Source organism: Mastomys coucha, unplaced genomic scaffold (genome assembly GCF_008632895.1).
Source record: "Mastomys coucha isolate ucsf_1 unplaced genomic scaffold, UCSF_Mcou_1 pScaffold16, whole genome shotgun sequence".
NCBI classification, from domain to species: domain Eukaryota; kingdom Metazoa; phylum Chordata; class Mammalia; order Rodentia; family Muridae; genus Mastomys; species Mastomys coucha.
Genome location: NW_022196898.1, coordinates 43,420,774 through 43,490,531, shown reverse-complemented (window position 1 = coordinate 43,490,531; position 69,758 = coordinate 43,420,774). Strand labels below are relative to the sequence as shown.

The following is a 69,758-nucleotide window of genomic DNA, read 5'->3' as shown; positions in this document are numbered from 1 at the left end:
GCTTTCTCAGCTGTCATGTACATAAAACTGCTTCAGTTTTGCATGAATCATATTTGATCTTTCAATTCTTATTTTCCAGACTCCTACACAACCTTCTTAAACATCTCAGTATAATGATGCAGTTAATTGTAAATACCAGAACAGTATCACCATTGTTAAAGCCAGGGACTTCTAGGTGACATTTAGCAATGACTAAAGATACTTTTGTTTGTTTCAACTGGGACAGAAACTCTGTTTAGCACGAACAGGTCAAGGTCAGAAAAATGTCGTTGATTATCTTATAATGCATTTTATGGTCTCCATCCACAAAAATGCATCTATGCTAGAATATCAGCAGCAATGAGGTAAGGAACCTGTCCTCATGAGTAGAGCGTATAAATAGCCATTACTGTCTGTCCCTGCACTGTTCTGGGTCAGTCTATTACTATTGCTTCTTCAGTAGTCAGTCAAAGAAAGAGTTTTACTTTACAGAACTAAATACTATCCGGTGATCTTCTGAAACCCTTCTCTGTTGGAACTAACAATAAAAAATTGATGTTTTCAGTAATCCCAGTTCTTAGGAGACTAGGTCCCAAGTTACAGGCTAACCTATGCTGCAGTGAGATGTTGCTGTTTTTTTCCTTTCTCTTTTTCTTTTTTTAAAGATTTATTTTATGGAGGCTGGTGAGATGGCTCAGCGGGTAAGAACACCGACTGCTCTTCCAAAGGTCCTGAGTTCAAATCCCAGCAAACACATGGTGGCTCACAACCACCCATAATGAGTTCTGATGCCCTCTTCTGGTGCATCTAAAGACAGCTACGGTGTACTTATTTATAATAATAAATAAATCTTTAAAAAAAGATTTATTTTATTTATCTGAGTACACTGTAGCAGTGTTTTTTCTGTTTTTAAGCATAAAATATTGATGATGATCTACAACTGTTTATCATGTACAACTCAAGAGAGATTTCGATACTTTTGACTCCTCCCTGTTGCTATCCGATAGATGTAGACAATCTGGAAGTCATTTATATTCGTTTCTTTCATAGATGCAGCACAGTATCTAAAGAGTTCGTATTGCTCTGCAGATTGCTATAATAGTTCCATGTGGTCCTTCTTGTCAGATAGAATTTGAAGAAATCTGTTCTGACAGGATGAGAAATAAAAACAAAAAATAAGTCCTTATGGAATAACAGAGTTTGTCACCTTTCTTTTGCTTTTAGAAAGTGGAACTCTTACCAAAGTGTGGTGGCATGCTGTAATTCCAGCACTTGGAAGGTAGAGGCACGTAGATCTCTGTGAGCCTGAGGCTAGCCTAGTCTACAGAACAAGTTCCAGGAGAGCCAGAGCTACATAGAAAGATTGTGAAAAAAGGAAAAATTCCATTTTCATGGGGGAAAAATGGAGTTTTTCATTTATTTTATTTTTAGGCTTACTTATTTGTTTTATGTAAGTACACTGTCACTGTCTTCAGACGCACCAGAAGAGGGCATCGGGTTCCATTATAGATGGTTGTGAGCCACCATGTGGTTGCTGGGAATTAAACTCAGGACTCTGGAAGAGCAGCCAGTGCTCTTAATCACTGAGCCATCTATCTGGCCCCATGGAATTTTTCTTAACCTTTCAGTATTCTGAAACATAAATACTCATCTTCACTCAAACACTGTAAACAAAAATCTTTCAGAGGCTAGCAAGATAGCTTAGTGGATAAAGCTGCTTGCTGCCAAACCAGGCTTCCTAAGGCCCACACGGTGGGGAGAAGAGAACCAGCCACTGCAGCTGTCCTCTCTCTGCCGCGCGCGCGCGCACACACAGACACACACATACACAGTATAATTTTTTAAGGCTTTAATTTTTTTTTTTCTTTACCAGAAAGAAAATGTTGTCCATGTGGTGGTGGTGCACGCCTTTAATCCCAGAAGGCAGAGGCAGGCAGATCTCTTGAGTTTGAGGCCAGGCTGGTGTACGGGTTTGAGTTCCAGGACACCCAGGGCTACACAGAGAAACCCTGTCTTTTAAAAGACCCTCTTTTTTTCTTAGAACTTTATTTTATTTTATCATCCACAGTCCTATTGATGGATTTAAAAAAAAAAAATTCACAGCTTGTTGAGGTAAAAGAAATGTAGTAAAGTGACAAAAAGAATTTTCTGTCTTATAAAATATAAGTAACAGCTGTCCCTTTAAGTTCACTTATTTATAGAGGAGGGGTTATATATGCCTTCATGCTTATGGAAGTCAAAGGACACTTGTGGAAATTGTCTTCTTCTACAATGTGGATACTGAGAATCAAACTCAAGTCATCAGATTGACATTGGATGTTTTAGCCATTGAGCCATCAAACTGACTTGACAGTAACTATCTTTGAAAAAGCAGTAGTCTATGGAAGAACATGTCCCCACAGTACCTGAGAGGTAATACTGAGTATCTTTTTAGAAAAAGATACTCAGGTCTTACATACCTCACATCTGTAATCTCAGCATTCGGTCAGGATTGCTATGATTCCAAGGCCAGCCTGGGTTGTGTAACAGATGCCTGTTTGGAAAAAACAGAATAAGTAAATAAATAGACAGACAGATAGACAGGCATGGTGCTGCATGCCTTTAACCCCAGCACTTAGGAAGCAGAGGCAGGTGGAACTCTGTGAGTCTTAAGCCAGCATGGTCTGTGTAGTGAGTTCTAGGGCAGCCAGGGTTATATAATGAGACTGACCCTGTCTCAAAAAACAAACAAATAAACAAAAGAATAAATACATAAAGGGTAGACATGGTGTGTATGACCCTTACCTGGTCACACTGACAGAAGTATTGTAATTTATCCAGTGTAGGCTAAAGAGAAAGTGCTAGACTACAGAGGGTTATATACAAGATTGCCTCAGAAGATCCACCTGAGCCAGGAATGTATGTAGCTCAGTGTAAAGTGCTTGCCTACACATATGAAGCAAAACCAAGAATAATAATAAAGTTTGTCTCCAGTGCTGTGGTTTTGTAAACGTTTTAGCTGTCATGGAAGTCGGGATCAACTTTTCTAGAAATGCTGAAAATGGAGCTCTGGTAAGACTCAGGTACTGCTGCTCCTGAGTTTACATTTGAAGAACTCAACATACTACAGAGTTTCTATTTCTTTTAGCAGTTAAGAAATCGAACCAGTGCGGGCAGTGGTAGTGCATGCCTTTAATCTCAGCATTTGGGAGGCAGAGGCAGGCATATTTCAGAGTTCAAGGCCAGTCTGGTCTACAGAGTGAGTTCCAGGACAGCCAGGACTGCCCAGAGAAAACTTGTCTTGAAAAACCAAATGAATAAATGAATGAGAAATGGAGCCAGCCTCAGTACCCATCCACAGATAGTTAAAGTATGCACATATGCTCATTTGGATTTAATTCAGCCATGTGGAGAAAATGAAAACTATAATATTTGCAGGGAAATGAGTATAACTGGAGACCATTGTGTTAAGCATGGTAAGCCAGACTCAGAAAGAAAAATAACCAGTAATTTGGGCTTTCTGGAAGAGCAGAAAATGTTCTTAACTGCTGGGTCTGCTCCCGCCACTTTTCTGGCTTGTTTGTTTTATGTATTTATTTTTGAGGTGGTGTCTCAACTACATAGTTCTGGCTGACCTTGAGCATGCTGTGTAGACCAGTTTGGCTTTGAATGCATGGAGATCTGCTGGCCTCTGCTTCTGGAGTATTGGGATTAATGCCATGTGCTACCACAGCCTGGCTCTTTTTTTCTAAATTGTGGCTCTAGAATATCTAATGCCTTCTGTCCTCCACATCTACACAAACATACATACAAATAAAAACAGGCAGATCTCCATGCACTCAAGGCCAAACTAGTCTACACAATGGGCTCCCGAATTTAGAAAGTGGAACCAAAAGGATTAGAGTGTAAGGCCACTTTCAGCTACATAAAGAATTTGAGGCCAGCCTGGATTACATAAGAACTTCCCCAGCCCCAAAAAGACAGGGCCAGAAAGATGATGCTCAGCACTAAAGAACTCTTACTGCTCTTACAGAGGACTCAGATTTGATTCTCAGAATCCACATGGCAGCTCATACCCAACCCTAGCTAAGGAGATTTGATGCCTTTTTCTGGTCTCCATGGATACCTTGCGAGTACCCACGCGAGTACACACACACACACACACACACACACACACACACTACTTATACACATAAATAAAGAGAGAAGGTGGACAAAAATGCCTCCGTAGGTAAACACACTTGCCACAAGCCTGATGACCTAATTTAGTATCGGAGCCCATATAAAGGTGAAAGGAAATAATTGATCCCACAGAATTGTCCTCTAACCACTCCATGCATGCTGTGGCACATGTGCAAATACACAAACTCATACACAGTAAAAATAATTTTTTTTTTTTTTGTCTTGTTTTGTTTTCAAGACAGGGTTTCTCTGTATAGCCCTGGCTGTTCTGGAACTCATTCTGTAGACCAGGCTGGCATCAAACTCAGAAATCCACCTGCCTCTGCCTCCTAGGTGCTGGGATTAAAGGCGTGCGCTACCACTGCCCAAAAATAAAATTTTAAAAGTAAGAAAATGTTGCTAAAAAAGTAATTCCAGTCGCTGGCTGTGGTGATCCCCACCTTAAACATGGGGTCGGGTTATAGGGGTCTGGTCTCCATGGGAATGTAGGAAGACATAGTGAGATCCTGTCCCAAAAAAAGTAACACCAGGGACTAGAGAGATGGATAAGCGTACAGGCTCTTTTCCCAAAAGACCTGGATTTGATTCCCAGCACACACATAGCAGTTTACAACTGTCTGTAACTCCAGATCCAAGGATCTAATGCCATTTTAATGGCCTTCTTGGGCACCAGGAATACATAGACATACATGAGGACAAAACACCCATACACATACAAAATAAAAGCATTGACTTGTTGAAAAAATATTCCAGACTGAAGTTTTGCATGTTATTTTCCTCTTGAGAACCACAGTGCATGCTCATGTGTTGGCATAAACTACAAGGTGAAAGGGCGGAAATACTCATTTGTGTTCAGAGAGACTCCACGGCTTGAGCACAGACACCGGCTTTGAATGCTGTGTTAGGAAGTTTGCTTCACTGCTTGGCTTTTTAAGCTATGAATGATTCTGACATTAAAAATCCCTCTCTTTCCTGTTTCCTTTTATTACGGGATTTGCATCTGGATAGTTCTGGGACTGTCTGAGTGCTTTGCTGTCTTAGATTGATAAGTAGACCTGATTTTTGTTTTGTTTTGCTTTGTTTTGTCTCAGCTAGGCACTGCCTGTTTAGTCTAGATTCCTTTTAACTTCCTATTTAAAAGTCTATCTGGTTCCCAACCAGAGTGAGTGATAGTATCTAATAAGCCTGCCTTGTTTTCATTATAATGTGGGTAGTTGTTCTTCTTAACCCCTTTAATCTGTGTTTCTGCAGGCTTGTCATCATTACTTCAGAGTGTTACTGCAAACCCTGTGCCAGCCAGTGAAGCTACTTCCCAGAGCACTACAGCCTCCCCTGCCAGCACCACAAGCTCTGCCGTAAAAGGGAGAAATCTGCTCTCCAGTACCCAGTCTTTTATTTCCAAAAGCTTCAACTATTCTCCTAGTTCTTCAACTTCTGAAGTCTCTTCGACTTCAGCAAGCAAGGCTTCAGTTGGGCAGAGCCCGGTGCTCCCAAGCACTACTTTTAAACTACCATCCAGTTCTTTAGGGTTTACAGGGACCCACAATACTAGCCCTGCTGCCCCACCAACTGAAGTTGCCATGTGCCAATCCTCAGAGGTCTCCAAGCCAAAGCCAGAATCAGAGTCCACCTCTCCAAGCCTGGAAATGAAGATCCACAACTTCTTAAAAGGTAACCCTGGTTTCAGTGGCTTAAACTTAAACATCCCAATCCTCAGCAGCTTGGGATCCAGTGCCCCATCAGAGGGCCAGTCCTCGGATTTCCAGCGTGGTCCTACTAGCACTTCAGTTGACAGCATCGATGGAACTCCTGTTCGGGATGAACGGAGTGGGACACCCACCCAGGATGAGATGATGGATAAGCCCACATCCAGCAGTGTAGATACCATGTCCCTGCTGTCTAAGATCATCAGCCCTGGTTCCTCAACACCCAGCAGTACAAGATCGCCACCTCCTGGAAGAGATGAAAGCTACCCCCAAGAGCTCCCCAATTCTGTGTCTACATATCGAGCCTTTGGCCTGGGCAGTGACTCTCCCTACAAGCAGCCTTCTGGTGGAGTTGAGAGGCCATCATCACTGATGGACTCCTCACAGGAAAAGCTCTTCCCAGATACTTCCTTCCAGGAAGATGAGGACTACCGAGATTTTGAATATTCAGGGCCTCCACCATCTGCCATGATGAATCTAGAGAAGAAACCAGCCAAGTCAATCCTGAAGTCAAGCAAGCTTTCTGATGCCACTGAATACCAGCCAATCCTGTCTAGTTACAACCACAGGGCCCAAGAGTTTGGGGTCAAATCTGCCTTCCCTCCATCTGTAAGGGCCCTCCTGGACTCTAGTGAGAACTGTGACCGTCTTTCATCTCCCCCTGGGCTATTTGGTGCCTTCAGCATAAGAGGGAATGAACCTGGGTCTGAGCGGTCACCATCACCAAGTAAAAATGATTCATTTTTCACCCCTGACTCCAACCACAGTGGCTTGTCTCAGTCTACTGCTGGGCATCTCACTTTGCCACAGACGCAGTACCCAGACTCTCCTCACCCAGTCCCACATCGTTCCGTTTTCTCTTCACAGAGTACCCTTGCCGCTCCAGCGGGCCACCCACCCACATCAGGCGTGGAAAAAGTCCTGGCCTCCACGATTTCCACCACATCAACAATTGAGTTTAAGAATATGCTTAAAAACGCCTCACGAAAGCCCTCAGATGATAAGCATTTTGGCCAGACCCCCAACAAGGGTACTTCAAGTGATGGTGTTGGTCTGTCAAATCTCACTCAGCCCAGCTTGCCCACCACTGACCAACAACAGGAAGAACACTATCGAATAGAAACTCGTGTTTCCTCCTCCTGTTTAGACTTGCCTGACAGCACAGAAGAAAAGGGGGCCCCTATAGAAACTCTAGGTTATCATAACGCAGCTAATAGGAGAATGTCGGGGGAGCCAATACAGACTGTAGAGTCTATACGAGTTCCTGGGAAGGGAAATAGAGGACATGGGCGTGAGGTTTCAAGAGTAGGTTGGTTTGATCTGAGCACACCAGGCAGCTCTTTTGACAATGGTCCCTCAAGTGCCTCTGAGTTGGCATCCCTTGGGGGTGGGGGCAGCGGAGGTCTCACTGGCTTTAAGACAACGCCGTACAAGGAACGGGCACCCCAGTTTCAGGAGAGTGTCACCAGCTTTCGTTCCAACAGTTTCAACTCAACATTTGAGCATCATCTCCCCCCATCCCCCTTGGAACATGGGACACCCTTCCAGAGAGAGCCAGTGGGGCCATCATCTGCCCCACCTGCCCCTCCTAAGGATCATGGTGGTATCTTCTCTCGAGAGGCACCCACTCATCTGCCCTCTGTGGATCTTTCGAACCCCTTTACAAAGGAGGCATCTCTGGCCCATGCTGGTCCACCACCACCTCCTGGAGAGCACAGCGGAGTTCCTTTCCCTCCACCACCCCCTCCTCCACCCCCTGGGGAACTTAGCAGTGGAGGGACTGGTGTCCCCTTTGCTACTCCACCCCCTCCTCCACCCCCTGTTGACCACTCTGGGGTTGTACCTTTCCCAACTCCACCACTGCCAGAGCATGGAGTGACTGGGGCTGTGGCAGTTTTTCCCAAGGACCATAGTTCCCTCCTTCAAGGGACCATGGCTGAGCATTTTGGGGTGCTCACAGGACCCAGGGACCTCAATGGCCCCGGTCTTAGCCGTGCACGAGAGAGCCTGAGCCTGCCTTCCCACCCTCTGGAGCACCTGGGCCCAGCCCTTGGAGGAGGTGGGGGAGGCAACACCAGCAGCAGTGGCCTTCCCTTGGGTCCCGCACACAGAGACGCCATCGGCCGGAGTGGTATGATTTTACGGAGTCCCCGGCCAGACTTTCGGCCTAGGGAAGCTTTTCTCGGCAGAGACCCATTCCACAGTTTAAAGAGACCCAGGCCACCTTTTGTTAGAGGCCCTCCATTCTTTGCACCAAAACGCCCATTCTTCCCTCCCAGGTACTGATGGAAATGTGGGGAAGGCATTTTGAACAGTCTAGAGAGCATTGGAAGTAGCAGTTTGGTTTTTTGTTTTAATTTGTTTTTCCTCTCTTAATTTTTTTGCTTTGTTTTGTTTTGTTTTTTTTTTTTAATGAAGGGCCTTCCTTCCAAATTCAGAAAGCATACATGGTAACAATTTGCTATAATCCAGTCTTCTCTCCACACTTAGGACCTTTCCCAAGTTGTTTGTATTTTTTCTTTAAAAAAACACACACACACACACATACACACAAGTAAACATAACCAAAGCCACAATATTTGGCTGGGGGTTTGGGGAGTGGGGAGGAAAACGGTATTTTATCCCATCTATTGAGAGATTACTTACATTCGAAATAAAACTTCGGTCAGTACAGGTAATAATGTGCAATGTTGGGGTGTTATTTGGGTCTTGGCCTTGCTGATGGTCAGTAGGGGGATCCCTGTCACCTTCCCTCTCCAGCTGAGCAACTTCTGTAACCCGATTGGCTTCCCTCTGTATTTTCTGCCCTGCAGAAGGCCAAGAGTGCTTGCAGAGGGAATACATGGGCAATGTTGGGCCTGTCGGGTTTATTTGCTTTATTCTAAAGGTGTGTTGACACAGAGTGCTTTACTCTTTGCTTTTTTAAGCAGCCTCCTCTGAACTATTACCAGGCAGTGAGTCTGAAGCCGTACAAACTTCATTCTGTGTAGTAAAAAATTTTCTCTTGCTGGGTGTGGTAGCACACACAACCCAGCACTGGGAGGCAGGGACAAGAGAATGGCAAGTTTGAGGCCAGCTTGGGCTATATAGTAGAACTTTGTCTCAAAACGAAAAGTTACCTTGTTGAAAGAAAAAGCTGAATATAATCATTTCAAGGTTAAAATGGGAAATGATCACAATGTGTAAAGCTAGGGACAGGCCATTCAGTGGTGCTATGTGACCAACTGTCCTTTGTAAACGAGGAAAAGGGAAACATTCTGATGGTTCTACATATCTATTCTAAGCCCTTGCCTCCTGCTTTCCCTTTTTCTCCCTCACTTATTCTGACTAAATTGATAATGTAGGTAAAATGTTGTCCCTGCCTTCTTAAATATTTAAGTAGACACTTATTTTACTATGGTGCCTAACTGGTGGTTTTCAGCAAACATAATAACTATTAGAGAAAGGAAAATATTTTGTCTTTATAGTTTCTACCCTCACCCAATCTCAGTCCTGTATTCACCCCTGTTCTTGCTGTTTCAGAGGCGATTGAGTGGTATCCTTCCATGATACTGTGTAGGTGTGTCTTAGAGACAGGTGGGTATTGCTGGCCGTGTCTTTACAGAGAAAGCAGCATCCTGATGAATCTGTGTTAGCCCTCAGCAAATAGCAACTTGGTGTTTTCAGTGCCCACTGATCCCTCACCCTCATGCCAGCTGCCAGTTGCCTGAGTCACTGCTGTGGAAGGGGCGCTTTCTCCCCTGCATTAAAAGGCTTGTTTGTGTTTCCGCATCTGATACCTAAGGAAAAGACAATCACTTGGAGTGCTTTTATCTTTGTATCTAGGAAGCAAATACTGCACATTAGATTTTCTGCTAGTGTGTTGCACCAGGGTACATGCTAATAATCTCCAGCTAGGTGTGTTGCACCAATGTGTTGAGCTTTTGAAGGAATTCCAATAAGTTAACATAGAACTATAAGGAGGTAAAGGAGTGCTTTGGATTCCTCAGTGGGATAGCAGATGGAGGGAAGTGCAGCATGTGGTCGAGGACAATCCTTGGTCTCAGAGCAAACCACTTTTTTTTCCCCCTAAGAAAGGCTGTCCAACACAGCCTGGGAGCTGTGCTCTGTGTGAGGGTGCAGCAAGACATCCTCAGAATTCACATCTGTTTTGAGCCAGTTCTTTCCTTTCTCAAGCCTTTCTGCCCTGTAATCTCCCCACAGAAATGCATGATATCATGACCTCGTGTGTGGGGTTGGGTATATAGCATAGCAAAGCAAGGGAGATATAGTTAGTTATATATTGAGTCTTAAGATATTTGTTTAGTAAAAAGTATCAAAGCGAATGAGGGTGGGGGCAGGGAAATTGTGACTTTCAGGACTGATTTTTTTTTCCCCAGAATTAAGTGGGGGTGTTTTTCAGTCTAGAATAAAAGAGTATGAATTCTTTCTACCGCTCTTATTTAAACTTAAATATACTGTTTACTTGAAAAGGCTCTCTGACCATTTGATTTTCTAATAAAAAAAAAAACCAGGGAAGTATCAGGAAAGTGTTTCTGGAATGTTGAAGCAGGATAACTGTCTTCAAGAGCGGAGTGACCACCATATGACAGGAGTGCTTGGTACAGTTTAAGGACGGACTTCCAGGGCTTGGGGTTTGTGGGATATTTTTTGTTTTGTTTTTGCCACAAGATCTTCAGTGTGTTTGTTTCAGGGTGGAAGTGGGGGGTTGTATGAAGCTGTTAGATATTTTAAGGAAATCTTCCTACAACAGTAAATGAAGACAACTGTATATATGTGATATAGTGAAACAAAAGACATTTCTGGTATTCATAAAGATAAAGCAAGGATTTTATTCTTCCTGTGTCTGTGATTTAAACTCGGTACCATACTCTGACTTTTGTATTTCACCCTGAGTTTAAAAATAAATAAATAAACAAGCTATTTTTTAAAGAATGCACAACATAGTTTGTCTTAGCAAGGAAGGACATGAGTCATATGAAGCAGAATGAGTAGTTGCCACTAAGGTCCTTGATGCTCACTGTAAAAACAAAGAGTTCCATGAATACTCTAGTACCACGCAGAATTCAGTGATGCTATGTCAAATAGGATCCTGAATGGTTTCCTGAGAGCTGATTCAGCTCAGATGGGAGCTCCCTCCCTGCAACTCTCTGCCTTCCCAGGGTAAACAGAGCTTGGTTTGCCTCCTGCTTTCCTCTCTGAACCCAGAAGCAGTGTTTATGATCAGTGTGGTACAGCAAGCCCATCTAGACCATGGAAGTCGGCCCAGCTTTCTTACTGCAGAGTATCCACTCAGTCCTAATATTACCTGTTGGTGGAGTTAGGCCTCAGCTGTTAGTTTTTGAAGCGGCTGTAAATTACTGCTCCCCTCCCCCACCTTCATATTTTTAACTGGTGGGGTTACCTGTTAAGATTTAAAAAAAAAAAAAAAGTAGATATGTTGGATTGATATTCTCACGTGTTCAGTGTGGAAAACAAGTACATGCTTTAGAGGCAACAACAGTGAAATCCTTTTGGAATGTGTATTAATATCATTTAATAAAATAACTAGTTCTAAAGGTTTGACATTTTTCTTTGAGATTGGGGCTTTGACCAAGGGCCCTTGGCTTTTCTGGTGAGTGCAAGCAGAAGCCACTCCTCTTCTCCAGGAGCCAAACTGCAGCATGGTAGCACAGACCTGTGGTTAGAGATGCTAAATTTTCTCCGTTGAAGATGCATCCTGACTATCCAGGGCCAAAGGTGAAGCAGGCTACAGAGCGCAGAAGGAAAAGCTGGGGGATAGCCCCGAAGATGCCACTAGACTGGCTTTTCACCTGAGGGTGTGTGAGAAGGACAGAAGGTGGTATGTGTGGGCACACATACCTGAGGCATATGTGCCCCGGACCCCCGCCCCATGTGTTTTCTCCAGATCCACTTGCTCTTACCTCTCCCAGCCTCTTGGAAAAAAACAAACTGTCTCCAATATTTTGTTTTCCAGCTTAATAAAATATGGTTTTGTTTGTGGCGTGGTTAACTTTTCCCCTCTCACATTGACCTTTCCCAGCTGTCCTCTTGACTTGTATATTTGTGTCACTTAAGTCTAGCTGAGCCTCTTAAGATCTTCATGGCCTCCTGGGTTTTTTGTTTGAGCCTATATATATTGTCATGGGTGGGATGAGACCACAGTGCTCTGGGGGTGGTCGACATATACTATGTAGATAATTGTGCTTTTTAAATACTGTACAAATGTGAACCAACGGGAAAAAAGGTTTTCATTGTAACACTTGCAGTGTTGAGCACCCTACCATTAAAGTACATCCCTAGCCTTCAAGGAACATTTTTAAAGTAATCATAGAATCAGAGGGAATGTGTGGAAATAAGTCCTGGCCAACTGTCCATATCAGTCCTTGGTCACATACTGGTGATTGATCTGTCATGCAGAAACCATACTTAGCTCTTCTCTTACTCCATCCTTTTTCATAACCCAGTGAGGCTTAGTAAATGGAATGTTGGCTTAAAAGGATCACAAGGGGATAGTCACTACATCTGGGCCAGGCCTGGGTCACTGGCAGGGTAGAAGGCTCTGAATAGCAAGCAGCCCTGAGTTCATGAAGTTCCATGTGTCACAAGATCTCAGAAATGGCAGCAGTCTGGGAAACACACCCAACTGCTAGAGTGTACTACTACAGAGACAGTGGAATCTGGCTCCACTTGAGAGCTCAGTGCCTAACTAACTGCTCTACCCTTGAAAAAGCACCAGTTTTTAGACTTCTTCGATGGCTTCTGCCCCTCTCCCACACCAGGTTGTTTTATTCAAGTCAGTCTTACACAGCAGGAATGAGTTACCTCCTCTGTGTGTAGACTTAGTAACGCCGTCAGAATGGGTTTGGGGGTATTAGGGTGTTTCTCATACTTGCTTATGAGTAACTAGAGACAAGTCTGATCAGTTGCCGTTCACAATTGCTAAGGAATAACTCACTGTGGAGATGAGGTTTCTAGAAGGTCACCTGTAAGAGCGGTCTCTGAAGTAAACATCCTGTTCTGTACAGAGGGGGAGGGAGACTATGACTTAAAAGAAAAAGTGTGATTTAAAAAAAAAAAAGACATCAGAGTTACTTGTAGAAAGAAAACTTTTTTTCCTTAGCCACAAAGTTGGGGTTGGGAGGGCCGGCTAATTCATTGTAGAGCATTTGCTTAGCATATAAAAGGCCCGAGTTTGATTCCTTAACACTAGGAAACAAGAAGACTGGAATTTATTTAGTCGAATATTTATGGTTACTTTGGGGGAGGGGGAAGAAGGGGATTGGAATGTGATTTGTTTGGGTTTTTTTGGTTTTTGGGTTTTTGTGCTTGGATTGAACTCAGGACCTCATACAAAGTAAGCACTAAACTATCCCAGCCCCTCCTGGTTTTCTCTGTTTTCCTCATCCCTCTGTTCTCACCTAGGCAGGAGACTATCAATAAGGGTGGAGGCACTAGTGACAACTGAGAAACAAAAGCCACATCTGTTCATGTTTGACTCAAAAGGATGCTGGCTAACCCAGTCAGCTGGCTAACCCTGGAGTTGTTTAGGTTCACAGCAAACCAAATGTTCTGTTTTTTTCTTTTCTATCTCTTGTATCCTGTTGTATTTGTAAGATGCTCAAGTCCTTTGTCAACTGGTCAGTGGAAAAGAAAGGATCTGATGCTTCCTGTATTTTTCTTGGGGTATCTGTGAGAATGAGAACACTGACAGCATCATTCTCCTTTCATGTGCTAGAGCACTTTGATCCTATGTGAGAGTCCTGGAAAGCAGCTGGCCCTTGCTGAGGGCAGTAGAACAAATATAAAACTGGCCCCATGTTATACCTTCCACAGACAATACTGAAGAATCTTTTAAGCCTGAACTCCCAGCACGTGATTATGGACTGGAGCTGTAAGAATGGCAAAGTTCTCATTTTTAAGGCTCTGAGCCCTAGTGTCCCTTGGGAAAAGTGGCAAAGATTTTTCACAGTTTGGATACTGTTAAGCAGAATTTGCATCTAATAGCTAGAATAGCTTCGGGACTGTGTACTGATCCTGATAAAAGTATTCATTGGAGATAGTTACAAGTAGTTTAAACCTATAATACCAATACCTTAACCAAAAACTTTGGCCAAGTGAGAATGCCTGGTCTAAGAGTAGAAGAAACCTAAGAAGTTCCTTTGTTTTGATTAAGGATTTAGGACACACACCCTTTATTGCAGATTTTCCTTATACTTCTGTGGACCTCATTTAATCACTTTCTTTAACCAGTCCGCAGAAACAAGTTAGGAAACATCACATTTCTTGACTTTTGTTTTGTTTTGTTTTTCGAGACAGGGTTTCTCTGTGTAGCCCTGGCTGGCCTAAAACTCACTCTGTAGACCAGGCTGGCCTTGAACTCAGAAATCCACCTGCCTCTGCCTCCCAAGTGCTGGGATTAAAGGCATGCGCCGTCACTGCCTAGCTTTTTTTTTTTTTTTTTTTTTTTTTTTTTTTTTTACTTTTTTTTACTTTTTCTTGAAAGTACTTCACTCTTAAAGTCCTGTGGCCACAAGTGTATGGGTCATGTGCTTCAGCAAGGAAAAGGAAAGAAATCCATATTAGCAAGCATGACACATTATAATTATCTGGCCTTAGAGAGGTGATGTGACTGAGCAACCCAGGCTGTGGATTTGGACAGACTAGCACTTGGCCTTGAGATCATTTTCCAGGGTTTAAAGGGAGCATAAGAACACTACTGACAGAATTGTTCTGGAAATGAGATGGTATTATGAAATAGTACTCCATCTCGGGATCCTGGCAGGCAAGAGTGAGGTGGGCAAGAAAATTGCAGAGATGTTTTCCAGGTAGACTAAAAGCTTAATCCTTCCTGAAGCCAAGGCATGTACAAGGAGAACAAACATGTATTGGCCTTAGATGCCTGGCTTGCTACAGTGGCTGAGGGAATAACACAACATTCCTTCCTTCACTGCAAGTTGTGTGGTGTGATAGCTGATCAGTCAGCATCAGCCCAGTGGACTGCACATAGTAAACGTTAAAGGATGAGTATAAGAAGCTGTCGTTCCAGGGTGCTATCCCTCTGTGATCCTAGCAAAAGGACACTGTAAAATAATTTTAAAAATTGTGTCAAAGATCTGTATCTTTTGAAGTTTCTCGTCACTATACGATCAGAACACATTTAACATATATTTATTGAGCACTTCCTATTTTGTTGTCTGCAGTGTGGCACTACCCTGCCTGTGCTATAGCACCACAAGAAAATCTAGGCCTGCCATTGCCATTCTTTCTGAATGCTACTTAAAATGCTGCACTCTGACCACACACACAGTCACACAGTCTTCCTCCCCACAGCCTTGTCTCTTTTTTGTATTTCAGGATATCTAACATATCAGAAGATGGAGCCCCAGAGTGGCCTATGACTCAAGTCAGCTGCCCTCCCCAGACAGAACTGTGGGCCTCTTTGGAAGCCTAGGTTAAGCAGCTCGTTCTGACAACTCTTCCACAAGACCCCATGATCCCATCACCACCGCAATCTGGGAACAGACTAAGTGTTCCCACCTCCCAGGTGAGGGACTAATAGAGCCTCCACAAGTGCTAATAAGTTCATTTCTCTTTATGCTTCTCCACACATCTGACCATGTTTCTGTTTTTACTGTGTAAAGCCAATATGGCTGGTCCTGCATCCGAGATTTAGTGGAGAGGGATAAAAGAAAGGGTAAAGGAAGATGAAGGCTTATTTAAGGAACAGAGAACTAGATAGAGTTGGATGTCTCTAAGATGGTCAGGGAGTCTATTGGAAGTAAACTATAGAAAGAGCAAGGTATGCTGGAAGAGTGTACACCTTGGACTCATCAGCACTCACGTTTTTTGACCTTAAACTACCTTCTGTGATTTTTGTATTCCACATCTGGGACCAGTAAGATGGCTCAGCAGATAACAGGCACTTGCTGCCCAAGCCTGGCAACATGACTTTGATCCCTAAAACCCATGTGAGGTGAAAGGACAACTGGCCACAGAAAGGTGGTATCTGACCTACAAAACTGGGCCACCCATGCCTTCAAAGATTCCTCATACACACATATGCGATAATGATTGATTCATTAAATTCCACATCTGTGATAGGAAGAGGTCTCTAAAGTCCCTCCACCACGACTGCAAAGGATAGATAGTCTTAGAGTTGTTACATTTAATGGTAATAACAGTGTCTTGCTGGACAGTGGTGGCGCATGCCTTTAATCCCAACATTTGGAAGGCAGAGGCAGGTGGATTTCTGAGTTTGAGGCCAGCCTGGTCTACAGAGTGAGTTCCAGGACAGCCAGAGCTTTTTTGAGCCCTGTCTCAAAAAAAAAAAAAAAAAAAAAAAAAAAAAAAAGTGTCTTGCTGCTGGTGCTCATTACCATATACCAAGCACTGCATTGAGCAATTTACACAAGATATACCTCTAGAACTGGAACAGATATTTTTATTCTTATTTTATAGATAAGAAAAATCGAGGGCTGGTGAGATGGCTCAGTGGGTAAGAGCACCGACTGCTCTTCCAAAGGTCGTGAGTTCAAATCCCAGTAACCACATGGTGGCTCACAACCACCCGTAGTGAAATCTGATGCCCGCTTCTGGTGGTCTGAATGCAGCTACAGTGTGCTATTTATAATAATAAATTTTAAAAAAGAAAGAAAGAAAAATCGAGATTACAGAAAGTTTTACAAAAAACTACGTGATTAGTGCCAGATCCAGAATTTACACTAGTTGTTTAGTTCCAGTGTCTGTGCTTGTTTCTTGCAAGTTTTAAGGATCTTGTTTTGTTTTGTTTTGTTTTGTTTTCGAGACAAGGTTTCTTGTGTAGCCTTGGCTGTCAAGGATGTTTAATAAATTTTATAATTAAAGGAAAATGACTAACTTCCACTTCCTGTTTTTCTCTCACCCTTGCCCCCAGGAGGTATGCCCCAGTCTTCAAAGTTGGACGCCTTCTTGCCACTTTGGGCGCAGGGGTTGCAGGTGTGTGCAACAGCTTCCACTTTCCGGTCAACCGGAACCTTTCCCCAGAGCGGCTGCTGCTGTGTGGGTCGCGCCTCGGCGGAGTTCCTGGGGGCGGCGCCCGACCGGAGTGGCGGCCACGTTATCCAATAGAAAGGGATATTATTGACTTAGAAGCCAATGAGAAGCCTGGTGAGGAAGAAGCGGTGATCTGAGCATGGAAGGACCGATTTGAGGCAGCATGGGTCTCTGTCTGAGGTGGCGCCGGCTTGGGTTCCCACTCCCAGGGTTCCGCCGCTGCGAGCTCCACACAGTGCATGAGGTACGCCAGGCTCCCAACCATCCAGCCCAGCAGAGTCCTAGGGGGCAGGCTGTCCAGCCTCTCCTGGACCCTGCTGCCCCACTCGGAAATGTGCGGTCCCATTGAGTCCCCAATTTAAGACCTAGTGTCACCTAGTCCCCACCTTAGAACCGGTGCTTCTTAAACACCCATAACCACTACCACCCCCTTTCCGGAATAGTGGAAATAAGCCCCGCGATACCTCCTAACATGCCTTTACCTTTAGGCCTCTGTACCAACTCCTCCACATTGGTTGGCAGAACGATTTGGCCTTTTTGAGGAGCTATGGACCGCTCAGGTGAAAAAGTTAGCAAGTATGACACAGAAGAAAGCCCGGACTATTAAGATATCACTTCCCGAAGGCCAGAAGGTAGATGCTGTTGCGTGGAACACAACCCCTTACCAACTGGCCCAGCAGATCAGGTATCAAGCCATCCTCTACCAACAAGAATTATCTTTCTGTCCTTTGCTGCACCCGGTCAGGAAAAGAAAACATCTTTTTGTTTAAATTTTTTCTTTTTCTTTGTTTCCCATCCGAAAGGTGTACTCTTTGGGCAGGGAGAGGGTTAGGGTTGGGGGTCAGTCAGTCAGTCATTTAATTGGTGGCCACACAAGCATAACGACCTGAGATCTGAATCTGATCTTGCAATCCACATAGTGGAAGGAAATTGACTCCTAAAAATTGTCCTCTGACCCACACACACAGTGGAGCAATTGTGCCCCACCCATAAATAAACGAAATAATAGTTTCGGGTTAAAAATAAAAAGGGTGTGGTGGCATGTGCTTGTAATCCCAGAACTGGATAGGTAGAGACATGCAGATCCCTGCATTATCTGTCCAGCCAGCCTAGCCTGCTGGGGACGATCTTTGCCAAAGAGAGACCCTCTTCTAAAGGCATGATCGTTGAATCCAGAGGAAGAATACATACCTACTCCTCCAGAAAAGCATCTTTTTAAAAGAAAAAAAAATTTTTTTTGGCTGGGTGTGGTGGTACACACCTTTAATCCCAGAATTCATTGGCAGAGGCAGGTGGGTCTCTGAATACAAGGCTAGCCTGGTAGATCACCTTGAGTTCCAGGACAGCCCGGGCTATGTAGAGAAACCCTGTCTCCAAAATAAATAAATAAAATAATGATTTTTGGTTTACATTTGTGTGTGTATGTGTCCACACACATCCTTGTCCAAATGTGTGCCTCTACATATCCACACAAATGCAAGCCACAATGTACATATGGTGGTCAAAGAACAACTTATGGGAGTAAGTGCTCTCCCTCTGCTATATGGATTCCAGGGATTGAACTCAGTTCATCTTGCTTGGGAGCAAGCACCCATAACAGCTCACAAACATTTTGGACACCCCAACTTTGTGCTGTCTTGATCCTTTTGCCTCCATTTCTTGGGTTCTAAGATTATAGGTATGGAGTACCATTTCTGGTTTATATACTGCTGGGAATCAAACCCAGGGGTTTTTGTGCATCTTCTGAGTGAGGTCTTCTGTGCCTACCTTTTTTTTTTTTTTTTTTTTTTTTAAGAACAATTTTATTTCAGTTTAAAAGAAAAACTTCCAAGGCGGGCACACTGTAAATCTCAGCCACTGCCCTGAATAGAACAAGGAGAGAAGAAGGTAAAGCCCCATGCTGGTTGAAGTTGTCATGGCGGTCAGAAAAAGAAGAGGGAGCCGGGCAGTAGTAGCGCACGCCTTTAATCCCAGCACTTGGGATTTCTGAATTCGAGGCCAGCCTGTTCTACAGAGTGAGTTCCAGGACAGCCAGGGCTACACAGAGAAACCCTGTCTTGAAAAACAAAACAAAACAGAAAAGAAAAGAGGGCAAGGAAAAGTGTGCCTTTGTAACTCTGGCCACAGAAAATTGCTGATACCCAGCCACACCTTGTGGTGGCTTCCTAAGTGACAATACTCCACACTTCCTCTTTTGAGACTGCCTCACTCCAGCCTGGCCTTGAATGTAGGAAAACCCTCCTGCTTAGGCCTCCCTAGTGCTGAGGTTACAGGTGTGAGCCACTGTGCTTGGATATCCCTTCCGGCCAAGCATGTTACAGGCCTGTAATCTTAGCATTCAGAAAGTGGAGACAAAAGATTCAGAATTCAGGGCCATATAGCAAGACCTGTCTTTAAAATGGAGGATGAGGGCTTTTTTCTTGAGGATTCATCTTTATAGTTTCAGAGTTTCTGCCCTTCCCAATGGATATATTGGGAAAAGAAATAGTAGGTCTTTACTGCTCTGGAAACTTATGTCCACTTGGCAAATTAGAGTTGCTGTGAGAGATCAGCTTCCTGCCGGGTGGATTGTAACACTCTGTCTTCATTCCCACCACCTTCCTACTGCTGCAGTTTGACTCTGGCTGATACTGCAGTTGCTGCTGAAGTGAATGGAGACCTTTACGATCTGGACCGACCCTTGGAGACAGATTGTCACCTCAGATTTCTGACATTTGATTCCCCAGAGGGCAAAGCGGTAAGCTGCTCCCAGGTGGTGAGCACGGTGCCTAATTATCTGAGTGATCTTTAAATAGGAAAATGTTAATTGTTCTTTTGCTTCACTTTCTCAATTGGAAAGTGGGAAGGAGACTCATCTTAGACTGATTATCCCTGAGGAACCTGGGAAGCCTTCATGGAGGCTTCTGTTTAGCATTGGTCTCCTAAGCAAATACTTTGCGTGCTAGTGAAAGGGGAGAAAGGGATGAGGCGCAGAATAACGTGCTATTCAGCCTCTTAGTACACACAATGGAAGTCATCCGTGATGTCTACTCAGTTCTCATGGGTTCCATAACTGAGCACAAAACGCAGGGGCCTTCCGATTCATTTGTTTCATGTCAGCTCAAGCATGATAAACCTTGTTTATTAGAATCCAGAAAAATGTATTTATCATCTAAATGTGACTAGTGAGCCAATCCAAGAATAGTTCCATCACAGCAGATCCCAGGAACAAAAAATAATGGCACTAAGCAAAACAGACTGCTGGGACAGCTACTGGGCGGGGCCCCGGTGTATAGCAACAACACACACAGCAGTATCAACAGCAGCAAAACCAGAAGTCTAAGGAACTGTGGGTTGGTTTTGTTGTTCTGTGTTGTTTTTTTAAGACAGTGTCTTGCTATGTAGCACAAGTTCTGGCTGCAGCCAGAGCATTCCCACCAACCAGCACACCCAGATAGGAACCACATGTTTTATAAGTAGTATACACTGAAGCCCTGAAGCTTACAGGAGCAGCAGAGGCCACTGGCCTGGCCTCCTGGTCCAGGCAACACTGAGGATGTATAGGGTGGACCCACACTTCTACTCAGTAGTGGAAGAAGCAATACTGACCCTCTGCTTTCTGTAAATGTTTTTTGGGGGGCTGAAGAGATAACTCAGCAGTTAAGAGCTATTCCTCTAGAGAACCAGGATTCAATTCCCAGCACCCACATGGCAGCTTACAACTGTCTGAAACTCCAGGAAGGCAAAATACCCATACACATAAATATATATGTCTTTTTTATTATTATTTCTATTTTGTGTATACATGTGAGTGCCTGCATGTATTATGTTTTTACATGCATGCCTAGTGCCCATAGAGTCTACAGGACAGTGCCAGATCCAAGGAAATCAGAGTTATAAGTGGTTGTGAGCTACCTGATTCAAGTACTCAGAACCAAAACCTGGTCCTCTGCAAGAACAAGACTTCTTAACCATTGGCCCATCTCTCCAGCCCTCATTTTTTTTTTTTTTTTTTTCAAGACAGAGTTTCTCTGTATAGCTCTGGCTATCCTGGAACTCACTCTGTAGACCAGGCTGGCCTTGAACTCAGAAATCAGCCTGCCTCTGCCTCCCAAGTGCTGGGATTAACGATGTGGGCCACTACCGCCCGGCAGAACTCATCTTAAGACACCTAGGATCTCCATTCTGTGGCAGTCAGTCTTAATACAAGCATCCCAGCCTTGCCAGCAGCCCCTCTGAGAAAAGCATTAGAGCTGGTACTTAGCAAGAGGTTGATGCGCTCAGACTGGTTCTTGTGAATGCAGGTGTTCTGGCACTCTAGTGCCCATGTTCTAGGTGCAGCAGCTGAGCAACAACTGGGTGCTGTTCTCTGCCGAGGTCCAAGTACAGAATCTGGCTTCTACCATGATTTCTTCCTGGGAAAAGAACGGTGAGCAGTCCAAGAAAGAAGACTGATTCTGGGATGGTTTCTGGGGTCTTGGAGCAAGCAGCCTTAGATTAGAGGGGATGCTAAGAGATCTAGGCACCAAACAGGAACTTCCATCCCTTGTCCAGTGTGTCTCTTCTGGCTGCTGAAATTCACCTTTTATAGTCTTCATGAATTCAAGTGTTAGCTTACCCTCATTACTGTTGTTCATCCGTCATTCCTCTCTCAACATACACTCTCTCCCCTTCCCTTCCTCCCTTCCTCTCTTTCTCATTTTGTAACGCAGGCTGTTCTTGAACTCATGATCCTCTTGCCTTGCCTGTACAGTGATTGCCAAGGGTGAGCAATGTCTTGGGTTCAATCCCCAGTACCATACACACACACAGAAAATCTACACTTACTTTCCTATGTATGTTTTTTCTGAGTTTGTCTTTACCAGTAATTACAGATTTGTCAAAGGTCAGGACTTTACTCCCTAGCTAGCAAGTCATCATTCAGGGGTTGTCTCTGAAGAAGCAAGCTAGCAAACTCCCTTTTCCAGGACAGTCCGGAGCGCAGAGTTGCCCATTTTAGAGCGGATTTGCCAGGAGATCATAGCTGCTGCACAACCTTTCCGAAGGCTAGAGGCTTCCCGGGATCAGCTTCGACAGCTCTTCAAGGTGAATTGGCCTGTGCAAGAGGAACTTGATAAGTCTTGGAGGGAAGGGTGACTCCCAGGGTGTACTAGCAGCTTCATGGTCCCTGTCTGCCTTCTTCCAGGATAACCACTTTAAGCTTCATCTGATCGAGGAGAAGGTGACAGGGCCAACGGCAACAGTGTATGGGTGAGCTTTGTCTAAAGGGAAGAACACAGGGGCGCTCTGAAGAGGCCAGACCTGGAGTTCAGGAAGTGTGACAGCAGATGGGCTGTACTGCTCTGGAAAAAGTAATGAAAGGAGGGGTTTGCTTTTGTTTGCCATTGCTCTGTCAGCAAGACAGTTTTCTCCTCAACACCTCTTCTGTCAGTTGAAGCCCTGAAAGGGAGAAAAGGAAGCAGGAGACCCTGGAAAGCACTGACTGTCCTCCTCCTCTCAGGTGTGGCATGTTGGTTGACCTGTGCCGGGGCCCCCATGTTCGGCACACTGGACAGATTGGAGCACTAAAGCTGCTCACGGTGAGTTGTGGGGCTAGGGGTAGGGTGGCACTTCTGTTATCACAGGAGATAGCTAGAGAATGGAGAGGGAGGTCCTTTCTCTCCCAGCCCCTTCTCTGTTCTCGTGCTAATGAGGGAATCTAGGAGAAAGGGTTTCCTCCATTCTGGAATCTCAAGGTTTCCTGAGAGGTACTGAGTTTCAAGGTAGATACTGGAGTCCTTGCCAGAGTCCAGAATTCAGTTTAGACTCTGTAGTCTGTGTCTGCATTAAAGGAAATAAAGCAAGAGACCATGAGTAGGCTAGACAGGGTCCTATGGGGTTGGTGACACTGTTTGACAGACACTGGGGAAAGCACCCAAGGCAGGGTGTGTCCTCCCTGAAAGTGCTGTTCCTAGACATTGTGCTCCTGGATGAGATGGAAGCTAGCAAGAGATGGGTGGATGTGTAGAAAAAAAAACCCTGAAAACTCAGTCATCTGCAGTCTGATTCTGCCACTAATGAGGTGTGCAGCTTTGGCCAAATCTCCTTACCTGTTGTTTGTATCTATAAAACAAGACTGACTATTCCTGTAGCACTGGTAAAGCCACATAGAAACAAAGCCAGCTAGCATAGACAGGAGTGTTTGAGGGAAAGGCTAAGGTCTGTCAGTTCGTTCAAGGCAGGCATGTTGCCTGTGATCCCAGCACTTGAGAAATAAAGGCAGAAGACTAGGAGTTCAAGGTTGTTCTTGAGTGATACATCAAGTTGAGGTCAGCTTTGATTCTTTGAGACCCTATCTTAAAATATCAGCAAAGGTTCTTAGTAATATTGGGTTTTTTGTTTTTTTGGTTGGTTTTGGTTGGTTTTTGGGTTTTGGTTTTTTGAAACAGGATTTCCCCTGTATAGCCCTGGCTGTCCTGGAATTTGCTTTGTAGACCAGGCTGACCTCAAGCTCACAGAGATCCAGCTGCCTCTGCCCAAGTGCTGGGGTTAAAGGCATGCACCACCACACCCGGCTCTTACTAATACTCTTAAAGAGCAAGCAGAGGCATTTGAATTTCATGTAGTGCATGGTGTGGAAGATAGACTTTCCTAGCAGCTGTATGGAATATTGATAAGGAATGGTGGACAGTCTGACATTTGACCATAGTTTAGTTTTTCTCCTAACAAGTCATTAATTAGGAGGTGTAACTAAACAAGAGGACAAGGGAATAGTGGGCAGTGAGAATGTAGAGAAAAAGATAGCTGTGTGACATTACACCACATACATACATACATACATAGGATACATAAAAGATATGATCCAGTAAGATGCAATCCTATGGGTACTGATAGTAAGAAAAGTAATGAGGTAAACTGATCTTCACATATATACATACATATAAGACATGATCCAGGTAGCCCAAGGAGCAACATGCAATCCTAAAGGTACTGATGGTAGGAAAAGTAATGAGATGAACTGATCTTCAAACTGTGACCTGTGAACTGAGAGTATCAGAGACTTGACACGAGAGCCAGTGCCTCCAGTCTGCTTCATCTTCTCTTTGACTCCCTCTGCCCTCACAGAACTCCTCGGCCTTGTGGAGGTCCTCGGGAGCACCTGAGACACTGCAGAGGGTATCAGGAATTTCTTTCCCCAAAGCAGAGTTACTGAGGAATTGGGAAGCTCGAAGGGAGGAAGCAGAGTTAAGAGACCACAGACACATTGGGAAGGTACAGGGCACAGAAGAGTGGGGAGGGTGGTGGAGGGTGAGGGCGAGGGAGTGGGAGCTGGTCTTATGTTGGCTTTTTATCTTGGCTTTTGTTTCAGTTTTGATTTTTTTTAAGATAGGTCTCGTGTAGACTAGGTTGGCTTCCTGCTATAGCCAAGAATGACCCAAACCCTTGACCTTCTTCTCCCTCCCAAATACTGGGATTAAAGGTTCAAACAACCACTCCTGGTGGAAGAGCGTGATTGTGATCTGCCAGAAGATTCAGAGGGAGCAGCTCTGTCACTTGCTTCTGTACTTCTAAAGCCCTCCCCCACTTGAGTGACAGGTCACACTCTTTCCCCAGGAACAGGAGCTCTTCTTCTTCCATGCACTGAGCCCTGGGAGCTGCTTTTTCTTGCCACGAGGGACGAGAGTCTACAATGCCCTGGTGGCTTTCATCAGGGTAAGAAAGACACAGTCTAGGGGAAAGGGATGGAGCCAAGGTGTTTGAGTTTGGCTCAAGCATGCTGGCATGTGCCTAGTGTCCCAGCACCAAGAGACTAAAAGAGAAAGATCATGAGTTTGAGGACAGCCTGGGCCACATAGTAGGATCTTGTCTCAAAGGGGAAAGGGAGTAGGGAGTGAGAGTGTGAGTCTTGTAGAGACCTGTTGACATTTAACAGGGTGTACCTGTTGTGTGGTCTGAGGCAGCTTAGAGAGCCGGTCGGCATGGTATTTAATAGCTTTTGGCTTTGGACAGCATGGTCTGAGCCCCCAAGAGACTTACAAAGCTTTTATCTTCTCTCCTTCCAGTTACATTTGACATTTGATGTCTGTATCCACCTTTGCAGGCTGAGTATGCCCGCCGTGGTTTCTCAGAGGTGAAAACTCCCACGCTGTTTTCTACAAAACTCTGGGAGCAGTCAGGGCACTGGGAGCACTATAGGGCAGACATGTTTGCCCTGACGCCCCCAGGCGCCAATGGTGTCGACAGCTCCCAGAGTGGCCATCCTGCCAGGTGTCCCAAAGACACACTTGCTCTAAAGCCCATGAACTGCCCTGCACATTGGTGAGTTGGAGGCCAGGAGGTCTGCTCCTCCTGGGACTGAGTTTCAGGTCACCAAATGTAAAGTAATAGAAAGTACTTTGGAGCTGGACGAGGCAGCGCATGCTTTTATTCCCAGTAGTCTAGGCAGAGGCAAGCAGATTTCTGAGTTTGAAGCCAGCCTGGTCTACAAAGCTAGTTCTAGGATAGTTAGGGCTACAAAGAGAAACCTTGTCTCAAAAAAACCAGGAAAGAAGGAAGGAATGAAAGAAAAAGAAAGAGAGAGAGAGAGAGAGAGAGAGAAAGAAAGAAAGGAAGAGAACAAACCTTAGAAAGAGAAAGAATATTGAGACATCTAATTTGGGCCTTGGATCTACATTTAGTAGATTCAAGTTTAGCCAAGTGAATTTTGGGAAATTATTCTATTTCTTGGGTATTTGTGTTCTTAAGCAATGTCAAGGCTCTGTACCCATCACAGAATATGGACAGTAAATGATGCCTACTATGGTGTGACTAAGAGTTTAACTCTTTTTTTTTTTTTTTTCTAGATAGGGTCTCACTCTGTAGCCCTGGCTGGCCCCAGACTCACTTCATAGACCAGGCTGGCCTCAAACTCTGAGGAGAGCATACTGAGAGGAAGGGTGACAGCTAGGACTGCAGAGAAAATGGATACTCAGTGTTAGGCATAGTGGCACACAACTGTAATCTCAGAACTGAGGAGGCAGAGGCAGAAAGATGGTGAGTTTGAGACCAGCCTAAGCTACATTGCAAGTTCTAGGTCAGCCAAGGCTACATACTAGGACTAGGGCTCATTTTCCCTATGGCCCTAACCTGTTTTCATCCCAACCTCAGCCTGATGTTTGCCCACCGGCCCAGATCCTGGCGGGAACTGCCCATACGACTGGCTGATTTCGGAGTCCTGCATCGGGCTGAGGCCTCTGGCAGTCTGGGAGGATTAACGAGGCTGTGGCGCTTCCAGCAGGATGATGCTCACATCTTTTGTGCACCCAATCAGGTGGTTTTCCATGTTCATCAAAAGTGTCAACTTTGTTTGCCTTTTTTTTAAAAAAAGATTTATTTATTGTTATATGTAACTACACTGTAGCTGTCTTCAGACACACCAGAAGAGGGCGTCAGATCTCATTACAGATGATTGTGAGCCACCATGTGGTTGCTGGGATTTGAACTCAGGACCTTTGGAAGAGCAATTAGTGCTCTTAATGGCTGAACCATCTCACCAGCCTTGTTTGCCTTTTTTTAAAGACAGGGTCTTGTGTACTCCAGGCTGGCCCCAAATGTACTTCGTAATTGAGGATGACCTTGAATTTATGATCCTTCTGCCTCACCTCCTGAGCAAAGAGATTTCTGGTGTGTGCTCTCATGCTTGGTTTATACAGTGCTAGAAGTCAAACCCAGGACTTCATGCATGCTAGCTAGGCGTTATACTAATGAAGCTTTATCTACAGGCCCCAGTTGCCTTCTTCATACTGTAGTATAGCTACCCCTCTGGTTTTCCCCTATTTCTCCCCAAACTACCCACCCTTCTGATTTCTAGTAAGCATATAGCTAATATCCTGACTTCCTGTCTCCAGCTGGAAGCAGAGATCCGGGGCTGCCTTGATTTTCTCCGGTCTGTTTACTCGGTTCTTGGTTTTTCCTTCCACCTGGCTTTATCTACCCGACCATCTGGCTTCCTAGGGGAGCCTCGCCTATGGGACCAGGCTGAGCAGGTGAGTAAGAAAAAGGGAAATAAGTCAGACAAGCCGATCTCTAGGGCAGAGCAGGGATATATAGCAAGGTCTTCAGAAGGCATAGACTATAGGTGTTAGTTTTCATAGACCAGCGGGTTACCCTGCTCATTAGTTTCCTGACATGATCCTCTCATCTTCTTCCCTCTAAGGTCCTACAACAAGCCTTGGAGGAGTTTGGAGAACCCTGGGACCTCAACCCTGGAGATGGGGCTTTCTATGGGCCTAAGGCAAGCTGGAACCACACTTGAGAGTTATATTTAGTTATCTTGCTTTATTGAGTTGTATCTACAAAAAATTGTTTTAAAACTTGTGTAGGAGCCAGGCAGTGGTAGCATATACCATTAATCCCAGCACATGGGAGGCAAACAGAGGCAGATCTCTAAGTTTAAAGCCAGCCTGGTCTCAAAAAAAAAAAATTTAAGATTTATCTATAGCCATGCACAGTATACACACCTTTAATTCAGCAGCAAAGGCAAGTGGACCTCTGTGAGTTCAAGTCTAGCCTGATCTACGTGGTGAATATCAAGCTAGTGAGGGCTACACAGTGAGACATTGTTTCAAAAACAAATAACTTTGGAACCTGTATTGTGTATGGTGAGAACCAATTCCCAAAGTTGTCCTCTGCCTTCTATATTTTCACTCCATACACATACACAAAGTAAATAAATGCAAAAAAATAGTAATGATAATTTAAAATATAGGTAACCAGTCTAGCTGGGTGGTGGTGGCACGGGCCTTTAATCCCTGAGTTAGAGGCCAACCTGGTCTAGAGAGCAAGTTCCAGGACTCCCAGGTCTACACAGAGAAACCCTGTTTTGAAAACCAAAATTAGCCAGGCAGTGGTAGCGCATTCCTTTAATCCCAGCACTTGGGAGGCAGAGGCAGGTGGATTTCTGTGTTTCGAGGCCAGCCTGGTCTACAGAGTGAGTTTCAGGATAGCCAGAGCTACACAGAGAAACCCTGTCTTGAACAACAACAACAAGAACAATAAATATATAAATATATATATATATATATATATATATATATTAAAGAAAATGAAAACCAAAAATAATGATAATATATATCTATATGTAGAGATAAATATGAATCTTATTACACATCTATAATTCCAGCACTCAGGAGACTAAGACAGGAAAATATTGAAATCAAAACCAAATTGCATCACATCTGTCTCTCTCACACTTTTTTTTTTTTTTGGTTTTTTTTTTTTTGGTTTTTCGAGACAGGGTTTCTCTGTGTAGCCCTGGCAGTCCTAAAACTCACTCTGTAGACCGGGCTGGTCTCAAACTTAGAAATCCGCCTGCCTCTGCCTCCCAAGTGCTGGGATTAAAGGCGTGCACCACTACTGCTGAGAAAGATGCTACTTTGTTAAAAGGGGCTGGAGATGGTTCGGAGGGCTTGGTGTACAAATCATGAGGACATGAGTTTGGAATACAGCATCCACTTAACAAGCTCACTGTGGTCTCGTGATTGCCTATAAGCCCATTGTTATAGATAGGAAGCTTGCAAGCTGCCACCCTAGTGAGGAGAGACCCTGGCCGTCTCAGGTTCTCCTGCTGCTTTGAGCAGGTACCCATGGTAAAAGCACCTTAAGGGAGAAAGGGTGTATTTTGGCTCATAGCTCAGAGTCCAGCCCCGCTGAAGCTGGTGCCATCACTGCACCCACAGTCAGGAACAGAGAATAATGGATGGACCCAGGGCGTTAACTCGCTTCTCCACTGTATACAATCCAGGCCTCCTCATAGAAATGGCCCCGCACACATTAACCTAATCAGAATCCCCACAAGCATGGTCAGAGGCTTATCTCCTAGGTGAGTCTAGATCCTGTCAACAGTCAATACTAACCATTACACTGCCTCAAGGGAATAAGGCCAGAGGACAGTGGAAAACACAGGATACACGGCTCTAGCCTCATGTGCTTGTGCAGGCATACTCACACATAGCAATTAATAATAAACATGAAATGGCTCGTGTGGATGACAGAATCAGGTAGAGTTCCAGATCAGCCAAGAGCTGTGTAACAACATTGACTCTCGGACTCCCACCGGGTTCCCTCCCACCCAGACAGGTACTGATGTGGGGCACAGATAGGCGCACCACAAGCTGATGACCTCTGGCCTTGAACTCTCTCTTATTGTTCTGGGGCCAAAAGCCGATGGCTTCTGGCAATGACCTGCTGATAGCAGCAGTGGAAAAGAAACCTAGTTACTTGGGTTCTGGTCTCTTTGACTCAGGGACCCCTCACTGGCCAGGTGAGAGCACAGAGTTCACTAACTCTTCGTGAGTCAGAGAGAAAAGAAAAAGGAAGGAAGAAAGTCAGGCACACACATACACATGCATACTGGATGAAGTAGGAAAAGGCTACACTGCCACTTTATTGTTGTTCTTAGTTTTTATACTTTCTCTAAAAAAATTATATATAGAACTATCAGGTAGAACCATTACAACAGGATAAGTGATGACATGATTTTCTAAGCACTTTTACATTCCAAAAGTTCATAGTAAGTTTAAGGCAATAGTTCACATCATAGATTGATAAGGCTTAATGAGTTACAGCAAAATTGTTTACATATCTTTCCATCAAGACTGCTACCTGCACATTCATTATCTATTCCTAGTTCCATGAGTTCATTATAAGTTTAAAGCAATGATTTTTATGTCACAAATTAGCACAGTTTTGTCAAGAGACAAATCATCTGCCTTGTGTCTTATTATTTTGAAGTCGTGTATAGATAAACTAGCCCATCATTTATTTTCTGTCCTTGTACCTACAATAAATTGTCCATTCCAGTTTATGACTCTTAGTTACTAGATAGTGGCCTCATTCCTAACCTAGAAAGAATGTTTTCCTTGATCATAAATCTGTTCCCATCCTGCTTTCTTTTCCTAGTGCAATTAGCCCATGACACATGAAGGTTTTCAGAGATCTATTTGCAGCTTTTATTCTTTCTTTCGGGGGCCTTGAGATTACTTGTATCAATTTAGGAGTTCTATAAAATCATTATCAAGAATTATGAAATCATCAGTTCATCTACACAGCATTATTATATGAAAGTACATCTTCATGTTGATCTACAGGAAATCTGCCCAGTAGGGTGGCTGGTGCCCAGGAATCATAAGACTATGGGATAGTGACAGCAAAGGCATATCAGCAGTGAGAAGCAATCCTGGGATGAAGTCTCTGGTGACTTTGCATCCTAGAGCTCACCTGCCGAAGCCTTGCAAAATGGTGGGCCGTCTCCAGGAAACTCACTTTTTTGCCATTTCCTTTCCTAGATGGCTTCTGACACCACCACCACCAGAGAGAGAGAGAGAGAGAGAGAGAAAGAAAGAGAACTAGAGAAATAAGTAAGCAAGCTATGACTGAGAGAGGAAAGAGTTTTAAAACCCCTAAGGAGAACAGGGCAGAAGGGTTTGCATGGGACCAGTTGAGTCTTGAACTGATTTCCATGGTGGCATCGGTCTTTGCTTTGGCATATGTGGCATGTGACATGCTAGGTGGCCCTAAGCAGTTGTACTGCAGAGCTAAGGACATAGGAGAGTAGAAGACTAGCAGGGTAGAGCTCTGTCATATCAGTCTGACAGCAAAACAATGGAAATGGGGGAATCTAGAGAATATTACAGCTGAATAGGGCAGTAAGCGGAGGATGGCACTGTGGATGGGAGAGGAGCTGCACAACCAGTCATAGGATCTTCAGCTGCAAGAATATCAGACTGCCACTGAGGGAGAAGACAGGGTGTGGCACAGCATAGGCGAAGTGTAGGTCTCAGGAAGAACTCAGGGAATTAAGAGGCTGGGGTAAAGCCGGGCAGTGGTGGGGCACGCCTTTAATCCCAGCACTTGGAAGGCAGAGGCAGGTGGATTTCTGAGTTCGAGGCCAGCCTGGTCTATAGAGTGAGTTCCAGGATAGCCAGGGCTACACGGAGAGACCCTGTCTCGAAAAAAAAAAAAAAAGAGGCTGGGGTATGGATAGTCCCTCATTTTTATGTAGAGAGGAAGGACGGGGTATTGGCCGTCTTGGTGGCACGGCTCTCCTTACAGGGACAGGGTAGAGGAGATTGGCTGATGAAGCTATTGAGTCTGATTCTCTCCCCTCTCCCATCCTCTCTAGATTGATGTGCACCTCCATGACGCCCTTGGCCGGCCCCATCAATGTGGAACAATCCAGCTTGACTTCCAGCTGCCCCTGAGATTTGACCTCCAGTACAAGGGGTACAGAACCTGGCTCACCCTTCACACCCCACCCCATTAGAGATAGTTCTTGGTAGTGGGAAGTGACTGGGCTGCCCAGGTTGTGGCCCTTCACCATTCACTCACTCCCCTCCTCCTTCCAAGGCCGGCGGGCGCCCCAGAGTGTCCAGTCCTTATTCATCGAGCAGTGCTTGGTTCTGTGGAAAGACTGCTGGGAGTGCTGGCGGAAAGCTGTGGGGGGAAATGGTGAGTCACCGGACACCAGAGTTCTATTCTCTCGGGCAGATAGGTTCTGACCTTCCTATCCTGTGCATTTCCTTTTCAGATCTCCCTACAGCTACACCTAAGCCTGATAGCTAAAGCCAAAATGAATAATTTCCTGCCCCTGTTTCTTGCCACAGGCCCCTGTGGCTCTCCCCACTCCAGGTAGTGGTCATCCCTGTGAGGACAGAGCAAGAGGAATATGCCAGGCAGGTGAGTGGAGAGCAAAATCGGGAACAGCAGGGCAGCTGCCATGCATCCCTGGTGAGAGAGGCTCTGCAGGAGAGTGCGAAGGGCCTGAGAGGCAGCTTTCTCTTGTGCTGAATAAACATTCTCCATCTAAAACTTGAGTTCAGCCTTGGCTTCATACTGAGACCCTTTTTAAATAGTGAGTGGTGAGCCTAGAGATGTAGGTCAGTTGGTAGCATATTTACCTAGTGTGCAGAAAGCAGTGCGTTCAGCTCCCAGTACCACATGAACCTGCAATCCTAGCACTTGGCAGTCTGAAGCAGGAGCATCAGAAAAGTTCATGTTTGTGCACGAGTTCACAGCCTGAGCTGCATGAGGTTTTTTTAAAAACTATGGATGGACTAGAGGTAAACAGCTGGTTGGGAGGTGGGTGCCTAACAGCAAACAGAGCCGAAAGAATAACTGAGAAGCACACAAAAGGGTTTCAGGTCAGGAATGGGAAGGAGGCCTCAGTGTCTCAGAGAAGAGGCACTGAGCCAGCTCCTGAGAGCACTGGGGGAAGTTGGGGGTGTGAGATAAGCAACTGAGAAAGAATAGTGGCCGACCGGCATGGCTCAGGCTTCCATTCAGATATACTCATCACCAAATCTGTATCCCAGGTGCAACAGTGCCTGCAGGCTGCAGGACTTGTGAGTGATCTCGATGCAGACTCTGGACTGACCCTCAGCCGGAGAGTCCGCCGGGCCCAGCTTGCCCACTACAACTTTCAGTTTGGTAAGAAGGTTAGCCGTAAACCTCAGAGCCCCAAGCTCTGTATTCTCTGCATTAAGTCTATTGTTTAGCTCTGTGTACATTGAATTAATTGGGACTCATTACCTGGGCTGGGAAGAGCCTGACTAATCTGCCTGCCTTCCATTGCTCCTTCCCACATCTATTCCATCCCTCAGAACAGTTTTGTTCTCATTAACCCTACCCTAGGCTGTTTCTGTAAGTTAATTAACCAGGCCAACGTCAAAGAGGAAGGGATAGGAGAGGGTTAAGAAGGTATCAGTTGAAGCCAGGCATGGTAGGCACACCTGTAATCCCAGGTTTTGGCAGGTACAGGCGGGAGACCAAAAGTTCCAGAATCACTGTGGGCTGTATGTAGCAAGATTATCAGTGAACCAAGAGCTATGGTGCTCTGTTGTGGAGCACTGGCCTCCAATGAGTTTGATCCCAACACCAAAACCAATCAAGGCATTAATTAATTGCCTTGTTTATTGTTATGTGGGTGGAGGCAGCTCTAGGGGACAAAAAAGGCCTTAGAGAAGGAAGTTGCTCCTGGTTCTTGGGCTAGGGAGGCAAGAAGCAGAAACTCCCAGCCAGACTGCCTGACGGGGCATCATACATGCCCATTGCCTTGCCAGCACTGAGAGCAAGCCCCACCCTGCTGTTTTCCCCTTCCTGTACTGTCCCCCTCCCCCCAGGTCACACACATATAGTTTGTCTTTGTCTGACTGACTCTAGTATCTCCCAACCCTGGGCTCCTGACCCAGGATAAGGCGAGTAGAGCCTTGGCCATACCTATCTCCTCAGAATGGACAGTCAGCGGCAGGGCAAGCACAGCTAAGCATGTGCTTTAGCCACGGCTAGGCTCTGCTCCTACCCTTCCTAAACATTCAGGAGTTTGAAGTTTCTGCAAAGCAAAAGGAAACAACCCATAGAGAGACTTTTGTTTGGGTTTGCAAATCTTTCCTCTTCTTGCAGTGGTTGGCCAGAGAGAGCAGAGTCAAAGGACAGTGAATGTACGCACTCGAGATAACCGGCAGCTGGGGGAGCGAGGCCTGGCCGAGTCTGTGCAGAGACTGTTGGAGTTACAGAACGCCAGGGTCCCCAATGCAGAAGAAGTGTTCTGAGTGATGTTCACAGTGACGTACAGACTCATGAGAGCCATCCATCCCTTTCCACAGGACACTAACCCAGCTGGTAGCCCAGCATGTCCCCGAGTCCTCAGAACTGCACTCTGAAAATAGACATGGTATGGGGACTCCCCACAGGAAGGAATGCTGTACTGCCTGGATAGAAGGAGAATAAAAAATAAGCATGAAGCCGAGGGTGTGCCTTTATCTGACTGAATGTTTTGTCTCCCTCTTTCCCAGACCTGAGGCAAAGGGATACAGAAGCCTCTGACCAGCAAGGGAGTTGCCTCAGGCAGCCATTCCCCACCCTGACCCCCCAGCACACACCCCCAGTAAAATTCTTAATGCTTTTTCCCCACTCCCATTCAGGAGTGTCAGATCTCTTCTTTATACAGGTACAAATTAAGGTACAAATTAAGGGTCCAGATGCCACCTTGCTCCATGATTCTCTGCATCAGTTTTGAGGGGACCCATGAGTGCTTCCTCCATCATCTCCATTCTTCCCAGGCTACAGAGGCTCCAGGAGTCTGGGAGGAGTGGCTGTAAGAGGAGGAGCAACTGGGACTGAGTCATGGCAGGAAACAGGAGGGCGGGAGATAGCATATAAAGAGAGACAGCAGGCCTTGAAATTCACAGCGCAGTAGCAGCAGCCAGAGGAGCAGGCTTGCAGCAAGTGGTCCAGCCCCCTCAAGTCTAGATCTGCCTGTGACAACCATCTTCTGGGTGACCAGTGACCAGTTCTAGCCCCAGGATGGGGACCATATCCAGATCAGCCTTGATCTTGGCCTGCTTGGCTCTTGCTTCTGCTGCCTCTGAGGGAGGTGAGTCGGGGTGGGGTCAGCAGTTGCTTAGGAGCTTGGCTCCAAAGAGCTCAGCAGTTGGGTGATTGGCTTCCTTTGTATGAACATGTCACTGTGAAGTGGGGCTGGGGTACCTGAACCTTTAACCATGGAGGTGGGAATGGGAGCAGAATACCTAGAGGGAGCTGCTAAGAAACACAAAAAATGGAGTCAAACAGACACCACAAGGCAGGTGAGTTTACAGGGTGAGGAGCCTCCTGTCTGAACATGTGAGGAGGGACGAGAAGGCAACTGAGGAGGAAAAGAGGCCCTCGGGCTGCTGAAACTCAGCCTACCGAGCCAAAGAGCCTTGACTGGCTCACTCTGGTTCGAGGATGAGTTAGAGTCCATCCACATTCACCCCCTGTTATGCACACACACACACACACACACTGCTTTAAGTCTGAACCAAAGGAAATACCAACTCCGGACAGGATAGAGATGTAGATTCTTCCATGGATAGAGCCTGCGTCTGAGTAAGCTCCGCTTCGATGTCCTGGTTCCTAGGTTTGTGCCTTCAGTTCAGCTCCAGATGCCCCAAGCTCTAAGTCAGATGCCTAAAGTTGGCCAGTGAGATGGCTAGTATGTGAAGGTGCTTGCCAACAAGCCTGGTGACCTGTATTCCATCCCAGTAACCCACATGGGAGGAGAGAACTGATTCCCACAAGTTGTCCTCTGACCTACACGCATCACCACGGTGACACACTGGCCCACTCCACACATACACAAATAATAGTTTTCTTTTTTAAGAAACCTAAAATAAGCTGAGTAACTGGGGAAGGTGCTTAAACACTTGGCTGGGCATCCCACCCAAAGGCCTAAAGTTTTTTTTAAAGGCCTATAGGAAGAGGTTTGAAGAGAGGTGTGTCCTCGAACCCTAGAGAAGTATCAGAGCATTGGAGGGGACGGTAGCCACAAGCCCCATCCAAGGGAGATGCTGACAGGAATAGACCTCCCTTCCCAGCCACTCACTCGGGGGAGGCATGTCACACAGGTGGTTCCCTCACAGTGGTCTTTCCAGTCTTGGCCTCCACAGCCTCCCCATCCTTTGTCCAGGACCGGGAAAGGACCCTTCAAAACTGCCCCTGACTTGCTCTTTCTTCCTCCAGTCTTCAAGGTTTCGGACCAGAGAGAGATGAAGCCAGAGCACCTCTTCCAGCACCTCCATGAAGGTAAGAGAGCCTCGAACTAACCAGCCTCCTTAGCTCTCCAGGTCAGATGAGGACAGGAGCACTCGGGGCAATGTGGCGGTAGTATTTGTGAGGAACAAGCATGTGACTGGGAGGCTCTGAGTGTCTCCCCTCTTGCCTCTAGTAGGCTATGCAGCACCCCCTTCCCCCCCACAAACCCAGAAGCTCCGAGTCGACCACTCTGAAACGTCTCTGCATGACCCTCCCCTCTTTGAAGAACAAAGAGAAGGTGAGGCCACCCCAAAGCCCTCTCAGTTACCCTTGAGACCCCTAATCTAGTGTACTTCCTGCTCCTCAGGTGGGGAGGGGGGACCCCTACCCCGCTGTCTGCCTAGGATGCTCACAACTGCCCGTTCTGTAGTGCAGCCCCCTTCCTCTCCTGAAGACATCCCTGTGTTTGAGGAAGAGTGGTCCACTTTCCTAAACCCTAATGTAGATAAAGGTGAGTGCTTTCCCGCTCCCCCAGCCCACCCCACTGTGATGCTGACACTAGCCTAACCTCCCTCCCTTGTGCCCTCCCCCATCTTGCAGCGGGTCCCCCTGTCCCTCAAGAAGCCATCCCCCTGCAGAAAGAGCAGCCCCCTCCCCGAATCCCTATTGAGCAGAAGGAAAGTAAGTGACTGACTCTCTCCTCTAGAGCTTTCCTCCGGAGCCCAGAGCCTGGGTTGGAGGGTTGGGGGGAAGGAGCGGGGTATGGGACTCACTCTTGGTGAGCTCTTAGCCTCTATCTGTGCCACTGGTCTGGTCACAGCCCTGGGTTTGTTCTGCAGCACTAACTACATCAACTGGATGTGGTGGCACTGGCATGAACATCAGACCTTCAAAGGTTGTTCTTAGGCTGGACAGTGGTGGCGTATGACTTTAATTCCAGCACTCAGGAGGCAGAGGCAGGCAGAACTCTGAGTTCAAGGCCTGCTTGGTATATAGAGGGAGTTCCCGGACAACCAGGGTCAGCTTTACTGAGTTCAAGGCCAGCCTGGGACATATGAGTACAAGGGGAGGACGGACAGAAATGCTGCCTGTTCCACATTGTATTTCTTCTGGCCTCTCTATCAAGTTCCTTCATGCGTGAGAACTAGCACGAGCCTGTGTTTTAGAGGTACCCATCCCAACAAGCCTTTTGCTTACATATCTCCTTCTACCCCAGTAGACCCACCTGTCCAACATCAGGAGGAGATTGTCCAGGCCAGCCAGAAAGAGGGTGAGTGACCACACTGGTCTGTCTGCCCCCCACACCTCAGTAATGCTGGCCTGAGGGTACCCTGGTTGTGTAGCAGTCACCTGTCCCTTTCAGTGACCCTGAAAGTAAGAAGCCCAGAGAGCTTCTTGTTTCCCACATACAATCCCAGCCCTTTCTCTTCAACCCTGGGTCTTCCAATCCTCTCTGCTCAGCCAGCCTTAGTGGATTCCCCCTCACTGTTTTCCCTCGTTCTAGAGAAGCCACCCACCTTGGCGGGCCAGCTGCCTCCAGAGCCCCGGACTTGGAATCCAGCCCGCCACTGCCAGCAGGGACGTAGAGGTGTCTGGGGCCACCGGCTGGATGGCTTCCCTCCTGGACGGCCTTCTCCTGACAACCTGAAGCAGATCTGTCTTCCTGAGCGTCACCACGTGGTCTACGGCCCCTGGAACCTGCCACAGACTGGCTACTCTCACCTTAGTCGCCAGGGAGACGCCCTCAATATGCTGGAGACCGGATATTCCCGCTGCTGTCGCTGCCGCAGCGACACAAACCGCCTAGACTGTGTGAAACTTGTGGTAAGGGTTTGGCTGCTGCTGGGTGTGTGCGTGCGTGCGTGCGTGCGTGCGTGCGAGAGTGTGTGTGTGTGTGTGTGTGTGTGTGTGTGCGCGCGCGCGCGCCCCCACACCTCACCCAGGGCACAGACGAAGCACAGGTCGGCTGTGCTGCTTATTTACCTGCCTGGGGTCCTTTCCTAGCGCCTGGGAGGAGGCAGGAATATGAACAATTGGGTGCTGGGCTGACCCACCCCTCTCACTCTAGTGGGAGGATGCAATGACCCAGTTCTGTGAGACTGAATTCTCGGTCAAGACCCGACCCCACCTGTGCTGCAGACAGCGTGGGGAGGAGCGATTCTCTTGCTTCCAGAAGGAAGCTCCTCGACCAGACTACCTGCTCCGCCCCTGCCCCGTCCACCAGAATGGCATGACCTCAGGGCCCCAGCTGCCTTTCCCCCCGGGGTTGCCCACACCAGACAATGTCAAAAACATCTGTCTTCTGAGACGCTTCCGCTCCGTGCCGCGCAACCTCCCCGCTACTGACGCCATCCAGAGGCAACTGCAGGCTCTGACCCGGCTGGAGACCGAGTTCCAGCGCTGCTGCCGCCAGGGCCACAACCACACTTGCACATGGAAGGCCGTAAGTGGGCACCCAGCCACCTCGGGAGCCTATCTGCCTGCCCACCCAGCTCCAACCGCTGACTCTACAGCCATCCATCCACGTTCGTCTGCTTGTGACTGTCCATCAGTCCGTCCGTCCGTCCATCCGTTGTGTCTATCATCCAAGTCTGTTCACCTTGAGTCTTCGTGCTTCCATCCTGTCTTCATCCATCTGTAACCCCACACATGCATCTGTCTGCCATCCATCCGTCCAGCTATGGCCTCACCTGACCTTCTGTACCTGCTGGTTCAGCTCATCTCCAGTGGCCGATTAGGAGCCTCATTTGTGTTCCTCCCTTCTAACCTCCCCCTTTAGCCCCTGGGGCCTCCTCTCATAGCTGAAAGTGATAAGGTGTGGTAAGGAGGAGGAGCCAAGTAGCAGGCTTCTGACTTCTGTCTCTCTGGTCCACAGTGGGAGGACACCCTGGATGGATACTGTGATAAGGAGCTGGCTATAAAGACCCACCCCCACACATGTTGCCACTACCCTCCTAGTCCTGCCCGGGATGAATGCTTTGCCCACCTCGCTCCCTATCCCAACTATGACCGGGATATCTTGACCCTTGACCTCAGCCGAGTCACCCCCAACCTCATGGGTCAGCTCTGCGGAAATGGAAGAGTTCTCAGCAAGCAGTGAGTCTTCCCCAGATCTTCCTGACACTCTTGGCTATCCAGAAACCTCCCTTGTGGGGTACCCTTGGGGAGGACAAAATCATGACTTCCCAGTTCCATTAGAGTTGGGGTGGATCTTCATTTATTTTGAAAGTTTCACTCTGTGGTCAAGGCTGCTTTGAACTGGACCAGTCTTCTTGCCCTCATACTCCAAGTAATGGGATTACCCACATAAGCCACCCCTGACCCCAGCAGGCTTTGGGGTGCTGTGGAAGGAGCAAAGACCCTGAACTCTTCCTCCTCTTTCATACCAACCACAGTAAACAGATTCCTGGGCTGATCCAGAATATGACTGTCCGCTGCTGTGAGCTACCATATCCAGAACAGGCCTGCTGTGGTGAAGAGGAGGTAAGTGTAGAAGAAGCCGTGTCTCCAGGGAATCAGAAGGCTAGAATTAGAGGCTGCCCTTCTTAGTACCTCAAACCTGTTCACAGAAGTCAGCATGAGTGGAATAGATCACTTCTCAGAGTTCTAGAAGTCTTCCTTTTTGAGGACCTCTTGTCCCTGTCTCGGACCTCAAGCTTCTGGCATTTCCAGATGTACACATCTGTCAGGGACAAGGAATCCTGCTGTGGTAGGGAAGCTTGCAGTCTCTGGGCCTCCAGAGGGATCCAGTGGGCAAGCAGTAGAAGCTGACCAGAGGGTAGCCACGCCTAACCTTATTCCTGCTTTACATTACTTTCTCAGAAACTGGCCTTCATTGAGGATCTCTGTGGTCTCCGGAGGAACTCGTGGAAAGATCCTGCTCTCTGCTGTAACCGGGCTCCTGGAGATAAACAAGTCAACTGCTTCAATACCAACTACCTGAGGAATGTGGCTTTAGTGTCTGGAGACACTGGGAATGCCACTGGCCTGGGGGAGCAGGGCCCAACTGGGGGAACAAATGTCAGCCCCGCCCATGGGTCCAAGGAAGAATGAGTCACCCTGAGCCTCAGAGGATTAGATGGGGGAACCCCGCCCTACTCCACCCTCCTTGAACACTCATTACAATAAATGCCTCTTGGATTTGGCATCCTCATTGTCTTTAGTGCTCAACACACCCTCATAAGCTACCTAAGACTGGCCCAGTGGCCTGCTCCCACTGACTGAACAGAAGATGTTCCTCATGTGGTAGGACCAGAGCTAAGTGGCTTGACTTCACTTGTCATCATGACCTTAATCAAATATCTTAATAGAACTCCGCCCCAGTAGCTAGCTGTTGGGAGTCAAAGTGAAAAAGATGTAGTCTGTGTTGGGCCACCTGCCATTTTATTTTGCTGGGGATCAAACCAGCATCCTCACAACTAGTCACGTGTTCTACCACTGAGGTATGTCCCAGCCCAGGCTGCGGGGTCTCAGTGTGCGTTTGTGAATGTGCATATAGACACGTGTGCATATGCACACACATGATGTGGAGGCCAGAGCCTTCGCCTAGGCTCTCTCACTGAATCTGAAATTCACCAATGGATGTCTTACGGCGTCACTGGGTTCTGAGGACCTACGAGGATCCACCTGCCTGGGGACTTAACAGATTTGCACCAGCATCTCTGGTTTCCACTTAGGGGCTGGAGATCCTAACCAATGGTGAGCACTCACCATCTCCAGCCCAAGCCTGACACTTCTTAAACCACTTCTAATCCTTCTGAGCTCCCACTTTGGCTTATTACCAGTTTGCAGAACCGCTGTTTAGGATCATGTTAAGACTTGGGAAATACACATCTTAAAAACACACAGCCTCAGCCCTGCCTATTCACAGTCCAAGAACCTGTTTGTAGGTTTGACAAGTTGTTGCATAGGGTAGACAAGTTGCCAGTGTGTTCTGAGCAGGACAGGGCCTGAGTAAGGTGGGGTTGAACTTGAGGCAGCGTCTCAGCCCTGTCATACAGCTTCCATATTGAAGATAAAAGCCTACCTGGAGTTTCTAGTAGAGGATGTGCTCAGATTTGCTTCTGAAAATGTCCAGTTAACAGCCAGGCAGGCAGGAGGGCCATGCTCCCGGGCAAGAGGCCTGAACTCCAGCCCCGAGATGAACCAGAGATGGGCAGCGACAAGGACCCTCACTCAGCCTTGGACCCTGAATCCTAAGCCTCAAGGTTGAGGATGAAAGAATACTCCTGGGGGACCGGGTTCTCTGTGACCTGTGACCTCTGTGTTCTCTGTGACAGTACATGTTTCCAGAAACACAGACTTCCGAGTCCTAGTTCTGGCAGAGTGGGTGAACCAAGGCCAGTCATGGACCCTGGCTGAGATCCAAGGCACACCAGCCGCTTCCTGCCCAGCCACAGCCTTTTCTTTATTTTTTTGGTCAGTGGTTGTTCCTAAGCAACTCCTTAGCAGATTCTTCTGTCCGTCAGAACTAGGGCCAATAAGCAGGCGATGTCAGCCCATCGCCCTACCCCAGTCCCTGTCCTATAATCAAGAGCTCCGGTGTGCCTGCTCCTGAAGTCCCAGGCACTTCGCCCAGAGGGAGCAAGCTGGGGAAACTTAGTCAAACCTGTAGACATTTCTGTCTTTACCCAGCCATAGCTCAGAGCCAAATCACACAGTCCTGGCCACCATGTTCACAGTATGGGGACGAGACAAGGGAACTGGAAGGAATAAGTAAACAGCCAAAAAGAAGGCTGCAGTAACCAGGGCTAACATGGAAGTTCCATGTGTGAGCATCAGTAACTAGGCAGTGCCTTTGAACATCGAGCGGGCTACTGTTACCAAGGAAAGGAGGAACTGTTAAAATGGATAGCAATTAGATGTGAAAATAAACTATTAAGATAGAATTAAAGTTTTGGGGGGAAAGAGCGGGAGCGCAAGGACAGTGGCAACATTGGAAGGACTTTTAACCTCTTCCACGCGGAGGGCGCCTTCGTGCCTAATGGTCAATCGCAATAATAAATAATAGAGTAATAATAAATCTCTGTAAAAAAAAAAAAGAATTAAAGTTTTTGGGAGACACGGGAATCAGATCTGAAGAGATCTGAATTCCACAGACTAGTTAAAGCTTGATGGTGGGAGGGGGTGGGAGGGCGAGTCGATTAAAGATCACTGGCTGCTCTTCTTGAGGACCTGGATTCAATTCCCAACACACATGTAGCAGTAAATCCAGTTCCAGGTGATCCAAAACACACACGGACAGACACACATGCAGGCAAAACACCAATGCACATAAAATAAATCTTAAAAAAAAAAAAAAAAAAAAAAAAAAAAAAAAAAAGCTTAAGGGGCTGGGGAGATGGTACAGTGGCTGCGAGCACTGGCTGCTCCCAGCATCCGCATGGTGGCTCACAACTCTGTAAACGAAGTCGGGATCTGAAGCCCTCTCCTGGCCTCTGCTAGCAACAGACACTTACAGGCCTGCAGACAAAATACAGAACTAATCTTTTTTTAATTAACAATAGATAGATAGATAGATAGATAGATAGATAGATAGATAGATAGATAAACAGATATAAACAAGTTCAGATTTTGTTGGAAGGGATTGGAGAAATGGCTCAGAAGAAAATTAAGTTCAGTTCATAGGCCATAGAAAGGTCACATCTGCATGTAACTACAGATCCTGGGACCCCACTTCCTCCACCAGCACGCGCTACACACATGGCAGACATGTGACACACGAACAATGAGAATATTAAAATAAGCTGGGCAGAGGTGCCATACGCCTTTAGTACCAGCACTCAGGAGGCAGAGGCCAGTGGATCGTAGTGAATTTGAGGCCAGCCTGTTGGTCTACATAATCCTAAGACAGTCAGAGCTACATGAGCCCCTGTCTCAAAATTAATAAATACCTGCATGGTAGCTCACTATCAGCTGTAGCTCCAGTTCTAGGGGCTCCAGCGCTCTCTGTCCTCCAGGGATACCAGACATACATTTGGTGAACAGACATACTTACAGGCAGAACACATAAAAAAGTTAAATTACATCTTTTTTTTTTTTTTTAAGTTTTTCGAGACAGGGTTTCTTTGTATAACCCTGGCTGGCTATCCTGGAACTCACTCTGTAGACCAGGCTGGCCTCAAACTCAGAAATCTGCTTGCCTCTGCCTCCCAAGTTCTGGGATTAAAGCATGTGCCACCACTGCCTAGCTTGTTAAATTACATCTTTAAAACTTAAAAATGTGTGTGTGTGTGTGTGTGTGTGAGAGAGAGATTTCCAGGACAGTCTGAGTTATACAGGAAGTCCCTGTCTCAAAAACAAAAACAACTTAAAAGCACCATCCAGATGTGATATTATTTTTTTGTTTTTATAATTCATTAAAGCAGGACAGTGGTGGCACATGCCTTTAATCCCAGCACTTGGGAGGCAGAGGCAGGTAGATTTCTAAGTTCAGGACAAGCCTGGCCTACAGAGTGAGTTCCAGGACAGCCAGGGCTACACAGAGAAACTCTGTCTTGAAAAAACAAAAAATAAAAATAAAAAAATTCATTAAATTCATCTAAGCTACACTTATTCTACTAGATTTACCAGAAATTAGTTTTCTGCCTTCTGGGTACAAAGAGAGAGGATGGGGCTTCCATGACACCTAGCACACAGATCTTTGTTTCAAAATTAGATCTATGTTTAAATTTTAATTAGAATTTTATAATAATAATAATAATAATAATAATGGGGCTGGTGAGAGGCTCAGCGGGTAAGAGCACCTACTGCTCTTCCAAAAGTCCTGAGTTCAAATCCCAGCAAACACATGGTGGCTCACAACCATCTGTAATAAGATCTGATGCCGTCTTCTAGTGCATCTGAAGACAGCTACAGCCTATTTATTTATAACAATAAATAAATCTTTGGGCCGCAGCGAGCAGAGACTGAGTAAGTGGGGTCTACCAGAGCGAGCAGAGGTCCTAAAAGTCAGTTCCCAACAACCAGATGAAGGCTCACAACTATCTGTACAGCTCCAGTGTGTACTCATAGACATAAAATAAATAAACAGATATTTTAAAAAGTAATAATAAACATTGTGGCTAAAAAATGGCAACAATCATTGGAAGCACTGGAAAACATGGTGCCTGTGGAAGTGTGCTTATAGTTCAAAAACCTCCAACTAAAAAAGTTATCACTGAAAAAACAATGAAGCAAGGGACAATAAAATAACCAATAATAATAATATAAAAAGAAGGAGGAGGAGGGAGTGATGGCCCACACCTTCAGTCCCAGCATTTGAGAGGCAGACATAGGTGAATCTTAGTCCATCTGAGGCCATCCTGCTCCACAAAGTGAGTTCCAGGCAGGACAAGCTACACAACAAAACCCTGTTTGAAAACAAAAATGAGGAAAGAAAGACAGAGCAGAAGGGAGAATAAGAAAAAGGAAAGAGCCTTGAGACTTGGTGGTGTGGCTCAGTGGCATTGCATCTTGGTGAGGCTGCTGTTGACAGCCCGAGTACCATACCACACATAGCACAGAGCCCTGGCAACCGCCCCACCTCCCTACAAGGAGACATTGTAGTCAGTGCCTGAGCCTGATCCAATTAAGCCACTTCCGAAATTCCTAAGCACAGAATCTGCAATAACATTTTTCTCTTTCCATTTACTTGGTGTTGGGCTAATTAGCTACATACCAATAAATCACTGATCTCAAAGGAAACCTAATGAATGCTTCACATTCATTCATTTGTTATTTGGAGCATTGAAGGTATCTTTTAAAGTTCCTATTACTTTGAGACAGTTTAACTAGTTAAGCTAGGCTGGCCTTGAACTTTCGGTCTCTAGCCTAAAATGCCTAAATGCTGGGATTGCAAGCATGGACACTGCCTGGCTTTTTTTTTTTTTTTTTTTTTTTTTTTTTTTTTTTTTTTTTTTTTTAAAGATAGGGTCTCTTCATAGAGTCCTATCTGTCCTGAAACTCACTATGTAAACCAGGCTGGTCTCAAACTCACAGAGAAAAAAGCCAGGCTGACCTCAGCTTGCTATGTAGATAAACATAAACCCCTAATTCCTGCCTCTACCTCTCAAGTGCTAGGTCTATAGTGATGAGCTAACATGCTTGCCTGGCTTCTTTTTACATTGATTAGCCAGGCACAGGGGTGCACACCTATAATCCCAGCACTAAGGAGGCAAAGACGGGAGAGCTCTGTGAGTTCGAGGCCAGCCTGGTCTACAGAGACAGCCAGAAGTACATAATGATGGATGCATGGATGGATGGATGGATGGATGGATGGATGGATGAATGGATGGGTGAGTGTGTGGATAAGGAGGCTTTCCCACTTTATAACCTCAACTGGCCTTTGATTCACAAAGATCCACCTGTCTTGGCTTCCCAGATGCTAGAATTAAAGGCAAGCGCACTGCACCTACCTTGAGCCCTGCCCCTTCCACGCCCCACCCCTTCCACTATGCTGACTCTTTAAAATCTGTAGGAAATAAAACAAATGATGATGGTATAAGCCAGTCATCCAGAAATTCAAGAGGCTGTAACAGGAATATCTTAAGTTTAAGTCAACTGTGGCTACGAAGTAGAAAATTAAAATAAAAATAAATGTATCTCAAATATAAAAATGAATTGCCTTGACCAGTTTTGAATCTGTGATGTTCTTGGAGCTTGGATTATAGGCATGGACCACTGTGTCCAGATCATTTTCCTCATTATGCATCTTACTGCTAAAAACTTGTTCTTGTTTATTTTGTGTCTTCCTGGAAATTGAACCCTGGGGCCTCGGGTGCATACTAGCAAACACTATCATGGCACTGTATTTCTAGTGTTCAAATTGGTTCTTACTTATGATCTCTGTAATTTTCAGTTCCAAGAATTAACTTTTGCATGAGTGTATATATCATGGGCAAGCATGCTACCACTGAGCTACATCTCCATTTCCCAGATGTTTTCGCCCTATTTAAATTCACTGTGCAGATGAGATGGTAGCTCAGTGCGTCTATCAAGTGGCTAGCATTCTTAGGGCTCTGTGCTTGAGCCCAAGAATGGTGGGGCTCATCTATAATCCAGAGGTGGAGCCAGGAGGATCAGAAATACAAGGTCATTCTTGGCTACATACCAAGATCAAGGCCAGCCTGTGCTACATAAGAACCTGTCTTAAAATAAGTAAATTGGGGGTATCATTTTTTCTCCCTTAAACATTTTTTTATATGTGTGAGTGTTTTGCCTGCATTTATATACGTATACCACATGTGTGTCTGGTGCCCTTGGAGGACAGGGTTATCATGGCTCCTGCCTTTAGTCCCAGCACTTTGGAGGCAGAGGCAGGCAATCTGAGTTTGAGGCCAGCCTGGTCTGCAGCGTGAGTTCCAGGACAGCCAGGGCTACACAGAAAAATCCTAACTAAAAAAATAAAATAAAATAGAAATCCAACTTTGGTTACTCAGGAAATAAAGCCAATGATTGGATAAGGGAACCTCATGGAATTAAAAGACTTTGGGGAGCAAAAGAAACAGGAAAAGATAGCCTACAAGAAGGGGAAAAAATCATTGCTAGTTATACATCAGACAGTGGATTAATATCTGGAATAAGTACATGAAGAACTCAAGAAACTAAATAAGTAACCAACCCATCCAAGAAATGGGCTTATGAAATGAGCAGACCATTCTCAAAAGATGGAACACAAATGCCCAAGAATATGGAAAATGCTTAATCTCTCTGGTTGTCAGAGGAGTATGAGTCAGAACACGTGGAGCTTCCATCTCATCCTCGTCAGAAGGCCAGTCACTGAGAAAACAACCACCCACCAGCGTTGACAAGGATGTGGACAGAAAGAAATCTCACACACGGCTGGTGGAGCTGTGAACTAGGCTGGCCACTGTGGACATGAGGATGGAGATTTCTCAGGAAACTGGAAACAGGCCTTCCCCATGACACAGCTATTACGTAAGCTCATGGGCATTTATTTACACAAGTCACAGACATTTGCTCTTTGATGTTTGTCACAGTGGTGCCCAACACAGCTAAATGCCCAACAGCAGAGGAGTGGAGAAGGAAATATGGCATGTGTGTGTGCCCATGTGCATGGGAGGGCCACATGTGTGCTCATGCACATGGAAGCCAGAGGTTGGCATCAGCTCTCTGCCCCAAATGCTCAGTTAACCTGTTTTGTTGAGACATGGTCTCTCATTGATCCTGGAGCACATGGATTTACCCATGGAGCTCCAGTGACTTGATGTCTCCTGTCTCTGCCTCTCTAAAACTGAGATTACAGGCACAAACCACAGGCCTGGCATACATACACACACGTATACATGTACTTATATATACATACAAATGCACATACATATACATACACATACATATGCATACACACATATACATTTACATGTGCTAGAGATTCCGAGTCAGTTCTTCAGCAGTAGGTACATTGCCAACTGAGCCATTTCCCAGTTCCAACCTGTTTTTTTTTTTTCAACCATAAAGAAGAATAGAATCACGTCATCCTCAGGAAGGGTCAATGCAAACGGGAGACGACTGTATTGTTAGTGTCTCAGGAAGGTCAATGCAAACGGGAGACAACTGTATTGTTAGTGTCTTAGTCACTGTTCTGTTGCTGTGAAGAGACACCATGGCCAAGGCGGCTTTTTATAAAAGGAAGCATTCGATTGGGAGCTTACTTAACAGTTTCAGAGGGTGAGTCCATGATCTTCATGGTAGACAGCAGACACGCATGGTGCTGGAGCAGAAGCTGAGGACTGTACATTCTGTTTTACAGGTAGCAGACAGAGAGGGACAGAGACAGAGACACAGAGACAGAAAGAGACAGAGAGTCAGAGATAGAGACAGAGAGAGACAGAGAAAGACAGAGACAGAGAGAGAGACTGGGTGGGCCTGGCATGGGTCATGAAAGAAAACTTGGGACAAAGGGGACTACTGGGGGGATGGAGGGTGCGGAAGGGGAGCAGCAACATGCTCAACATTCAATATGTACATCCCCAAAAGCTTTTTTTTAAAAGAATGAGAAAAAACAATGAGATTGCCCGGTGTGGTGATGCACACCTTTGATCCCAGCACTTGGGAGGCAGAGGCAGGTAGAATTCTGTGAGTTCGAGACCAGGCTGACTTTACAAAGAAAGTTCCTTGGACACAGAGAAACCCTGTCTCGAAAAACAAGCAAACAAAAACCAAAGCAAACAACAACAATAACAATAAGGAGCTCTAGAGCTGCACCACTCAGTGCTTACCTGCGACCCCAGCACTTGAGGCCCAGGCAGCGGGACCACACTCAAGATCATTGACTATAGCAGGAGATCAGAGAGCTGGGTAGTGGATGGCTTTGCTCTCAACTAATCAGGAAGCTGAGGCAGGAGGATCACAAATCCAAATCCTCCCTGGGCCACAGAGCCGTTCTAGTCCACACCGAGCAACTTAGCAGGACCCTGTCTCAAAAATAAAGAGTGAACTGACTGACGCCGGAGGTGCTTTCTTTCAATGTGATGAACAGCATGCCAGAGCAGCTTAAGGAGGAAAGGGCTTGTCTCATCCTAAAAGGTCCAGGGTGAAGGAAATATGGGCAGGAACTGGAGTGGAAACCACAGAGGAGAAAGACACCTAGTTCTCAAGCTTGCTCTCTTTGCTTTCTTACACAGCCCAGGGCCACCTGCCCACGGCGGGCACTGCCCACAGCAAGATGGACCCTCCCACAGCAGCACTAATCAAGAAAATGGCCCACACACTTGCCCACAGGTCAAGCTGAAAGAGGCATTCTCTCTGTTGAAATTCCCTCTTCCCAGGTGACCTTGGCTTGTGTCAAGTTGAAAACTAAAGCCAAACCAACCAACCAGCCAAAAAAACTAGCCAAACACACACACACACACACACACACACACACATACAGAGAGAGAGAGACAGAGACAGAGACAGAGACAGAGAGACAGAGACAGAGAGACAGAGAGACAGAGACAGAGAGACAGAGACAGAGAAAGAGAGACAGAGACAGAGAGACAGAGACAGAGACAGAGACAGAGACAGAATCATTTTCTTAGAATTTCTAGTCTTCACCCAGTTAGCTAGTCCTGGTGTTTACCCGTGACTATTTAATATACAATTCTCTGTAATCCATGCTGTTCATCTTAGCTTCTGGAGACCTTGTGAGTCTGTTCTACGATCTATTATATCTACTATTCTTTTCTGGGTATTAGTTTGGGTTTGTTAATTTGTTTTGTATGGAGCTCCGACTGGCCTGCCTAGTTTTGACTGTGTCATCGGATGACCTGGAATTCAGGATCCTTCCTCCTCTTACTACCCTAGTGCTGGCACTGTGGCATGCAACACCACACCATCTCCTTTGCACCTTCTTTTCTTAGTGGGGCTGTGTCATGTTCCCCAGGCAACTTTATGTGCTCAATATTGCTTGTTTTTTTCTTCCTTCCTTCCTTCCTTCCTTCCCTCCTTTCTTTCTTTCTTTTTTCTTTCTATGTTGTCCAGGCTGATCTGGAATTCTTAGACTCACCTGATCCTCATACATTAGCCTCCCAAATAACTGGGAATACCGGTCCTTCATCTACTTCCAAGATCTTGTTTTGTGGTAGTTTGTTTTGACTTTGGTGGGGTTTTTTTTTTTGGTTGTTGTTGTTGTTTGTTTGTTTGTTTGTTTGTTTTTAATACTTTTGTTTGTTTGTTTGTTTTGTTTTTTGAGACAGGGTTTCTCTGTATAGCCCTGGCTGTCCTGGAACTCACTCTGTAGACCAGGCTGGCCTCCAACTCAGAAATCCGCCTGCCTCTGCCTCCCAAGTGCTGGGATTAAAGGCATGTGCCACCACCATCCAGCTTTTTTTAATACTTGTAACTCTTTTTTTTTTTTTTAAGATTTATTTCTTTTATGTGTATGAGTACACTGTAGCTGTACAGATGACCATGAGCCATCATGTGGCTGCTGGGAGTTGAACTCAGGACGGCCTTGCTTGCTGTAGCTGTCTACACACCAGAAGAAGGCGTCAGATCTCATTACAGATGGTTGTGAGCCACCATGTAGTTGCTGGGATCCGAACTCAGAACCTTCAGAAGAGCAGTCGGTGCTCTTACCCGCTGAGCCATCTCGCCAGCCCAAACTGTAATTTCTGAATAACTGTTGAACAACTATCTTCCTCTCTGGCTCCAGGAGAGCAGAGAACTGTTGTAGGAGTAATCTGCCTTCCCAGAGAGACATTGCTCGGTCCACTAAAAGATTAGTAAAGGAAAAAATTCAGACTAGAGAGATGGCTCAGTGGTTAAGAGCACCGTCTGCTCCTCCAGATGGTCCTGAGTTCAATTCCCAGCAACCACATGGTGGCTCACAACCATCTGTAATGAGATCTGATGCCCTCTTCTGGTATGTCTGAAGACAGTGACAGTGTACTCATAGACATTAAATAAATAAAATATTTTAAAATTTTTCACAAAAAAAAAAGGAAAAAAACTCTATTGCATCTAGCTCTGGCTAATGCTCAAAGAGGAGCTGGCCAAGAATAGGTTTCACTCACTTTTATACACTGTAAGTTTATGCACTTCACATACACTGATGTCCTTAAATCTCCCAGGTCCTGTCCCCAGGCTGCACTTCACAGAAGAGACTGTAAGTCTACACACTTGGGTAGGTAGGAGAAACTTACACAGCAAAGGCATTGCCAGGATTCTTAAGCACACTACTCTTGCTCTTCTTGAATAGTGATTACCCAAGTCCATCTTGCCCAGGCAGAGCTATGCTTCCCTCCTAAGAGCAGAGGTGACCTAAGGGCAGCCCAGACTTGGTGCTGTGACCCTGCGGTGTCCTCTTGAGCTGTTCTGCAGAGGCTTGCTCTTTGATGGCATGGGGCTAAGGGTCAGTTGTAAGTCAGGATCCTCTTGTTACTATGGGAATGGAGCCTAATTGGAGGTCAATCACCATTTATCAATGGCACGTAAACATTAGCAGAAGCTTTCTCAGCAACCCTAAACTTCAGTCATGGCACACAATTTTTAAATACACGTTCTAATCAGCCTGCTTAGTCACTCTTTACCTCTAGCCATCAGGGAGCAGTGTCCCTTTAGCTAAATTCTACTTTATGTCGCTTAGTAGTTCCTAAGAGAATTTATTAGTAAGTCATTTAGTGCATCAATTTTACTACTTGTTCCCCCTGCATCAAGACTAGTGTAATGTCCTAGCATCTCTCCCAGTGTCAGGCTCCTGAGTCAAAAGATGGCCCACAAGTGGGCCTGGAGGTGCACATTCTGTAATCCCAGCATTTGAGAAGCAGAAGCCAGAGGACTAACAGTTCGAGGCCAGACTGCACTACGAAGTGAAACCCGTTCAAAACATTAAGAATGAAATCAAGCAGATGTGCTGGCTCAAGACAGTAATCCCAGGACTCAGGAAACAAAGGCAAGGAGGATCGGAAGTTCGAGGCCAGCCTCATCTACTTTGAAACTAGCCTGGGCTATGTGAGACCTTCTCTCAACAAACAAACAAACAAACAAAAAAGCAGGTAGGGGAGGGGAACAGGATAGAAAATACTGAGGTGGGAACTAAAGCCTCTTCAGTGACATGGAAAGTTAAAGCTTAATTAGTCCTTTAGAAGGGCTTTGAGCTGGCCGAGGTGGCAACCCCATGGGTGTGGGATTTTTCTGGTTCAAGGAAGAGCTGCCAAGCAACATTACAGACTCTGCTGGGTCTGGGAGCTGTAAATGTGCATTGGCAGAAATCGACAGAATTATGAGTCTTTCTCCACAGTTCACTGGGTGTGGGAGAGAGGCTGGGGGATTAGATCAATCCAAAAACAAGGGCTCACGAGCTGGCTGCTTTCTCCTCTCAGACGAGGCACATGGAAGCAGTGCAGGGTGTTTCTCTTCCCAGTAAACGAACCCTGTCAGAGCTCCATGACTTGTCTTTTGCTTCTAGACCGAGGAGTATTCCTGGGTTTCAGCATCCATCCTAGGAGTGCTCCTAACTGATGAGTTGCCAGGGTTAGGGTTAGATGGCAGCTTGAAGGGAGTGTGTGAACTTCCTAGAAAGTAAAATGTGTGTGTGTGTGTGTGTGTGTATGTATATATATGTGTATGTATATGCATGTGTGTATGTATGTATGTATGTATGTAGTATGTATGTATGTATGTATGTATGTATGTTCATTTGTGATCTGAGGGGTCTGTGATCCAGGAACATGGGTCCACTAACTTGAAGTTTGACTCACTGGATCCAGGCTAGACTGATGGACAGAAACATCCTTGCTTGTCCTTAAGCCAGAGTGTGACACAGGCAGAGGGGAAACTTCAGGCCCAGAGGTTTGGGCCGTGTCAGCTTGAGGAAATTATTCGGGTCCGTGGGTGTTTAACCTTCTTAAGAAGGTTATAACAGTTAAATGAGCTGATAACACGTAAAGTTTATACTGGGCAAGGTACTTATGAACAACAGTGAGGAATCAGGGTCAGCATTCCTATACAAGAGGGGTTTTTTCCCATAAGAGACAGAAGAAGAAAGAGAGAGACAGGGTCTTGATTTGCAGTCATATTCAACTATCACTTATCTTTAGTTAGTTAATACTACTTTTTTAAAACTTATTTTATTTATATGAGTGCACTGTAGCTGTCTTCAGACACACCAGAAGAGGACTTTGGATCCCATTACAGATGGTTGTGAGCCACCATGTGGTTGCTGGGAATTGAACTTGGGACCTTCGGAAGAGCAGTCAGTGCTCTTAACTGCTGAGCCATCTTGCCAGCCCCTAGTTAATACTTCTCATTATTGGGACTGATGAGATGACTCAGTGCTAAAGAGCACTGGCTGCTCTTCCAGACGTCATGAGTTCAATTTCCAGCATCCTCATAGTGACTCACAAGTTTAGTCCCATGAGAATTGACATACTCTTCTGGTGTGCTGATGATGTACATCCAGACAAAACACCCATATACGTAAAACACATGTAAATATTTACATTTTTGTAATTTTAATTGTTGCTGGGTATTGATTATTCTAAGCCTCATTCTTCTTTTTTTTTCTTTTTTTTTTGTTTTTGTTTTTGTTTTTGTTTTTTCGAGACAGGGTTTCTCTGTATAGCCCTGGCTGTCCTGGAACTCACTCTGTAGACCAGGCTGGCCTCGAACTCAGAAATCCGGTTGCCTCTCCTCCCAAGTGCTGGGATTAAAGACGTGTGCCACCACTGCCCAGCCCTCGTTCCTCGTCCAAACATTTTTTGGTTGTGTTAACAATGGAGCATCTCTACCGCCTGCCCCAGGGACCCAGTGACAGCAGGGTACAGCATCACTGGCTGCCGAGATTCAACACATTCCCACAGTCGCCTGAACGGCATCTCTCCCCACTGCGCGTGTGCTGCATCCCCTTATGAAAGGCCAGTCTCTTCTCTCCCGCCATCTTTTTTTCCCTACCACCCTTACCTAGAGGGCTGATTGCTGAGCCCTCCATGCAACAATGACGTTAGCATAAACAGTTCCTGGATCCGAGGGAGTAACTGTTGAATGTCTGGCACCTCTCCGGTATTCTTGGAAATGGAGGTATTTCCAGCCAGTTTTTAAGGCTGTGCTTGGCACTTTTCACTGAACTGACCTTTTCCCTTGAGTGAGACTTCAGTTTTTCCAGCACGGGTTTTTCTCTCTCTCTCTTTGTAAATCCTAGTAGTAGGTGGACCATGTCTGTTTGGGCTTTTAGCCTTAGCCCCTGCCCAGCACTGTGGATAGCTTCCACCTTATCCACCACGCTGGATAGCTTCGAGCCTTCCTATGTCTTTGGGACACCTTGGACTCAGGCCTGACTCCTCTCCTCACTATGGAAACAGTGTCTTCACCCATACCGCCGAGATCCCCCTTTTAGAGATACCCTTGGAGAACCTCAGACCACTACACTTAGCACTTGACTTAAAGGTCTTTGCAGGTGAACTTAGCCTCAATATCCCTTGAACACCCAAACAGTTGTGTAATGGCACCTTAGATCTCGTTGTTATATGGGAACTTTATACCCACTGCCAGTGATCGAGTAAACGGAAGGACGTCCCGGTGTCCAAGCTTTCTCTGATCTTCTCTCCACACCTTCCTCTGTTCTTCCTGTGCCACCACTCAGCTCCATCTGGCTGTCAAGTCTCAACCAGAGGAAGCCTTCACTTCCCTTGAGACCTTGCTAATGAAGCCCCTCCTGAGCAGCCCCAGTGCACAGCTCCCTCTCCTCCTCCTCTGGCTTCTTCAGCCTCCTCTTTTTCCCTCTCCATCCACAGGCCACTCTAACCATCCCACTCTGACACCCACTTTCACTCCACCAGCAGCCTTCAGTCCCCCACTGCAGCTTCCTGCTCTGCAGTGAGACCTTTCCTACTCTCCCCACGCAGCCTACCTAGACCCTGGTCTCCCTTTTTGGGAGGTCACTAGGGTGGATGGCCTGGTTAAGCTGCAGGTCCTCTTTTCACTAAGTAAACTCTCTCAAATACAAAGAACTGGGGTTGTGTTATGCCACAGGCAGGGCCTGCTGCTGAGGCCTGGGTCTCTCTCTATCCTTGGTGTTGACCTGTGCCTGCCTGGCACGTTAGTTAAAAAGGAGGCAATGTATAAATGAGATATTTTATTGTAGGAAGGAGAAAATAGGCAGGTCAAGTAGAGAAAAAGGAGAGGAAGGAGAGAGAGAAAGGAGAGGAAGAAAACAAGAGAGGAGAACAAAGAGCAGGAAAGAAAGGAGAGGGAGAGCAAGAGAGCAGAGAGGAGACAAAGCGAAAGAGTGAGAGAGTGAGGAGGAGGCAAACCGCCCCTTTTATTGTAGCCCCTTTTATTGTATGGGGCGAGGCATGCCTGGCTGTGGTCACATGACTGGGGGTAGGGTCCAGCTAGAATGCTGGGAGCTTGGGGCATTGTCTGCCTGATAGAGCACACATCTCCTGCAGGGGCAGCTGTGAGGGGTTATAACTGAAACAGGAACCAAAGACTCAGGAGTTATGGCCAAGCCCCTTCCACCCTCTGCAAGCAGAAATTATCCACAGGAGTCCAGGGCTCAGAGCCAAATACTGGACTGAGCTTAAGTCACCGGAGCAGACCACTGCCCCACACTGCCCCACAGGGTCTTATACCTCTAACTCCTCTACTTTCATTAAAGAATTCCAATATACTACCCAACCCTATAGTCTCACCTTCTGTGACATATATATGATTCTAACTAACAACCTACTCGCTGAGGAGCACAGGCAAGTTTGGGAACAGGCTAGTGCACATGCAGATGAAGTTCACCAAACTAACAGTGCACAGCTGGCCGGAGATGAGGAGTTCCTTAACCAGGATCCCCAGTAGAACTACCATAACCCTGGGGTCATTCTAGCAAGACTTCAGTTTACAACTTGCCTCCTGCTCTGTCTCCATAAGGCTGCCCTCAAATCAGTAACAATGAGAAGCTCCAAGAGGTCATCCAGGACAAGCTTGAAAAACTGTCTCAGTTCCCAGAGCGCCTCACAAAGCCCCTCTTACAGTACACCAATCTAGACCCCTAAAACCCAGATAGTAAACAGCTCTTCGTGACCTATTTCTTTTCCCAGAGTTTCCCCAACATTAGAGCTAAGTTTAAATGCTTGGAGAGAGGACCCCCTAACTCCACAGGCAGAACTCTTAGTGCTGGCCTTTAAGAGGTACCATGGGAAAAATGAAAAATCCTGAAAGCAAAAGTAAAAATTGCTGGCCAAGGCCATTCAACCAGCTTTTGGTGACAGCCCAGGCTCTCTTTCCTCCCAAGGCTCAAGGACCACTGGGTCCCTGCTTCAAATATGGTCAGGAAGGTCACTGGGCCCATGCCTGCCCTAACCACCACCCCTCTGCAAGCCACCCAGGCCATGTCCAAAGTAGCATCAAGAGGTTGTTGACTGTCCCCTGTGTGCCTCACGGTGGAGGGACCTCACTCCCAGGTCACCCTCCAGTCGACCTCCTAAGCCTGGCCATGGATGAATGAAGGGGAACAAGCTCCCCTTGGCCTGAACACTGTCATCTCTGACAGGGAGCCTCCAGTAGTCACTACCGTGTCAGAGTGACCCACCTCCTTCCTCCTTCCTTGGGGCCACTTACTTAGTGGTGATGGAGTTTTGGGCACCCACTTCTCTTTTCCCTATTGTCAGGGTAGGTGCCTTACCAACCTTACCAGACCCCACCACTCAGTTGTGTTTCTAGGGGTGTTCCTGTCCCCCATTCTTTTCTGGTGGTAACAACCTGTCCCATCTGCTTATTGGGAAGGAATCTTCTAGCCAAAGTGGGAGCTCTAGTTCCTCTGCTCCAGCCATCCACCTGACCCCAAGCTCGCCAGCAGTCTCTCCTCTCCTTCTCCTAGCCACCCAACCTACTGGTTCCAACACATCATCTCCTTTGCCAGCCTCCCAGGTGGACTTCCAAGTCTGGGATGTCCAAACCCCTCAGTTGCTAAACACCATTCCCCATTATCATCCAATTATAGGACCCTACCTGGTACATCACCTAAGCTCAGTACCTACTCTCTCCAGAGTCTCTGGAATTTAAACCTATCATCTCTGACCTCCTAAGGAAAAAACAAAAACAAAAAAACAAAAAAAAAACTTCGTCTTGTCTTCATCCTCTAACAGCTCTATTGTTGGGAAACCCTGATGTGGAGGTCACAATCTACCATGACTAGACAGCTCCCTGACATGGGTGCAAAAGAGGAAACTCTCTTTTTAGGCAGGGTTTCCTCTTCTCCACTTCTCCACCTGACCTTATCTGGGGAGCTCAACCCCGACATATGGTATGTCATACCCCATGCCCACAGAGGTATGTCATACAGTCCTTGGTGAAATCAGAGGTTCAACTTAGTCCTCACCCCATAAGAATCTGCTCAGCAGACACCTGGAATGCCTTTCCATACAAATGAGACACTCCCAGTACCTTAAGCCTCAGCCAATGCACACTCACCTAAAGACCCCTCCCACTCTCTGAGGTTTATATAGCCCTTGTTCACCTCGAATAAAAGATATGCACAAGCTGTTTTACCAATTGACGTCTAAGAGAACTGTATCACTGAATACCATCTGTAACATTAAAACCCTCAGAGAAGCCAGGCAGTGGTGGCACACACCTTTAATTCCAGCATTTGGGAGGTAGAGGCAGGTGGATTTCTGAGTTCAAGGCCAGCCTGGTCTACAGAGTGAGTTCCAGGACAGCCAGGGCTATACAGAGAAACCCTGTCTTGAAAAACAAAAACAAAAACAAACAAACAAACAAACAAAAACCCTCAGAGAAAACCACACACACAAACACACACACCCTGGAACTCACAGGCAGGCCAAGAGCCAGCTGCCCCACGCATTCCAGACTCTGCTTCATCCTTTCCTGCCAGATGCGCAGCACCTGGACACGTCAGGGAAGAAACAGAACACAGAACTATGCCCTATACTCTCATTAAAAAGCCCAACAGAAGCTGGGCAGTGGCAGTGCACACCTTTAATCCCAGCACTTGGGAGGCAGAGGCAAGTGGATTTCTGAGTTCAAGGCCAGCCTGGTCTACAGAGTGAGTTCCAGGGTAGCCAGGGCTACACAGAGAAACCCTGTCTCGAAAAACAAAAACAAAACAAAACAAAAAACAAACAAACAAACAAAAAGCCCAACAGAACCTACCAGGACCTGGAAGTTCAGGATCTCCAGCTCATCAATTCTGCAGTTGTCTAGGCCCTGTCAGAACCAGCCCTTTCTACACCTTTTCCACTATCTCCTCAGGGACCTCCCAATTTCTCAGTCCTGGACCACAGACACCTTCTTCTCTATCCCCCTGGATATCCAGTCACAAAACACTTTTGCTCTCACTTTGACTTATCCTGACACCCACCTCTCTACCCCACTCACCTGTACTGTACTATCCAAGGGGTTTTGGGACAGTCCACACCTCTTTAGCCAGGTCCTGGCCTTTGATCTACTCTATTTATCTCTGCCCAAATCTACACTCCTACAGTATGTAGATGACATTCTCCTCTGCAGTTAATCCTTCAGGCCCCAGCCTTACACCTACTACACCTAACTTGTCCCTTCTCCTTTTATGTAACAAAAAGGGGGGAAGATATGCCCTTCGGATCCTAGGCCACCAACTGGGATGTTCCTTTGCACCTGTGCCATGCATGTCAAAGAAATTAGATCTGACCTACTGGGGAAAGGCACCCTGCCTATGTGCTTTAGCTGCTGCTGAGCTCCTCATTCACAAATCTAAAAATCTAACTTTTGGGTCACCTACTGATATCTTCTCTACCCCACTGCAGAGCTCTTCCTCTCTTGGTGGAACTTGAAGAAGACTCTATGCTTACTTTCCTATCCTGCCCACCTCTCAACAGGTCCTGGCCAATCACAGACCACTCCCCATCTCTTTCTTACATTGAAACCTTAGAGGAACTACTGCCTCACCCCTCACACATACAGGAGGGCACATTGCTTCAGACAATCTATACCTGCTACACAGATGGCAGCTCCTTTGTACATGAGGGATCACAAAAAGCTGGCTATGCCATAGGGTCGGATACAGAGGTGGTTGATGCACAGCCCTCCCTGCCCACACCACCAATCAGCAAGCTGAACAAATAGCTCTCACCCATGCCTTCTAATTAGCACTAGGACTATTCTTAAACATCTACACAGACTCCAAATATGCCTTTTATGTCTTCCTACATATCATCCAGATCAGGACCCTGCTCCATTAAGTTTCAGAGAAAGCAGAGATCAACCATCTTGTCTCCAGTCTCAAAAGAATGAGGTGTCACTTTGGTAGCTGTGCTCAACTCCACTGGTGTGGACATGGATATTTCCTCCTTCTCCTCTTGTTTGCTTCTCTCCAGGGTAACTCTTTTTTTTTTTTTTTTCCCCGAGACAGGGTTTCTTTGTGTAGCCCTGGCTGTCCTGGAACTCACTCTGTAAACCAGGCTGGCCTCGAACTCAGAAATCCGCCTGTCTCTGCCTCCCAAGTGCTAGGATTAAAGGCATGTACCACCACTGCCCGGCCTGGCCACTCTTTATAATAAATTTCTGTCTGGTCAAAGAGGAAGCGCAGACAAAAAAGTCATTAAATGAAGGAGGAGGAGTGGATATAGGGGAGATGGGAATATTGCTTGGCTCCTGACAGCCTGCTATGGAAAAATTTCTCCATCCTATTTGAAGGGACTGTTTGTTATAAATGAGGGTTTCTTGAACCTCGAATCTCCATGTGTAAGAGATGGGGGGAGAGCTGGGGGGTGGTGGTGCATGCCTTTAATCCCAGCACTTAGGAGGCAAAGACAGGCATATTTCTGAGTTCAAAGCCAGACTGGTCTACAGAGTGAGTTCCAGGACAGCCAGGGCTACACAGAGAAACCCTGTCTCGAAAACAAACAAAAAAACAAAAAACAAAAAGGAGTACCCAGGAGGCTGGAGAGATGGCTCAGCAGTTAAGAGCACTGACCAGAGGTCCTGATTTCAATTCCCACAACCATCTGTAATGAGATCCTCTTCTGGTGTGTCTGAAGACAGCTACAGTCTACTTTCATAAAACAAATAAATCGTTTTAATAACTATTTGAGAAGTCTAGTGGCAAGTGGTTAAGAGCACTGGCTGCTCTTGCAAAGGATATAGATTTAATTCTAGGCACCCATATTGTGCCTAACAAATGTCTGTAACTCCTGTTCCGTAAGACTTAATGCCTTCTTCTGACCTACAAGTAGGCACATGTTGTATATAGCCATACATTCAGGCAAAACACCCATACAGGCATGGTGGCACGTGGTTGTGATCTTGACACTGGGAGTCTGAGGTGGAGGGGATTGCTTTAAACTTCAGGACAGCCAGGGCTACATAGGGATGTTCCTGTCTGCATAAAACAAAATGAAAGAGGGTGATGCTAGCAAATACTTCATGGTTGTCCTGGGGTTTCCCTGAGGGTCTGGGTAGGTGACTCACCATTCCCAGAGAGCAGCTTGTTACCGTCACTAGGAGACAGGCCCTTTTAGCCAGGTTCTCACCCACTTCTGTCTTCTGGAACCTTCTTAGCTTACAAAGCATCTTGTCACACATATGTCTCTTACCATAGCCCACAGGCTGAAGAACTGAGCCAGAGAGAGAGGAAGTGACTAAATCCAGGGCCATTTCCTCTCTCCTTCATAATGATGTTTCCTGACAACAACTCCCAGCTTTCCTTTCTACAGAAATTCCACTTTAAGGTCACAAAGCCCTTAGGATCCTGAAATGTGCTGTCACATGGACATCTTACTGTCTACCCACCATAGCCCTGTCCTCCACTTGCTTATTTATACTTTTAAATTATTTTAAGTTACACGTATGAGTATTTTGCCTGCGTGTATGACCGTGCACTGAATCTGCACCTGTGCCTGAGAAAGATAGTATCTGATTCCCTAGGACTGGAATGAGTGGCTATGTGGGTGCTGGGAATTGAACCAGTGTCCTCCAGAAGAACAGATATATGCCTCCTGACTGCTGAGCCATCTCTCCAGACCTTTTGTTTTTGTTTTCTGAGGCAGGGACCCATGTAGCGCAGGCTAGCCTTAAATGTGTTATGTAGCTGAGGATAACCTTGAACTAGTGGTCTTTTTCATTTGATATATTCTGATCACAGTTTCCCCTCCCCCAACTCCTCCAGATCCTTCCCCCCTCCCCCACCCACACACCTTCATACCTGCTTTCTCTTTCTCTTTTGAAAAACCAACAGGCAAACAAAAAAGCCAAACAAGCCAGAGGAAAAAAATTAAAATACAAAAACAAAAAACAAAACCAAAGAAAAAACACAAGGAACAGAGAGACACAGGCAGGGGGTGGGGGGACTTGTTTGGGGGAGACCCAAACCACAACAAAAACATACAAACACAAAACCAGAAAACAATAAACAAGCAAAAAAAACTAAGAAAAAGAAAAAAAAAATGTGTGGGCCACCTGTTGCTGGGCACAGGGCCTTCTCGTAAGAGTGGTTAATGTACCCAGTGAGACTGTGTTAGAGAAAACTAATGTCTCCTTTGCAAGTGGATGGATGTCACGTGGAGAACTGCTTGGTTAGGGATGGGAGCCTGTTTCCACTTCCTCCTGGAGCAGTGGCTTCCCCTCCCTCTTGCACTGTGCTAGCCCGTGCATGCTGCCACAGACTGAGAGTTCACATGGGTGTCAGCCCTGGTGTCTGGAACGCGCTGTTTCCTTGGTGTCATCGTCCCCGCTGGCTCCTTGGTGTTATTGTGCTTCCTCTTCCTCACAGCTCCCTGAGCCCTGAGAAGAAAGGTTTGATGAAGATATCCCTTTTAGAACTGATGGCTGTTTTAGGGACAGGGTTTCTCTATGTTGCCTTGGCTGTCCTGGAAGTCACTATGTAGCCCAGGCTAGCCTCAAATCTAAGCTTCTCTCGCCTCAGCCTGGGTTTCGGGTGTGCCATCACACCAGCATTTTCTTTCCCTTTTTCCCCTCTCCCTGTGTCTAGTGCTATCTAAATTGTGAAACTGTAAGCTATTCTAGCATGGTAGTTGTTGTAGAAAATTTTAATCCTAGTCTGGGATTTCTACCCTGCCTTTGATCACTCAGTTCCCAAATAAAAGACACATAACCTTTATATTTATAAGCCTTAAATAGCACAACACTTGGGCAGGTAGCTATTCTCTAGATTATTAGAATCTACTTTTTTTCGCTAATACCAAGTTATTTACTATGTTTTATTTATTTGGCCTGTTAACTCCTACACTTGATCTTAGCCAAAAGGCCGAGAAGCGATGGGCTGTTAACTCCTATTGGCCAGCCCTCAGGGCCATGTTTTTTGACCCCTAACCCATGGCATCTAAGTAAGTGTATGTTTTATCAAAGGCAGGGTAGAAACCCCAGATGGAGATTAAAAATTTCTACAACAATGGGTCTTGTCTGTAATTCTACCTTTTGCAGGGAGGTGGGTAGAGGCCTCGAGGATCAGGAATTCAAGGCCAGCCTCAGCTACAAGAGACCCTGATTAAAAAACAAATAATGGCAGAGAGTATCGTGAAACACTTCAGGAATCGGTACATCACCTTTGCACAGGACCATTCAAACCTCTGTGTGACTGGTTGTGATTTTACTACATGGACTTACAGAGTCTGTGACCCCTGGGAAAAGACCATAGACTCGATCCAAATTTATAATTCAAAGATTTATTGGTTACCTGCTAGCAAGGTGAACGATTTGAGGTTGCCATGTAGAAAGGACCTTATTACGGGTGGTTGTGAGCCACCATGTGGTTGCTGGGATTTGAACTCAGGATCTTTGGAAGAGCAGTCAGTGCTCTTACCTTGCTAAACCATCTCGCCAGTCCAGTTACTGGGAACTTATCTTCCAGCCACTGGCGTCACAGACAATCAGCTGGTACGTATCAAGATGGATGCTTAGCAGAGAATGGAACTTATTTAGCCATAACAGGCTTCAAAAACAGGCACGCCAGCAGGGTCTTGATAGAAAGCTGCTCAGTGAAAGCAGCAAGGGTTCTGGGAGTCTGCCATTCCCAGGGACTCACGCCTCTACAGAAAGAGAAGATTCACTACCTAGAGATAAGGAACAGCTTGGAGGCAGAATCACACTTAAGGTCCTTAGGTAAATTACCTGAATGAGAGAGAGATAAACGAGGGATGGTGGGGTCTAGGCTTTTGAATCCACTGGGAAAGACCAAAGACTTAGGCTCAACTCAAATTTAGATTATATTAATTTATTCTTACTGTTAGCAGAAGGACAACAGCCTTAGAGCCAAACATCATACCAAGCAGGAGGTTATGGTGGGGTCTTAAGGAGGACGCCAGGAAGGTGTGTGCTGTAACTGCCCATGGAGTACACACTGTGAGGAAATGGTTTTAGCTCTCTTGGTTTCTTACTTTCCAGCTCTACAGTAATAAAAACCATCTCATCCCTTTCCCACAGCAATTAGCAACTTTTCCAGAAGCAAAGGCAGCTGTTGGAGCTGGAGAGATGGCTCAGTGTTTAAGAGTAGTCAGTGCTCTTCCAGGGGTCCTGAGTTCAATTCCCAGCAACCACATGCAACCATCTGTAATGAGATCTGATGCCCTCTTCTGGTGTGTCTGAAGACAGCTTCACTGTATACTCATATACATAAAATAAATCTTAAAAGTTTTTAAAAGGCACCCATTAATACCTCATGGCCCATTTTCCTATCCTAATCTCACCTGCAGGCCACTGGGCTCGCCTAGGCACACAGCTGTAATACTTTTAATGTTTTCTGTGCATTTGCACTTCCTTACTGCAAAGCCCCTTGCCCCACCTCTCTTATCCCCTACCGCTTCTCCCAGGAACACCCTTTTGCCCCCCAGAGCCCTTAGGGTGTGCCTGGCTCCATTTTAAGTTTCTTCAGTCATCACAGGGATGTGTCTAAGTTATTACTCAGATCTGAGAACTTTAGTGACTGGGATAGAGCAACTCACTTCTGAGCAGGGGAAACCACAGGGCCTTGTGGTTAGGGCTGGCTGTCACATCCCCACAGTGGCAACTGTAATCCCAAGATTTAAGAGATGCAGGTTCGAGGAGCAGTAACTCAAGGCCATCTTAAGCTACGCGCAGCAACTGTTCCTCATGGCCTCTGCTTCATGTCCTGCTTCCAGGTTCCTGCCTTGACTTTGCTCTGATGCTCATCAATGATGTAGGATGAAAACCCTTTCTTTCCAAGTTGCTTTGGTCATAGTCATTATCATAGGAACAGAAAGTTAGGACAAGGAGGTATTGGGGTGAATATGATCAAATGCATTATATTTGTGTATGAAAATAGTGTCATGAAGTCTATTGATGCAGGTAATTAGCATATGTCAGTAAACAAAAAGCTTAAATGTCCAAAGGCACAAAAAAAAAAAATCGTAAAAATTATTACAGTTCTGTTCAGCAACCTGCAGCCCAGGGAACCTGTCGGGTCTACAAAGACTTAATTGGAACTGTGATATTTCTAAGACAGCTTAAAGAGACGGGAGGCAGAAAAGACAGGAGCCTGACTTCCAACAGCTAAGACACACTATATTTATTATGCACTTAGCGAGAGGCAGCCTCTCTCCCACGGGAAATTGAGGGGTCTTACGGAGGGTAGAAGGAGCTAGCTGAAACCGTTTATAGGGTTGGGGTGAGGGCATGGGAATAAGGAAGTTGTTAGTTTCCAAAACAAAGTGTCCTTTCTAGGGTGTCTATAAGAACAAACGGTTATCCATAACCTTGTAGGAATCTTGCTTAACAGGTAAAGCTGTACTGCAGGAGTACTGCAGTACCAGGGGTACTGCAGGAGACCACGTGCCATCTTCCAGGGCCGGCAGCTTCCTCCTGGTGTTGACAGTCCCCGAGTCTCCCGGAGCTCACAGTCCCCTGCCTTAAATTTGCTCATTCGGTCTCAGGTGATCCTCTGGTTCCCTAGACCCCTGTGCTCCCACCGGACAGGGGCAGTAGAGGCCCACCTCCAAGGCTTCAAGGCGAAACTGAGCAGGGCAGGGCGGGGCCTCGAGGCGGGGCTTCGGGGCGGGGCTTCGGGCGGGGCGGGGTTCTGGACTGCGAGAAGGAAACCTTGAGCAGACCTTTGGACTCAGCTCTGCGTTGAGTCAGACGAATCCCCCAGGCATAAAATCACAAAAGAGTTTTTGTTAGATGCTGATTGGGGAGGGAGTGCCTGAGCGAAGTGGGAAAGGGAGGCCAGGCTCCTGATAGAAGAAGGCCAGACCTCTGCAGTTGGAGCCAGGGGCTGCCTGCCCTGAAGCCAGCCCGGAGCCGCCCGGAGCCGGCCCAGAGCCGCCCGGAGCCGCCCGGAGCCAGCCCCAGGGTGCAACAGGGCATGGTGATTGCTAGAGTCCATCCAGTTGGTCCTATGTGTATTCACCAGGTAGTTGCTGAGTGCCAATGTTACCCAAACCTATTCGAACATTTGAGAAACGTTAATCAAGGGCAAATCTGGGGAACAGCTCCTGATAATGAAGATTAAACTGTAAATTACTTTAAAACACAAGGCAATTTACTTTCAACTCCAGTACTGCAGAGAGAGGCAGGAGGACCAGCCTGGTCTATACAAGTGAGTTCCAGACCAGCCAGGGTACACAATAAAATCTTGGGAAAAAAAAAAAAAGGCAAAGTGACAAATCAAATACCCTGATCAGGAAAAGAAGAGGGGCTAGAGAGATGGCTCAGCAGTTCGGAGCACTTTTTGCTTGCACGGGAAGTTGCAGTGAAATTAGACCATTCCTGTGGATGGAAAAGGAAAAGTTTATTCAAACTGCCAAGGCAAAAAGGTAGGGAAAGCCTTGCCAGTTATAAAGCGAGCAGATGGCTTCCAGGAAGAAGGCATATAAGCCAGATCAGCCTGGAGTTTCAGAGTGTTGGTAGGGAGTTTGTGGGCGGAAAGAACCCAGGGGCTTTGGTATGTGTTACAGTTATATGTTAATAGGGAACTAGTTGTCACTGTTTGCCCCATTTGGTAAGGAAAGATTAGGGAAATGGCTCTTCCTGGCAGACAGAAAAAACATGTCATAAGTTTCTGGAGAATGCTGACTGTAAGGTTTTTTTATTTGGTTTTGTTTTATGTTTTTTGGTTTTTTGAGACGTAAGCTTTTGTTTATCCACAGACAAACTTGTTTTATTCTGAGTCCAGCCTGAGTTGAGCCCAGACTGTCATTTGGGGACACTGTCAGGAGTGCTGCCGATTTAGGGGCTTGGGGGACCTAACATTGCCCTTCCAGAGGACCAGGGTTTGATTCCCTGCATCCACACAGCAGCTCAAAAAGTCTGTAACTCCAGTTTATGAGATCTGACACTTTCTTCTGGCCTCTTTGGGTAATGCATGTTCATGGAGCACAGGCATAGGAGCTAGCAAAACACCCACGGAGACCAGGCTGGGAAATAAAAAGAAAGAAAGAAAGAAAGAAGAAAGGAAAGAAAAGCTGGGCACGGTGGCTCATATTTATAATCCCAACACTTGGGAGGCTGAGGTGTAGGGACCGCATTAGGTTAAGGCCAGTTTGGGTGAGTTTCTAGCTAGCTGGGGCTATCTAGTTGAGACCCTATCTCAAAAACAAACAAAAGCAAGTAAATAATAAACCCCACCTCTGCTGTGAAGGACTCACAGACAGGAGGAGAGGACAGTCTCCCCATGGCCTGGTCCTGGGGAACCTTCTCTGCATCCCTGGAATTGCTTTCTTACCTTGGGTGGACAGTGACACACCTCCCTCCACGCCTGTGGGTGGCCCCAAGTTCCCCTGACCTGTGCACTCTCATTCCAACATCAAAGAAGTTGTTGTGGAAGCCTGCGCCTCATCAAGGCCTGTTTCACAAGCAGTTCTTGGAGAGATCCCTACACGATGATGTCCTTTGCTCAGGTCACCAAAGCCACTGTCCTCTGACCACACCCTGGGCTCTACTGAGCCCTCACCTTTTTGAGAAGAAGCTAAAGCTGACTGGCATGGCCTGCTGTCAACCTCATGTACACTTTGCTAACTTCAGCGCATTCGTGGCTCTGTGAAGGGCCTGTGCCCAGCTTGCAGAGAAGCTCTCCCTAAGGTCCATACCAGCTTCCCCATAGGAGGTGGCAGGGAAGAGAGTGTTCTTGTCGACCTCCCTAGAGTCTTGGCTTGGATCACTTGGATCGCTGGGCTCTGGCCAGCCCTGAGGATCCATCTGTTCTCAGCCATCAGACAGTAGCAGGCACCAGCCTCACTTGGTATTCAAACCTTCAGAAACCTGAGGCCATGTTGGAGTTAGAGTCACTGATGACAAGTCCCTAACAAGGTGCAAAGCACGAGGCAGCCTCCTGGCCCCATGCTCTGTCTCAACAAAACAAAAAAATATTTACTGGTCAATTAATGAAAGGCCAGCTCTCCCCGAAGCATCCACCTGAGGTCCGCAGGGCATCCTCTTCTGAGAAAGGGGAATGAAAGCAGACCCTTTACACCTGTTTAGACAAAGTTTTTTAATGTCAAGGGTAGCAAGATGGCTCAGTGGGTAAGGCCTAACAACCTGAATTTGATCCCCAGGACCCACACAGTGGAAGAAGATACCCCATTCCTGAAAGGTATCTTCTGGAAGTGGTGGCAGAGCTGGGCTGGGAGCGTGCAGACCAAAGCTCTGACTCCAGTTCTACTCTCAGAGTCAAGCCTCTCCCACGTATCCCTCATTCCATTAGTCTACGACTCCATTTCATAATATGTCCTGAAGATAATGAAATGACACGAAGAAGCTAAACCGCCTTTGCAGAGCTTGAGTATGTTGTGGAATGATAGAGCAATCCCTAGGCATGTGAAGGCTCTGAGCACCAACCCTGGGCCTGTTGAGTGGGCAGAGGGAGGACAGACCTTGGTGAGGTACCGTGCTGGGGAGCACGTCAACTGTGGGTCTCTCTGAGCTTCTACTTATGGACATTGCCCAGATGTCCCTGGACTCAAGTGGTCTTCATGGTTCCAAAAATGGTCACCTACTTCTATTCAGATGGACTATACAGAGGCACCAGTCCCTCTAGGGATGGAACGGGAAGGGAGAGCAAAGGGGTTAAATAACTTGCAGGAGGCTGTTTAGCTAAAAGGGGACAGTGTAGGACATAAGAGGGCTTCTGTGGGGTGGACAGTGACACACCTCCCTCCACACCCATGGGTGGCCCCAAGTTCCCCTGAACTATGCTCTCTCAGCTTTTCAACACTGGCCTGGGTTAAGCTGACTCATGAGAACTTTTAAAGGAAAAACCTAAGGAATGACTCCTAATACAAAGTTAAGTAGTATGCTGGGGCATGGTGGCAGAGGCAGGAGAATCTCTGAGTTCAAGTTCAGCCAGGTCTACAGATGGAATTCCAAGGCATCCAGGGCTACATAAAGAAACTCTATCTCAAAACAAACAAAACTAAAATTAAAACACTAAAATGGTGGTGTGGGGAATGGGGGTGGAATCCAAATCTCCCTAAAAATCCAGTCTCTTGACTATGGATGGGCTGCTGGGAAATGTGGAAGACCCAAAAGTTAACTTGTCAGCCCCACCTGCCCAAGGACCAGGTAACTTCCTGGGATGCTGGAAGTTGTAGTTCTTAGAAAATAACAAGGTCACTGGGTAGTGGTAGCACACACTTTTAATCCCAGCACTTGGGACGCAGAGGCAGGCAGATTTCTGAGTTTGAGGCCAACCTGGTCTACAGAGTGAATTCTAGGACAGCCAGGGTTACAGGGAGAAATCCTGTCTCAAACACACACACACACACACACACACACACACACACACACACACACAAACAAAAACAAAAAAACAAAAAGAAAATAATAAAGCCACATGGGAAAATATTGTGGTCATATGGGTTTGTTCTTAAAGGACTTTGCAACATGCGTCCCAGGGCCACTCAGCTGGGAATTCCAGGGAGGGGTCCTGACGAAAGCCAATCCAGGTCAGTGTTTAATTAAAGCTTGCTTCAAATATGGCTCAAAATTGTGGAGCTGGTGTTTCTGTTGTGACTCTCAGGATTAACAAATGAAAAACAGATTATATAAGTTCTCACCAAAGGGAAAAACCAGAACACAGTAAAAATCAAATCAAAACTCCAAAAATGTAACCATTTTGGTGTCCAATGTGTGGAGCTTACTCAAGATCTTCTGGGCTCCATGGCCTTGGATGGCTCCGCTTCTCTGGCTCTGCCCTCTGCAGCACACATAGCTTATCTCATAGGCTAGGGTGAGTTTCACTCCACAGCAGTAGCTGTGGGTCATTCCAGGGTCCTGGCCTCTCCAAGTTGCTAGGTTCCCCACTGCAGCTGAGGATACACCGTCAGCAGTGGCTGCTCATGGCCTGTCTTCAGGGACTCCAGCCCTGCCTCACAGTGCCGAGCCTCAGCTGCTCTCCATGGTCTCTTTATGCCTAATCACCTGAAGGACCCTTACTCGTTACCCAGTTCAGCTATCAGCATGTAGTGCAACTGTGCCCCCTCTGGGCCACAATTTTCATTTTACTGACCCTGCGGAAATATTCCCAGATTTTACCTCAATGATGCTGGTCTCTTGTTAATCACAGTCCCAGCTGACCAGTGTCAATTGTCCCAGTAAAGGTTTCATGTTAGTGGTTCTGGTCTCTTATTGATTATAGCTGGCTCTTCAGACCCAAATGACCAGAACCACGGATTTTTTTGTTTTGTTTTTTGAGACAGGGTTTCTCTGTATAGCCCTGGCTGTCCTGAAACTCATTCTGTAGCCCAGGCTGGCCTCAAACTCAGAAATCTGCCTGCCTCTGCCTCCCAAGTGCTAGGATTAAAGGCATGCACCACCACTGCCCAGCAGAAAGATAGATTCTTTTTTTTTTCTTTTTTTTTTTTTTTTTGAGACCGGGTTTCTCCCTGTAGCCCTGGCTGTCTTGGAACTCACTCTGTAGACCAGGATGACCTCGAACTCAGAAATCTGCCTGCCTCTGCCTCCAAGTGCTGGGATTAAAGGCCACCACTGCCCGGCTGACAGAGTCTTAATAACCACATGAATGGCCCTGACAGAGTCTTTATTTCCCTCTGTAACGTCATATGCCAGACCTCCATCATCCACACTGCTCAAAGCATTACCCTCTTAGATCCTACAACAACCTACTAAGTTCTGAACACTCGGGCTTTTCTAGCCCAAAGTTCTAAAGTCCTTCCAGGAGCCTCCTCACAATGTGGGCGGGACTATCACAGCCATTTCCCGTGAACCTGGGGGACCAGTTTCTGGCTTAGTTGCTTTCTATTGTGGTGAACATCATGACCATAAGCTGCTCGGTCGGGAAAGGGTTTATTTGGGTCAGAGGTTACAAGTTCAACATCAGGGAAAGCCAAGGCAGGAACCTGGAGGCAGAAACTAGAACAGAAGTCATGAGGGGTGATGTTGACTGGCTTGCTTCCCCTCGGATTCTCAGCCTGCTTTACAACCCCAGGACCACCAGCCCAGGGGTGGCACCATGCACAAGTGAGGGCTGGTCCCTCTCACATCAGCCACTAACCAAGAAATGACCCCAGACTGGTCTACGGGAGAATCCGATGGGGGCGTTTTCTCAGTTTAGGTTCCAACTTGGGTCAAGTTAACAAAACAAAACAAAACAAGTGATTGGTCCCAAGGAAGTGACACCCTTCTTTAGTGACTGAGGTACATCCCCACAGACAGCCCTAAGGGGGACTCAGGGCCCTGGCTGGGGGTACTTGGTCTGTTTGAGATGGTAAAACTGGCAAGGGGCCAGAGTCCCGAAGGAAAAGCTTGATGATGAGCTACGGAGTTGGAGAGCCACAGCAAGGTCCAACAGCTGGAGGGGGTAAGCAAAAATGATCTGCCCAGCACTGGGACAGACATGGTCCCTTTTTGGTCTATTCTTCGTCCACTGGCATGGTTAGGGGCCGGTGGTCAGAGGCCAAACGAGTTACCTCCTGCCTCAGCTTGTTTCCCTCACAGCAGGCTAGGACTCTCCTAGTTCTGACTTAAGGCCCT

The 69,758-nt window shown here is 46.4% G+C and overlaps 3 protein-coding genes and 1 long non-coding RNA gene across 14 annotated transcripts in view; 3 read left to right on the top strand and 1 right to left on the bottom strand.

Moving 5' to 3' along the window:
* Rprd2 (regulation of nuclear pre-mRNA domain containing 2) overlaps positions 1-11,404 on the top strand; it is a 61,329-nt gene extending 49,925 nt beyond the window's left edge. For 3 of the 4 annotated variants that reach the window (XM_031374844.1, XM_031374843.1, XM_031374846.1), the window contains one exon: positions 5,392-11,404. In XM_031374844.1, the coding sequence (XP_031230704.1) occupies positions 5,392-8,132 (2,741 nt within the window). In that variant the 3' untranslated portion in view covers positions 8,133-11,404. The remainder of the gene's footprint in view (positions 1-5,391) is intronic. The other variant, XM_031374847.1, reaches the window with a different exon arrangement.
* Positions 11,405-15,355: 3,951 nt separating this feature from the next.
* Tars2 (threonyl-tRNA synthetase 2, mitochondrial) lies at positions 15,356-33,791 on the top strand. Of its 3 annotated transcripts, XR_004119712.1 has the most exons (20): positions 15,356-15,393; positions 16,762-17,124; positions 17,369-17,565; positions 19,494-19,617; positions 21,164-21,288; positions 21,827-21,944; positions 22,045-22,109; positions 22,360-22,438; positions 23,964-24,110; positions 24,453-24,551; positions 24,940-25,157; positions 25,986-26,148; positions 26,726-26,863; positions 27,034-27,111; positions 31,000-31,100; positions 31,224-31,325; positions 31,481-31,553; positions 32,189-32,303; positions 33,276-33,546; positions 33,668-33,791. XR_004119712.1 is itself a non-coding variant. In XM_031374837.1 (19 exons), exons 3-19 carry the CDS (start codon positions 17,459-17,461, stop codon positions 33,422-33,424), a joined length of 2,001 nt encoding a protein of 666 aa, XP_031230697.1. In that variant the 5' UTR covers positions 15,356-15,393; positions 16,762-17,124; positions 17,403-17,458; the 3' UTR covers positions 33,425-33,621. The 3 variants fall into 3 exon arrangements, 2 of the variants coding, with proteins under 2 accessions (XP_031230697.1, XP_031230696.1); XM_031374837.1 differs by lacking the exon at positions 33,668-33,791 and having other exon boundaries at positions 17,403-17,565; positions 33,276-33,621; XM_031374836.1 differs by lacking the exon at positions 33,668-33,791 and having other exon boundaries at positions 33,276-33,621.
* A 150-nt stretch (positions 33,792-33,941) lies between these two features.
* Ecm1 (extracellular matrix protein 1) lies at positions 33,942-39,534 on the top strand. Of its 5 annotated transcripts, none has more exons than XM_031374839.1 (11): positions 33,945-34,248; positions 35,376-35,438; positions 35,584-35,685; positions 35,818-35,898; positions 35,988-36,068; positions 36,604-36,657; positions 36,892-37,211; positions 37,456-37,830; positions 38,263-38,483; positions 38,783-38,870; positions 39,210-39,534. In XM_031374839.1, exons 1-11 carry the CDS (start codon positions 34,179-34,181, stop codon positions 39,438-39,440), a joined length of 1,686 nt encoding a protein of 561 aa, XP_031230699.1. In that variant the 5' UTR covers positions 33,945-34,178; the 3' UTR covers positions 39,441-39,534. The 5 variants fall into 5 exon arrangements, with proteins under 5 accessions (XP_031230702.1, XP_031230700.1, XP_031230701.1 ...); XM_031374838.1 differs by having other exon boundaries at positions 33,947-34,248; positions 35,581-35,685; XM_031374842.1 differs by lacking the exon at positions 37,456-37,830 and having other exon boundaries at positions 33,942-34,248; positions 35,581-35,685.
* A 29,520-nt stretch (positions 39,535-69,054) lies between these two features.
* Positions 69,055-69,758, bottom strand: part of LOC116093422 — a 4,695-nt gene continuing 3,991 nt past the window's right edge. For both annotated transcript variants that reach the window (XR_004119710.1, XR_004119711.1), the window contains one exon: positions 69,055-69,758. This exon is cut by the window's right edge and continues 173 nt beyond it. This is a non-coding gene — a long non-coding RNA (uncharacterized LOC116093422).

What these genes read in the sequence shown, in the direction of transcription:
- Ecm1 (XM_031374838.1), top strand. Translation starts at nt 34,179, where the DNA reads ATGGGGACCATATCCAGATCAGCCTTGATCTTGGCCTGCTTGGCTCTT. An exon ending in CCCTATTGAGCAGAAGGAAA is followed by an intron (nt 36,069 to 36,603) that starts GTAAGTGACTGA and finishes CTTCTACCCCAG; the next exon opens with TAGACCCACCTGTCCAACAT. An exon ending in CCAGGCCAGCCAGAAAGAGG is followed by an intron (nt 36,658 to 36,891) that starts GTGAGTGACCAC and finishes CCCTCGTTCTAG; the next exon opens with AGAAGCCACCCACCTTGGCG.
- Tars2 (XM_031374836.1), top strand. Translation starts at nt 17,044, where the DNA reads ATGGGTCTCTGTCTGAGGTGGCGCCGGCTTGGGTTCCCACTCCCAGGG. An exon ending in CAACTGGCCCAGCAGATCAG is followed by an intron (nt 17,566 to 19,493) that starts GTATCAAGCCAT and finishes CTACTGCTGCAG; the next exon opens with TTTGACTCTGGCTGATACTG. An exon ending in CCACTACAACTTTCAGTTTG is followed by an intron (nt 32,304 to 33,275) that starts GTAAGAAGGTTA and finishes CTCTTCTTGCAG; the next exon opens with TGGTTGGCCAGAGAGAGCAG.